Source organism: Pieris rapae, chromosome 16 (assembly GCF_905147795.1).
Source record: "Pieris rapae chromosome 16, ilPieRapa1.1, whole genome shotgun sequence".
NCBI lineage: Eukaryota > Metazoa > Arthropoda > Insecta > Lepidoptera > Pieridae > Pieris > Pieris rapae.
The window spans coordinates 9,858,431-9,930,519 of NC_059524.1; the positions used below are offsets into that span (position 1 = coordinate 9,858,431).

Sequence of the window (72,089 nt, forward strand, 5' to 3'; positions counted from 1 at the left end):
CTATTCGTGCAATCTATAATTTAAAATGTAGGGAATCTCTCAGAGATAAATTCAAGGAAATTAACATACTTACCTTTCCCTCCCAATATATTTATGAAAATATTATGTTTGTATACAAAACACTATTTTTGTATACAAACATAATATTTTCATATTGTTCTAATCTAGTATTAATATACTAGATTGGAACATACGCACAATGTCAATACTCGGAACAAACGCAGGCTGCAATTTCCCCGTACTAGACTATGTAAAGTTAGTAATTCTTTTTTGGGAAAAGGGAGACTCTTATGTAATAAAATCCCAGAGGCTCTTTTATCTCTGCCTTTTAATAAATTTAAGAAATGTATTAAAGAAAAGCTGTGTAAAAAGGCTTACTATAAAGTTATTGATTATCTAGTTGATAAAAGGGCCTGGGACTAGTGCTGGGCAGGCTACCTCTAATTAATTTGATATATTTGTTTTAAATATTGTTTGATGATTTGCTTTTTAAAAGAGTACCGAGAGTTTTTTACGCCGGCTTTTTCTCTCGGCCTACACCCTCTGTCTTCTTTGCCGATGAGTAGGGATGCCTACAAGTTCGAATTGATTGACGTGGAATAAGTGATACCTAGATGATCTTATGTTCCAAAATAAACGTATCTTATTTTATTTATTTTATTTTAATAACTTTAATTACACTTTGATTTAAGCCCCAGTCCATTCTCGCCGCACTTGCTAATTGCTTATAAATGTTTGTTGCTATTCTGCATATATTGGAGATATGTTTTTTATAAGTTAATTTAGCATCGAGAGTCAATCCTAGTATTTATATTTATTATTTCGTCAGATAAGTTCACAGATACTCCGCCCATATTCAAACGCAGCGTGGTGACTGCAACAGAAGCTCAGGGGTAAAGGCGCGTCATTTATTCTAGCTCACAGTCTCAATTTCCATTAACCATATTGAGTGTCACATAGGCAAACTTTAAAGTATTTTCCTTACATATGAAATTAGCGTTTTTATGGGAGGAACAAAAAGTCGAATATTTTTAAATATAATATATTTAATTAATTAAAGTATGAACCATTGTTTTCTTTGCACTTTTCCCATCTCATAGGTTCATCTCATAGTTCGTTGATCCCTTTACTAAAAAACCAGTCGGACGGGAATCAATAAAATCTGTGAAGGCGATTTGGACTGCCCCATCAGAGTTAAATTTTTTCCCTTGCAAGAAGTTGTCCATATTTCTAGAAAAATGGTAATCTGTTGGAGCAAGGTCCGGGGAGTACGGAGGATGTCTAAGACGTTCCAATTGAAGCTCTTCTAATTTGGTAGCCGTCTGTTGTGCAGTGTGTGGTCTAGCGTTGTCGTGAAGTAGGAGTGGCGTGGAGCGATTGACCAGCCTATGTTGTTAAGCCGCTAGCTTTTCCATCATGGTTTGCAATTGCTGACAATAGACATCAGCCGTAATAGTCTGGCCAGATTTGAGGAAACTGCAAAGAACAATACCGGCACTAGACCACCAAACGCTTACAAGTAACTTTTTGGGGGTAAATATTCGCTTGGGGCAGGATTTGGCAGGCTTGGATGCCTGCTTATTGTTCTTACAAATAAAAATATGATACAATGTTCGCATATTCTGCCACACATGCGATATTTTAGCTGAACCGATACAACGATACTTTTCACATTTCACGCTTTTTTCTTCTCAAAAAGTAATTAAACGCGCATCTTGTTTGATCTAGTTAGTTGCAAACGAGGCACGCGTGTTCCATTTCGGTAGACACTTTAGACATGTCCTAGCATCCGACCAAAAACAAATTCACTGAAGTCTTACCGTTTCTAGTATATGAAATAAATTTTTGGTATCGGGTTCTTTACGAATCTCAAGGTAATTGAGAAATAGACCAACACGCTTACTTACAAGTACATTTATTACTAACAATGAAACTCCTATTAAGTTGTCTGTTCTAGTTGATTGTATTCGGCTATAGGATGAATCTATCTTATAGATGATATTAGCAGCCATACACAACGCAGCCCTTTCTCCGAACTCCAAAGCTCAGTATAGAAGAGCTAACGGCGCCGAGCTTACGTATCGAAAGCTGGCATTCGTGTTCTCCTAACTTTACGTGCAATAGATTAAATAAGTAATATAAGCTAGCACACTGGCTAATTTTAATTAATCTGTAGTATAAGTGTACATTTATAGATTTTTTAGAATAATTCTCCTCAATCTAAAAAAAAACATTGATAAACTAGTGCCGGCAGCCCCTACGTATATCAGTGGTAACAATTCGGGAATTAAATGTGTTAAGCCACAATGGAGTTTCTACGCGCGAACGAATCCGTGGAAGAGTTTTATATGCGATGTACGAACTTAAGCGTGTTCGACTGTAGTGAAGAAGAAATGCTATGGTGCACGATGGGGCCGAGGCGACTTCCATTGTCTAGAATAATACCGATCACAGTATTTTTGTTGGTAATATTTCTGACGGGCGTCATAGGAAACGTGGCAGTGTGCGTGGTTATAGTGCGACACCCGGCGATGCATACAGACACCAATTATTACCTCTTTAGCTTGGCATTGAGCGATCTTCTCTTATTGCTGTTTGGTGAGTAGTTTTCCCCTTTATGTGGATAGGTTTCTAAATTGTACATTATTGCATTATTGTACATTACTGCCACCTTTAATGTGTTTAAGGGAATTTTCGCGAAACGTTTAATATTACGTTGAATATCGTACATTAAAGGAAAATTTATCAAAAGATGTCAACATAAAAATCAACAAAGACGGGTTTACTTTGAGGTATAAATGTTTTCAACTGTTTATTAGTATTATACATATATATTTACACTGAGTTGAATTTGCTTATAGACATCCGATTCCTGATCTATACATGATGTGACTGGCGACTCGATCTGTATCCCAGATTATAAACAAATAATTAAAATAAAACAAAACAAGAAACTATGCTTTACATTTAAATATCCGTAGAGCTAAATTACCTACACCTACTGTCACATTCAGACCATCATAGAGCACAGCCGCATTAGGTATTACGTATTGAATATTTTTTCTAAATTCGTTCCTTACTTAAATAATTAATTGAACCCTTTTGTAAATGTTTTTGGTTGTATATTTTTTGTTATCTGTAGGAATACGATATAAATGGAATAAGACGAACAAGAAGGTGAAGCACGGAACGGATTAAACACAATTTTCATATATTATATACTCTCTTTACTCATAAGATCACCGAGAATAGGAAGTAAAGAATATAATTACTTAAATATTATTAGTCTTCGTATTGACGTCATATCAAATAAAAATTGTTTACAAATTCTGGTATCGTAAACGTCATCATATTTCAATCAAATGTCAGAAATGGGCCTAAATAAACAATAGTTTATATTTATCTTAAATATTTTCAAGAACGACGATAAAATTTTACAATTTTACAATTTTTTGGAGTAATTTTGACAAGACACGGGTCTGGGTATCTTACTAAATTGCGTCTAAGTCTAATAACAGAACAATCAACAGTTAAAAACATACACACAGACAGAATTATGAAAAATGTAAATTTGTTATTTTTATAGAGACAGATATAATAGAAATGTACTGTTCTCTTCTGCTTACAAATGATAAAACACCGAGGTGTTGTAACAGGCAACATATTATAGTTGCATGGTTTGTATAGTTACATGAAAATTAACCGCCCGCTGTGCGAGTAACAGTAATTGATCACTTGAATGATGATGAATTTCCATAAACTCCGCTACTTACATGAACATTATTTATTAAGACTTTTACAGAAAGCTACAATATGATAAGAGTCTGTTTCAATAATGGAAATGAATTATTCAGGTTTAACTAGGTTCAGGTCTAGTTGTTTGTTTTGAAAACCTACTTAGAGGGCTAAATGTACATGAAGTAGTATTTTCCTAATTTGTAAATTACCTACAAGGGTATAATTCCATCGTTATATAATACTTTTTGTAAATCTCTTTGTTAAGTTTTACGCAATTTAAATTTACATTTAGTCAAATCTCGATTGTCTTAATTGGTAACATTAAAAAAATTGTGCACATGAGAAGTGAAATTTTTTTTATAATAAAACGAAGAGAACTTCGTTAAATAAAGTTAAATTAGATAAAATTTACATACATAGAGGCATACAAATAATACAATTATTTAGTTGCGTTGCGCTAATTCAATATTGTTTCATTTAATATTTTATTGGTTTGGTTTTTTTTTTAATTTTCTTAAACTTTGAATAGCAAATTAAAACAAAGATATCTTATTTATACTCATTTAATTATAAACTACAGTATGTGAGCACTATCAAAAAACAAAACAAGTTCTTTTTAAAATAGAATTAAAAATATTTACAATTATCACAGTTAAAATGCAATTAAATAATACAGATAGGTAATTAAAGGAAAATCACGAATGGATTGTCATTGCATATTTTTTAAATACAGTTTTACAGAATTTTATTAATTGTAAAAGAATTATTTCATTGTTTATTATATATTTTTTGTTAATAATCGCTTCGGATCTCGTCGAATCAACCGTGGTAGGCACAAGATAAAAGTCGCGTAACAGAAAAATGTGACGCGTAAACGTGTGACGTTCATTTTTTTTCAACTCTGATAAAGAAGTTTCGCTTTAACAAGCATTAAATCTTTTAAAACCATTTTTAGCCAATTAAAGTGAACGTTATATTTATAAAACATATTTCCTTGATTTTCCAAATGTCCGATACTAGAATTGTCAAATTAGTTGATCGAGAGAATAAAGTATGAATCGGTGGCGCAATAACCTCTTTAGGTTTGGGCCTCAAATTTCTTTATCTGTTTCATGATCATGTGATAATCTAAAAATCTAACAAGATTTCTATGTTTTTAAACAGTCCTAATTTTCCCTCTCCCTTCCAAGCTGTGCTTCTTTATAAGTTTATTATGAAACATTTCAAAGCTTAGGTTCACGTTGAACTTTAAATAAAGATTATTTGCAGCGAGGGATTGTTTGCTAGCAACTGCGGTCAAAACCAATTGAAATTTGAATCAATGATAAATCTTTCTACCGGTACATTTATTCTATGTTATTAATTTATTGTTTAATCTAGTTGCAAAAGTTAATAACTAGAAACCCATTGAAAATTGATATTAATTAATCGTCTTATATTTGAGAGTATGTTTATTTTGATTAACTGAAAGCAGGATATCCCCGAATTAACAAGATTATAAGATGGGCGGAAACTAGGCTAACATAGAAATCTTTTTTTTAAATAATTCAATGTAATTGTCATCGAGAGCAATGATTCAACGATTATAGCGGTCATACTATTCATTGATACCATTTTTATTACCAGTCAGCGATTCTGTCCAGAGAACATTCTCTTGAGAACAGGATAAAGTGTTAGCTAGTAAAATTTACGCTTCCATTCGATTTCATTAGAAATCTGGTTGTGAAGTGAGAATCAAGGTAGGCTTTGTATAAAAGTAATTTAATATACAAATTTCAAATGAGACATGCATAGAAATAAAAAATATTTCTTATTAATATGAATAACAGGAAAATTACTTTTAAACATGCTTCTGGCGTTTTGAGCTCCTTAGAGATTAATATAAGAAACATAAAGGAACTTGGGACTTATTCAGTATTCAAGATTTTTAATTCCAAGTTGCAAAGGAACGTATAAAGCTTATTTATTATTTATGCAATATACGTAATTCTGCTTTGTAATAATAATACACTTAGCTTCCGCCAAGCTTTATTGTACTCGTTGAGTTACCATGCAGACACAACTTATAACTTTTTTTCCTATGCATAACAATAGATAGTAAGCTCCAGTGGGGCCCACACATAGAGACTCTTTCGAATAGGCTGAGCTCTGCAGCATATGCAGTAAAGAAAATCCGACAGCTTACTGATAAGGATACGGCTAAAATTGTGTACCATAGCTACTTTCACAGCATTATGTCGTACGGTATTCTACTGTGGGGTGCTGCTGCAGAGGTTCAATCCATATTTATGTTGTAGAAGCGTTCTGTTCGAAGTATTTGTTGTGTTTCCCTGAGGGATTCGGTACGGATTAAGTGTAAGAAACATTTTTGGTTTAAAATATTTTATTAACAATATAACATATATAAATAATATTAATTATTATATATTAAGCTAACTTATAAATAGTAATCATAACATAAAATTTACATTATTTTGGCATTTTTATGTCAAAAAATCCCTATGTCGCTAGTCTTGGATGACTCTCACCCTAAAGTCCCAGCCAGCATTGACATACTGGGCGTTGACATGTCAATGCTGAGTGAGTGAATGACGTTTAGTTTTGCGTTCTAACAAGTTTGGTGCGCTCAGAAAGGTGAAACTTGAAACTTCCCCCCGGTTTGCCACTCTTTAAAGAACAAATTCGGCTCCGCAAGGCCGGCCCCAGAACCAGCTCGTTCCGCTTGACCGTATTCAATTCCACCGACGCGGATGTTGATCTCTGAGACTGGAGTTGGATGATGAAGAATTAGCGCTTGTGCACTTCAACCCCACGAGCCAAGAGTATCTACTCTGAAAGGAGCACAATCAAAATTTGATAAAGGATTCATAAAGTTGAGCCGTTAATTATTTTCCGCCATTCCAAGAACCTCTATATAAAACTATCGTAACATAAAGAAAATAATTGCTTCAAGCGATTAATGTAATAATAATAATGCAAACAATTTTACAATAATATTTTACCATTATAAATTATTACTGATAGATTAAAAAACAACTGTATATTAATTATCATCGTCAAGCTTTTCCTAGTGGGAGTGCCATGCTGTTGCTTTCGGGCTTCAGCCAAATGGGCAGACACGACCGGGGCAGTACCACTGTCTCACAGAAAACCGGCGTGAAGTGATGCAACAGGTTTATCCTGTTGTACTCGCGTTTCGTCCGTTGAGAGAGATTCCCGGAGCCCATCCGGGAATCCACCCTACAAGAAATATTAAGGTGCAGAAAAAACAGAATCTACCACACGTGCCCTCGGTGGAGAATCACCCTGTGGGCCTCAGTAACCGGGACGCTCTGCACCCGGTGGCGCCGAGCGTTACGTAAACGTGTCTGTAAGCGAGAATGCTTTAAGTCATGGGCGGAAGCCGCGATATCTCGTGATGCCAATACCAGCGAACTTAAATAAGGATATATCTCAGCCTCGAAGTAGTAAGGACACCACCACCAGAAGATTCACTGTCAAGATGCCCTGCAGGGCAGTGATCATTCTATTTTCGCAAACTATTGGTATTGAACAGAAATAAAAGCCATTCATTATATTATAGACAGGTTCCCGTTTAGAAAGAATCAAGTGGCATTGCTAAAGAGTTGGCAATTTGAAACAACGATTGAAAACACTTGTAAAAAAGATTTCTCAATAAAAATATTCACAGATTTCCTTTAACGCGTTTTGTTGTGAATATAAAAGAATCTGATTATGCTGACGTTTTCATAAAAAGTAATCCTAAATATCTTGTTGACAGGTCTACCGAATGATCTCTCCGTGTACTGGCACCAGTATCCCTACAGTTTGGGCGTCGTTTTTTGCAAACTTCGTGCTTTAATATCTGAAGCGTGAGTATTAGTCATATTTTCTTGTATATTTATTAATTCATTAAGGTCGGTGTTTACCTAACGATGAAGGCATAAGTTTATTCGAAAAATAAATAAAAAATGTCTATATTACAAAAAAAATACGCTCGATGCCATTGCCTGCCACTATAATGGATTCAGATTTAAATGAAGTCAATTTTTTCACAGCTCCAAGGTCTTATAAACAATTTTATATATCAATAAAAATAATTTGATAGTTGTTTATTTTTAACTTGTAACAGAATTCGTATTTAAGTACATTATCTCAATTACAAAACATGTATGCGAAGATTTTTTTTTATTTATTTAACATAATATAAATAGAAGGTAGAATCGGAATAGAAATTTCCACTTGAACTAATCTGAACATTACGTTTCCGGCAACGTTTAAATCTTTACCACCTACGTTGGTGCAACGCAACCAAGTGGAATACGTTGCATTCTTGAGACCTGTATAGGATTACATATTTTTACATACTTATATTACTTATTACTTAAAATGTTATTACATTGAATTTACTGCGGTAAGTCAAGAAAATCTCTAATGATTTTTCTTTAATAACAACCCTATCTACGGGTCTTGGCCACAGATTGTATCAGTTACTTTGTTAGGTCTATTTATTTAAAGAAAAGTAGGTGATCGTGTGCCGTTGATCAAATGCAGTCCTTATATGTTAGACATGTTAACATTTTTTTTTATAGGACAGGGGCAAACGGGCAGGAGGCTTCCCTGATGTTAAGTGAAACCGCCGCCCATGGACACTCTCAATGCCAGAAGACTCGCGAGTGCGTTGCCGGCCTTTTAAGAATTGGTACGCTCTTTTCTTGAAGGACCCTAATTCGAATTGGTTTGGAAATACTTCAGTCGGCAGCTGGTTCCACAACGTAGTGGTGTGCGGCAAAAACTGCCTAGAAAAACGCGCAGTTGTGGAACGGTGGACGTCGAGGTGATACGGGTGGAATTTCGTATTCTGCCTCGACGTCCGATGATGAAACTCAGCTGCAGGTTTAAATCCGAACAACTCCTCTGAACACTCTCCATGATAAATGCAACGCCAAAGGATGACATGACCAAAAAAAAAACTAACTGTATGCATCCTTGTGAGCTAATCTACATTTTCATTTACATTGTAGATTAGGAACGGTAGCATCTTTATTGTTAAATAAATATGTTATGATAAAATATATATAAAATTATTTCATATTTAATATTGCTATAATTTTGTATTAATTTTTCTGTAGGACAGTTGTAAAGGAATCTGAAGTATCTTTATCCAAGATAAGTGTTATTCTGTCTCTGTGTCTCTAAAGTTGCATTGAAATCAATGGCAATTGGTTAATTTTTTCTTACGACATTCTATCTTATTTTTGTAACCTTCGGCCATGTTTAATAACATACGCAACCAAACGAATACTTACTTTTGTCTTACGTACGTAGGCAGTTGAATAGAAGCTATGTTAGGTTGTAATTTTTATTAACAATATTATATTTGCAATAAACAGAATCAGCTTAGGGAAATTGATCCCAGCGAATGCTCCTAATTGGCACATTTCAATCAAAGCTGTCTGATACTTGGCACTTTGTATCGAGACACGTATATTGTTTTATATATTACATTATTTATATATTATATAAAAGAAATCTGAGATGAAAGTAAAAAGAAAGAATAGTTTGTCCATCTTGAAGCATTTTGATGCTTTTTCTTATGATCTCAGCTGTATTAACTAATTATTAAGGAAATGCTTATTTATTATGAATGTGGGACTTGGGAAATGTTCTTTTATTATTTCAATTAATTAAGAACACAATAATCCTGGCACTTGTTATGAACAATTTAGTGACGCTACAAGCTTCAAAGGTCTCGTCGTCAGATTTATGTGTCTGTTTCATGATCATTTGTCAATCGAATAGGCAAGTAGGTAAACAGTCTCTGATTCCATCTTGTCGTTACGAAGCACTAAAACAAAGGAGGACAATTTCCAAAAAGTTAATCCTTCTTTACAAAACGGACTTTTGTTGTAGTTTCTTAGGGCCTGTTTCACAATGTATGGATAAAGTGTCAAATAGCTATGCAACACAAATTATACGAAAGAATAAAGTTCCGAATAAGATACTTTGCATTTCATGACAAATAGCGCTATCTGACAGTCGTGAAACGCAAAAATACTGTTTATCCTACCAATAAGTAATAAATAGCTTATGTGGAACTTTTTCGGACATTGTGAAACAGACCCTAAAACTGTTAAAATATTGATATGATGGATGGACTCCCAAATCAAAATCATTTTATCTCTTTAACGCATCCATGCCTGTACCAAAAATAAATCACATTTTTTAGCAATAAAACGCAAGGAAACATAAACACACGCTAATAAAACGAACAGAGTAAAAAACAAATACACGGTTTTTTATTGCCACGATAATTGGTTAAGAATATATTTTGTTTTGTGAAGGCCGAGCACAAGTCGTTAATTGAATTTCAACTCTGTTTTTCACGTCATTATCTATTCATTATTTAATATTGATATACCATTGCTAACACGTAAATCAATTTAAATTTATGCCAAGCATTATACTAAATAGCTATAATTATTTGTACTGTTACTATTTACGGGATATGGGAATAGTAAATTTGTGTTGATAGTAAGCGGTTAAATACGCACAAAACATGTATTTTTTTACTTTTAACGGTTCGTTTACGATCCGTTGTCCTATATAAATCTCAGAAATAAACCAGACATGATCTTTCTTTTTATTAACGTATTTCTAACGTTGGTGTATTACGTAATATTTTAAGCGTGGATACCAGATACCAAGACTATGGCTTAGCCTTGTCCCAGGGTAGACAGGCAAGGGTGGAGAATGTTTTTCGGCCACACTAAAAGGTCCTTCAGGAAAGAAGAGCGGGATCTTATATAAAATGTAAAGGGGATTTAATTTAAACGATAGATAATAATTAGTTTTAGACCATGCACATGTCTTAATAAGATGCACTGTAAAAATTACAGATAACTGTTAGGACAGTTGTGTGCCCAATTTCACCAACTTATTTTTACTTCTCATATTTACTTAGTTTTAGTTTTCTTTTACAAATTTTAAATGATATGTTTGTAGTATTATAGTTTCACCCAATATTGTGCTTATTGTTTGAGTACATGAACCCACATTTTTTGAAGCATGTTTCCCGCATTTAAATTTTATTGTAAAATATTAAATACAATTAATAGCAGCGTTGTGTATGACAGTTTTTGCAGCTTTATGTGGAGCTGCTCACTCAAGTATTTCCGTACCCATAATATGACTTAGGGTCCCCCAATAAAATAATTTTTCTCCACGCGAATCGATAAAGATATCCTTTCCGGCCACTCAAAACAGATTTCCATATAGATTAAGGTTTCCGGCAAAGCTTTAAAATTGTGCGCTGTAAAAGAAAGGTAGGCAAATACAGCATAAAAAAGATAAGCCGAGATAGTTAAATAGGTTAAATGGCATTTTGAAGTAAACAGCTTATTTTGCTTGTTTTTTGCAGAATTATTTTAATATACTATTGTGAAAATTAATAATATTACCATAAGTTTAATATTTAATTTCAAATCTAAAGAATTAATTGTAATTGTGAAATATTAGTACAGCTCATACTTTAAAGCTCAAAATTAAGCTTAAGGCAGTAGCTTAACGAGCAGAGATATTATATTCTTTAATATAATTATATTCAAATAGGTATGTCATACACATATCCCTCCTATTTCGTAGTTGATATGATATTATACAGGAATGATATTATATCAAAGCAATTGTAATCACGTTTCACGAGTTTCAAAATGGCAAGGTATAAACGAAATCGACACAATTCCCGAATTTTTAGGTTGAACCGTTTGGCACAACGCGTCGGATACACGTCGCAAAGAAACGAAACAGTTTGATTGTTATTAAATGAGAAATTTGCTTTTTAATCGGGCGACTATCAAACAAAGTTGAACCCGTTTTGTAAATATTTCTCATTCCATGTGCACAATTTTTGTTGATACAGGTTTTTTTTTTTATTAGGAATTAGGAAATCTTCAACGAAGAATTTTGCCTGATCACAGCAATGTTAGGCTCAGCATTCAAAGGCCTTGAATTTTTTTGTCTGATTGTTATTAATTTTTTATTCTAAACTAGGTAGTACATTTAAATTTTGATCGAAAATAGAAAACTGAAACCACGTTTATTAAGTTGAGTTATTTCAATTTTTTTTAGTTCACTATAACTTCGGCTAAAAGTTCACTTACGAGCGTGTCATTTATATTTGTAATATTGACATTGGCGTGAATAACCTAACGTACGGAATGACACGTCTTACACTTTTTAAACTTCTTATTATTAATCAAAGGGAGGGACACTTAAATAATTTCATTTAACTGGAGAGTCACACATACATTTTATATTTCAATATAAATCTCATCATCGTCATCGTCATCTGTTGTTTATGTGTAATGATAAATTTAAAAGTAGGGGAATAGTCTTCTGTTTTTGTGCCGTAGAAGCAACTCTAGTTTAAGTTACTTAGACGTTAGAATATAAGAAGTATTAAATATACTTTAGTAACGAGCATTATTATTAGCACGCAAACATTTACACAAAACTCTCTATTAATTTAAGTTTAAGATAAAAAGGCTACTTGTTTGAAGAAAGCGACAATTTTGATTTTGGTTAGGTTAAAGTCAATTGTTGTTGTGTCATAAAACGCTCGTTTTATTTATTTATGGTTTTAAGAGATCGATATTATCTCGTCAATCATTAAATGAAATAAATGAAAGCGTTTTGGAATTTACTCCAGGACATATGTTTGTATTTTATAGATGATTTAGGCACTTAGATATATACTGTTCTCTAACAGCATATATGACTCGCCAGGAACTATTAATAAGTAGTTTATGCTGATTCGGAAAAATTTAATTCAAAAAATTTAATGTTTCACGTTTCTTCAATCGATTAAAAATAAAACGTAAATTAAACTTTAAAATTAAAGTTCATTTACGGTACAAGCTTGATTAAAAAAACGTTTAATTAGCAAAATGTTTCCAGGGCAATTACTAACTAGTACTAACTAAGAGTACTACAGCAAACTTTGCATCTTAAGCTAAAACATTTAGAAGCAATGCACTTACATGACGTGTAAATTTTTACCGTAGCTTTATTTTATTCAAAATCAGGCCCAATGTTAATTAACAAATTGTCATAATATTATCACAATATATTTCGGTAATTCGCAGTAATATGCAATGAAACATGCATGTTTCAGTGTACACTTATTTAAAGAAAACTATTTTGCTCCTTATCAATTATACGGTCGATGTTGTGGGATCTACATCGATATGACTCGTGAACAGTCGCGATTAATTTTGTAATCGCCATTGGAAGTGACCAACGCTGTGGTTCAGTCACTGCCATCTTTTGAACTATACAATTAATATTAGAGTTTCCGCTTATTCAAAACTTTAGGAATTCTGTAACTGTTAGATGACTATATTCTGGGAAATAATACTGTGCTAGTACTTAACTATTTGTTTAATTATGACTACTGAATGAATTATAACTAGCAAATTTAATTGTTCAAATTAAGTATCCTCGGTTGATCGCAAAAATATATTATGACTCAATAAATGCTCAAAAAAATTAAAAATCTGATAGCTTATTCACATAACCATGGTAACAAATAGTTGTTTTTACAGGTAGCAACTTTGCGATTGTTTTTACCAAAAGACATATTTTTTGTACTTAACAAAAACTTTATTAGTTTTTTTTTTGTTTTTCTTTTGACTATTTTTTTTTCGATTCAATGAAAGTCCTGTTGCAGGGCCTCCTACGTCTCCGTTCTAACGATTGTCGCATTCACCTTGGAGCGCTATCTGGCAATTTGTCATCCGCTGCATATCTACGCTGTAGCAGGGCTGCGGCGGGCCCTAAGAATTGTGCTTGTTCTCTGGGTCCTGTCTCTGCTGGCCGCTTCACCTTTTGCACACTACACCACTGTCAACTACCACGAGTATCCACCAGGTAACTTAGATAAACTTAAATTAACTGATAACTTAAAATTGGTAATATTGGTAAAGAGCCGTCCGTCAAACACAATCTTCAACCCTGGTTTACGCCATTACCTTTACCTTTTTTCAGCAATCGTGGTCAGCAAGACATAAGTACAACATGTCGACGTCTAATTTATATAGGTTCTGGAGTCTATTGAAATGTTTCCAGATAAGGACCTTCAAAGACAGACAGAAATAGTGGAATAAATAATTCTGATTGATTAATACAAAATTCTAATGAAATAATTCGTTTAACCTTCTGAAAGGATTGAATTGATTGAGCCCTCGACACAACGCCGCTGCTGAGCAAACAACGCTCAACTTAATTACCATTTACACTAATTCGCTTTCACTGAATATTTATTCATCCACACGGGATAAATGCTAATTGTCTAATAACTATCAAATTATTGTCTGACGAGTTTTGACGATACATTCCATAGGTCTTAGTCGATAGTAATTAGTTTTAGAGCTTAATCGAGTGATACTTATTTAACAGATTGTATACAATACAATTATAAGCGTTCTTTTTTATCTTAGACATTGAGAAACATCGTTATTTCGTAATTGAAGTTTCAGCACAGTTTATTAGTTTTAGATGATTTATAATTCATAACATTATATATTTAAATCGATGTTTTAAAAGTATTATTACAACATTCAATCGAGAGATGTAAATATGATAAGTTTGTTTTCGGTCCGCGAGATGGCTGTGCAGAAAATCGGGGTAGGTCGCATTTTCATGAGTTAGGGAAAACTTTCATCAACTACCGGACGGAAAGAATCACTTAACAATATAGCTGTTACTGATTGAAATAATTGCGAACAACTAATTAAATGATTTCCACTAATAGCTATTTTTAAAGAGTGCGAAGCGCTGGGCCGCGCTGACCACGAGTTGAGGGCTAAAGGATTTGATGCCATAAATACCACGACTGAAGCCAGTTGAAGACGTTTACATAACTTAGTACCCTGGACATGGCAGACTTACTTCTATTCACATTACAACCTAATCAATCAATCTATGGAAATACTTTTGAAATGAAAGTCAAGATTGTTTACAAAAATCCGGGAGGCCTTGTTCTGAGAAGAACGGGCAAAAAAACTCGGCAAGTTTTACCAATCCTCTACATTACAATTTTTCAAGGAAAATCATTTAAAAATTTTCAAGAAAAATGTCATAAAACACAACGTCATTAAAGTAAAATAATAAAAAAAAACAGTTCTGTGATTTACCACATTCACCATCACGCACATGTTTCTAAGACTTCAAAGATAATAAAACATTTTATAACAATATCACTAGAACTATGCCACGCGTTTTTGTCTTCTAGGAAGCCATTAACTGTCAGTAGTATAAAGTTTGAAAATTTACAAATTAATGTTTTTTTAATGTATTTTGAATATGTTTAAAGGCAGTTCTAATATTTCACTAGGAATCACGTTATAGCAGCGAAAACTTAGGCCCATAAATGAAGTATTTATTTTCTACAAGCTGGAAAAGTTCTCCCTTATTTCTTATATTCTTATTATATTGTGAATGTCACTGTTCTTTGAACTAATATTACTACGTCAAAATATCGATTTCCTTGGACAAATTTCTAAGTGAAGTGCTTCAGTGAAATGTTAGTTTCAAACAACAAATTTACCTAATAATAATATAACGTGCAATAATAAACTATATAATAAAAAAATAAAATAAAGACTATCCCTCCTATCGCCTCAAAATAAACGGCGATAAATAAAATGAATGAAGCCTAGTGATTCATCAGGTTCCATGTTTGATTTAAAGTTTTAGATTTCATCCTTCTAAGCTTTATTGAAATCGCTGTCCGACCCTTCACAAACTAATTGTTCTTAATATTAAAACTATGTAGTATGATCATAAATATTTTTACAAGTAAAACGTCTCCTTCCTCCTTCATAACGCAGGTATTAGTACTTACAGAATAATTTTGGTTGATCTGAATGTAATTAACCCGTTATCCTCATCTAGCATTGACAAGGGCAAACCTTACTTTCTCCGTAATTTTGAATCCAGTGGATTGGTTGTGGTCTCGGTCTCATTACATAATGAAACCCAAAATGTTTCGTGGTCCTTTCCAGGGTCCAGGATTCAAGCGAGGATAAAAACGGAATAACGTGTACTTAAAGTGTGTTAGTTAGCTAATTTAAATTTTTCGTAATCAATCAAATTAGCAATTTTTCTGATCATAAGATGTCGATAAATATGGATATCATGTAACTAAGTTTATTGCGATCAAAAGTCAAGGTCACTTGATATTATATTAACGTGTTATTTTCGAGGCAATATGAACACTGATTGTATAAAACTATAATTGGCTTTACATACGGTCGTATGGGAAGGAGAGATAGGGTAAAATAATTATATAGGACTACCACCAAATTCACAAAACCAAATGAGAAATTAATGCAATATACTACATAAGATTACCAAAGAGCTCTAAAATTGAAATTCAAGAAATGTTTCTAACTGGCAGTTCTAAACATTTTCAGTGTTACCCACGTACTGAAAGGGCATTCTTTATGTTTCATGTACTTTATGTTTATCACGTTATCAAACACGTTTATCAATGTATGTATTTGTAAATCATATACTTGTACAGTGCAAAGCAATAGTGCATCATAGCTATGTTAACAAAAAGCAACTAAACTGTGTCATTGATAGGTTGATGTTATCATAAGTATAATTAAAAACGTTAAGGAAATAATTATTCTATTCATCGAATAATAATGAAATTGGTAAAATTTACGTTCATTAATTGAACGGAAAATTTTACCAATTTTCCATTTCAGGATCAAGTAGAACAATATTAAAAAAAAACTTTGCTATGTAAATGATTGTTTTTCAACTATCATTTCAGGCGTATAATATTTTTTCATTTACTGTTATGGCCCCTAGTGATGAGAACTCAGGGAATACAATCCCGATTTTGCGGGATCGAGATCTAGTGCCATTTTACGAGATCAATCCCGAAGCGTAAAATTACGAGATCTCGTAATTAAGCGTTATTATATTTGTAAATTCATGTAATTATAGTACATATAGGCATAAAAATGATTTCATCATAGTCATTTTATTCATAAGTAAGCTGTAAGGCGACGAAGTTTCCCGTTTAACCAGCAAATGTATCGTACAGGAAGTATTAAAAGCGTATTAAAAATAAGACGCTTTTAAAGGCCCCCACTTTTGAATTTACGTAAAAACCCACACGACTCTTCAAGAGGAATAAGAAGAGATTACGAGAGGAGCTAAAAGTCCTTCAAGTGTGTGCTACATCTGGAAAATACCAAGATCTTGCGAGATTATTTTTTTAGTCCCACAAGATCTCGAATTAATGTTCTCGCTCTAAGATTGCATTTCCTAGAGCAAGTAATTTTCGATGTACAAATAAATAGAGAAACGAATAAATTTTTTAATTAGGCCAATGGCTACTGTCTCCTCTGTTTAATCTAATATGGAAATATAATGAGTAATATTTGATTTATAGCATCTGGAAATGCATCTTTGGAGTCTGCGTTCTGCGCCATGCTGGAGCTGCCTTCTTGGTACATTTGCGAGCTGAGTAGCTTCTTCTTCTTTATCCTGCCAGGCCTCATCATCCTCTGTCTGTACGTGCGAATGGGCTTGCGCATTAGGTATGTTATGGGGTATGTATTCCATGCCTACATCTTAATTTCTAGAATTATTATAAAAAAATTGTAAATTTTGCATATTGTAATATCTTTCAATGAGAAATTAATTATTTTAGTTTTGTGTTTTTTATTCAGAGAATTACCCACTTTTTTAACAACTAAATCAGAGTATCCTTCTGTCTGTTTTTTAAATAAAAATCGGTTAATACGATATCGAAGTTTCTAAATGTAAAAAGTTTCTAAAAATATCAATATAATTTTAATTAAAAATTTGGTCCTCTAAGGCTTAGAGGAGGTAATTTAGATTTTGTTCAAGTAGGGCTGAGCATTAAGTAAATACTTTATTATCCTGAGTGTTTAATTAATTAGCAATAAAATATGCAACATATATAACAAATATACACATGTTTATGATAATTATATATTTAATTTAAATACAATCTAAATTACATAACATAACATTTGTTGACATACATTACATGCTACGGGTTCTGTCTATAGCGTAGCAATTTGCTACAGGGCTATAGTACTGTCAACGCCAATCGACAAGCACGTTCATATTATCCAGCCACTTATTATTATTAAAAAATAGATTTTAAAAGTTTTTGAGCGTTAACAAAAACGTTAAATTCTCAATCTTTTCAATGAGCCGTTACATTAAAAGGCATCCACGCATCAATGATCAACGTCACGTGTAATGGAAATCTATTTTGTCGCGGATCACTTGTTGGGTTTCATTAGTAATCTAATGGCCAAGATGTGTTTTGGTGGAATCTATAAATTGAATGTAATTAGTTGTAATGCGTGGTATTTGACAAAGTTGATTCACTACTAGTAAAGGGAGGCTTGCGGCATCTAAGGAGTATAAACAACGTTGTTTTGAGGGTTACATATGTGTCCTTAAAATATTATGTTTCTATAATAATTTCTTCTATATTACTTAAAAAAAGTGAAACTTCTTTATGACCTTATTTTTAGAAAAATGATCTTCTATATGCAACTTTATAGAAATTAGTTAAATAAAGTTAAATTAACTAAAACTTAACAAAAGGTTTTTATTATAATAGACATACGAATACAAATAATACAATTATTTCATTTTACCTAATTACTACTAAGATTATTATGGAATTTCATTACTTGTAATAGAATTACTACTATCATTGTTATCGTTATTATATATTTCTGTTATTAATGGCTTATGGTAACACAAATATGAAATATATATTAATACTCCATCGACTGTTGTGCCAGATCTTGTCAAATAAATGCCACAATCACACCGAAGAACTAAGCAAAAGTTCTAAAGTGTTCTTAATATTACAACATTAACACAATGTTACAAAGAGAAATGAATAGTTTTGTTAAGATAGTGCAATTACTCTGCGTTTTATTAATATGGGTATATATTTATAATACTGGATCTTATATACAAATATCTATTTAGATTTAGAATTAATTTACACAATTTATGAAGTCATGATTTACATATTTTAAATTTTTACATACATATTTTTATTTATATATTTTTCTTCTAAAGAAATACAAGTTATTTGTATTTCTACCCATATTACCTATATATATACCTTATATATTATATTATATATTTATATAATATATATACCTTAGATATTTAGGACAAGTTCACAAATTAGTGGTTTGTGTTATGAGAACATTATAATAATCTCCTGAAGACAATAACTCAATGTGTCATATCATATTCTTAAGGTTTATCCACGTTCATTATTGTTATAGTTCGGTATTGGCTGGCATTGTTATTGCTCATCAACTTTGAATGTTGAATAGTGGCAGGTCCCATTAATAATAATCTTATTAATTGCCGATGTTGGAGGTGCTTGAGATGTTGGTAATGCTTCATCATTGTGTATAAAATATATGTATATAATATATATATATGCAGTATATGTCTCAATATTTTTTCATTATCGACAGTAAGTAATTTGTTTTCAATATACGTTTAATAGGAATACACAAGGAATTAACAAGTCTGTATGGCTTATTTAAGACCTTTAACAGGTGTAAGTAATCATGGGTATACCAATTTGTAACGTATTTATCATTTGCATCACGAGAATGGGCAAGAGCTTCTCGAGATAATTCTCTGTTATATTAAGTCCTGAAATTCTGTATTTTCTTTGTTATGTCGAACACCAATATTCTTAACACATTTGCAATCGAATGAAGCTCTTGTTAGCGTTTTTGTTTCTCGCGCCTAGTTTGACAATTGCTAGGATTCCAAAGCGCTCACTTGAAGATGAAGATAGTTGGTATTAAATAATTTTAGTTCATACTGAACGACATAGTTTAACAACTTGATTCTGCGGCCTACGATTTCGGATCCAGTTAATACTTTATTCTTTATTGATTAGTTACAAGATTTTTTTGTTGAACTTTGACACGTAACCGAAAAATGTGACGGTAAATTTTCCAACGACGATAAAGAAATTTCACTTCAAAAATACTTAAAGTAAATTATTTTGCGTTGTACAATTAAAAAATCTATGTGGCGCTGCCATGAATAAAAAAACTAATTAGGATTACATTAACGGCATCAATTTCTCCATTCTCTGTATTTAGGTACTTTCCAAACCTGGGGATTAGTTTAATACATTTAAAGTAACGACTGTTATAAATATCAAAAGATAGTTATAATCTTTTATTAATTATTTTTTTAGTGAACATTTTTATGGAATGAGGAGCTTATATTGTTGTTATTAAATTAAGAGTATCTTATTGTTTGTGACTGAATAGTGACTACATTTAATCTAATATAATTCCTGATGTTCACATATTCACTATTGGCAGGGATTTTGGGCGTATTGTCAACAACAGGCGGTCGGAGCGCTAACACTGCCTTACGTTTGTTTGCTCATGTGGATACAGCTAGGAGCTGTTTCGGTTCAATTAGCTAATTCATTTTGATCCTTCCATTTATGGACTAATTGGCTATTTGACCCTGAACCTAAAACCACACCCAGCTGACCTTGTAGGGTTCAATCAAGGCAGCAGCACACAAACCCTTTCTATTCTAAGAAGACAGTCCCGTGACAGAATTATTCACATCAAAGTCAAATCGGCTAAAAACGTTAACAATATTTTAATTTACCTGACAATATTGCTGGATCTATAGGTAATCTAAGTTAGTCATAGACCAACAAGAAAAATAGAATATAAATAAGAAAGAAAAAGGAAGGAAACGAAAAGAAACAAGTTATACAAACAAAAGAACCAATGCCTCGATACTACATAATATTATAATAATTAATAAGTTTACACACGTTAATAATACAAAAAAATATGACAATAATGATCTTCCTATAATCAGACGGCACATTCTAGTCCATTCTTTTTAGTAAAACCCTGAGTTAGTGGAGATTATAAATGTGTCCGCTTTTTGGAACGCATATAAAGAAACATTGCATCCAACAGATTCTTACGATTGTGAAGGTTGTAGTAGACGATTGATTTACGATGGAAATATATCTAGCAAAGTCATTAAATACAAGTATCAAGTAATACTTAGCAGCCGCTTTGGGCTCGGTCGCGGAACGTCGGTACATAACGATATGTATTTAATATTGCACACAATAAAATTTAAGTTAAGTCGTCATCGTACCTCTAATAAAGATCTAATAATCATGTACTGCCGATTTGTCTCGAGAGAAACAAAAATTACATTTCCAATATTTTGAATTAAAAATAATGGCAAGCATAAATTTAACTGGTTTATATCAAAGGAAAAACGGATAAATAAGCTAACATCAAAATATTAAAACCTTTAAAATATCTTAATTAATTTGGAGCTTTGGTCTTTGATCTTATATACATTTGATGGATCAGGTTTCGAGTGACGTCTGACGTGACTGGGAAAGACTTTTCCCGGTCCATCAGACGCATTCTATAACTGCAAATATATATATATTTATATATATATTATTGAGTAAGTAGCAAATAAAATACTTCAGTTTCATATTATATATTTAATTTTACATTATTTCTGCAATTAGTCAAGTAATCATACCAAATTGTAATAATTGCAATTAGTAAGGTCGACTGTAACTGGATATTACGTTCTTCACCTGATATTGTAAATATTTTTTCTAAATGAAATAATATGTATCCTAACTAAAAATGATAATTGTATTTGATTGAATTTTATGAATAGAATGTTGTCCTTGTAGGCTTTATTTTATAATTACTGGACGAGTCTAATTAGTTATGGATAGGAAAATTTCAAATTGTGTGTCGCAGACACTCGCCGCCTAAGCCTGATTATTATATGACTTTTAACGCATTCAGTAAACGTCAGCTACTTTGATAGTGCCTGAATAATTTTGGGAGATTTTAATTTAATATTTTACGGTTAATTTGTTTAAGTCTATTTAAACTACTAACTGACTAAAGTAACGAAAAGGAGAACCTATTTATATAACTCAGTAGAAAACTCTCATGGAGAAACTTCAAAATGTTTACTTGAATTGAATAGTGCAAACTGCTTCCCTAAATTAGTTATTTAGTTTTATTGCCATGTCCCTGTGCTCTATTGATAGCTATAACTTCTGTCAGTGATTTGCAGGTCCACTCACAGCCACAATCCTGGCTGCCCGGGTACTTTAAATGGAGTAAATGGAAGCGTTCACGGCGAAGCGAGGCAAGCTCAGTCTAGGAAGAACATTATTCGAATGCTTGGTAATATGACGAAAAAGAAAATATAAGTATTTTTCTTACTTTTAAGTACAAAATGAAATTTACATATTATTAATAAAACATATAAATGGAAATGTACTGAAACAATTAACCGATTAATCGACCTAATGATTCTCTTATCTAAATACTATTTATTGTTTGTTGCAAAAGATAATAGTCTTTGCAAACTGAAGGTCCTCCAGTGTTGAATCAATAAAATAAATAAAATTATTAAGCTAATGTTCCACTTTGTTTTAAAATATGTAAGTGCGAAAGCTCATCTTACGAAGGACGTCTATATTTATCTAAACAATATAAAATAAAGCAATCCTGTTGGCGCGTTCAATATTTATGACATTCGCTTGAAGATGATCTTAGAACAAATAAAACCGTATAGTCTACTATACGGTGATATTTTTATCCAATAAATCCTTAATGTAATTAGATATTTAAATGATTATAGATTATGTAATGGACTACTCTAAGTAAGCTTATTTCCTGAGGCTGAAATCTAAATAAACTTTATCTATTTTAGCGGCTGTAGTGATAGCTTTCTTCGTGTGCTGGGCCCCATTCCACTTCCAGCGTCTGTTCTTCATCTACGGGAGCAGCGCGGAGCACTACCACACTGTTAACGAGTATCTATTCCTGGCTGCTGGAGTATTCTACTACATATCTGCTACTGTCAACCCTATACTCTACAATATTATGAGTCATAGGTATGTAATCTATTTTAAATCTAGCCTAATACAGAATGTGGAACTAGGAACATGATAATTATTAAAGTCATACAGTCTGGCTGTTTGGATAGGAATTTTAAGATGAAAAGAAATGCTTGTAATACTAGGCTACTTTAAAAAAAATTACAGGTTATCGAGGCCAATTCATTTTTATTAAATAAAAAGTGTATTTGTCACTGCAACGCCGCGCGCGGGCTGTCTCAATCAATTATTAATTGCTTAATCTCCTTTTATTAGTATTATAATCATAAAATTAATATAAATTCTAAAGTTAACCAACAATTAATTAATATTAAGTTTGTTCGATTAACTCCAGAAAATGATTAATGTTTTGGCATATTCTTCTCGGCTTCAAATTAATTTCCCACAATTTCATAATAATATTTTACTTGATCGTTCCTGATGAATTTATACTATTCCAAACGTTCCAAAATTACCTTTTTAGAACTGGGTATCAGATATATGAATCAGTTTCATAATTTGTCAATCTTATAGGCAAGTAAGTTATTAGAATCGCCAGCTAATTTTTGGTTTTAAGGGCAAAGTCAAAATAACTTTATTCGTATAGGTAAACAAGTAAACTTATGAATGTCATAAAAACTAAATTAATTGTCAATTTTTGTCATTACCAATTCGACTTAGGGTAATTCAAGAAAAGAGCGTACCAATTCTTAAAAGGCCGGCCACGCACTCGCGAGCCCTCTGGCATTGAAAGTGTCAATGGGCGGCGGTATCAGTAAACATCAGGTGAGCCTCCTGCCCGTTTGCCCCCTGTTTACAGTCTTACAAATTGTTTGAAAACGGCGTTATTGTCAAGAATCTGAGATAATCCAGAAAGTTGTTGTTCAAAATTAAAGTAGCCATGATGATCGTCTATTAGAAAATGGATATGGCACTATAAGAAGATGAAGATTCTCCTTCCACACATTTGGTTTATGCTCGTATCGTTTGTAAAGCCATTATTTTTATGCAATTCGAAAAGGAAATATGTACTCAATTCCTCTTTAACAACTAACTCATATGTCAATTGTGTGTCTGTCTTCAGATATCGGATTGCCTTTAAGGAGACTCTCTGCTGCCGCAAGGTTCGACGCAAGAAGAGCCGTTACAGAGACACGTCCAGTGTTCGTGAGACAGTGGTTAATCACACTTCGGAAGGTGCACTATTTTTCGTTCCTTGAGTTAACCTTTTTTACTGACTCATCTAACTTATCTTATTTATTTTAATTTTATTAAATATATTAGAAATATAGGCAAACAAGTACACTTAAAAACGTCAAAAAACTTAAATTAATTGTTAATTTACATTTAGTATCAGTTCGCAAGTCAAGGGCGTAGAACGGGCAAGAAGAACTTGCGAGAAACTTTCCGCCACTCTTTAATCGACAATTTTTGAGTCATACAAATTGTTTGAACAAATCATTCCCAAGGGTTAGGTTAGGTAGTTTGTTTTAAAAACGAATATAATTCCCATATAAGGAGTGGCTTATCTTCTGAAGCCTGGTTGGTCGAACACTAACATGGATTCCCATGCAACTTACTCACAATCCGCCCGATTGGCCCATCGTATCGCAGCACACAACGCCTGAGAGCACTTTGTATCAAAGAAGTCACTTGGGCAGCCTAGCGTTCGTAAATAAGCCTTTTTAGATCGATCTCAAACTCCTAAATAGATAACCTACATCATAATATGTCTATGTCTATGTCTATAATAATGTCCAACATTTTTTCCAACTCCAACTCTAGGTACCCAGCTAGTTCGCGTGCGATCCCAAAGTCACGAGAAGCGCCCGCATCGCAACAGTTACTACAGGGCGGAGCCCTGCACACACGACCGCTGCAGGGACCGAACATCCAACAGTGTCTGGAGGTCTTACGAGCACAGGGAGTACCTTTGATTTGCCGACAAATTCATTTAAAAGGGCTATATCGAGACGATGGTATTGTATGTGTTTGTGTCTTTTATATTTACTATTTGTCACGGAGATATAGTATTTCCGAAGGCTTTACCTGAACTCCTATAGTAAATGATAAGAAATAATGTCTTGATTGTATTTCAAATAAAGCACTTTATCCACATTTCACAAGATAAAGTTATTATATCATTGTCCCCTGACAACAGTATACAGTTTGTGTAAAATTCTTAAAATCGCACACGCATCAGTCAGATGCGTATAGCTTATATTAGAGGAAGTATTTACTTTTGTCTGAAAGATAATAAAAATTATTAGATATATTTGCTAAGAATTGAACTAAACTGTTTTAATAATAGTTATCTCAATTTCTTAAAGTTAAATGTTTATTTCTCCTATCATTTGTAAATAAAGTTTTCATGTTCATTTACCTAAAATAAAGAATCTATGAAATCTATAGTAGAGTTTTTTCTTCTTTTAAACTTATATTTATTAGTTAAGAGATTTTATCTTGTATAGACTTTATGAACAAAAAAAAATATAATTTATTAAAGCCATTCTTTAAGAATGAACAAAATTGAGATTGTATTAAGTATTTATGTCTACATAGAATAAATGTATTTTGAATGTCTGTTTTATATTCCTTATACCTCAAAAGTCTTCATTTAACAAAATAAGATTTTCCTTGTGTTTTAATTCAATCCTAATACACTTTATTAGTAATTAATAAAAATAATAATTTAATGTATGTAAATTTTTTTTTAAATGCACAAAGCAATTATACTTCTGTCGATCTGAATAAAAGACTAAATTATTATTATTATTAAATACATATATATTTAATAATAATAATTGAATAATGAGTATATTTAATAAATATACTCATTATTCAACACGGAGTTTAAAGTTTTCTCGGGAAGCCCAAACGTTGGAAGCTTCGAGAGCAGTGCTCTGTGCCACACCAAGGTCCAACAAAGACCATTTATCATTATTTATCATTCATCCACATCTGATATTCGCGGAATCGCAGGGACCATTTGAGTCAGGTCATAGGCCAAAGCAAAGACGTGAAAGGATCTTCCTGTGATCGATGGTTTCAGAGCCGAGCCAATCGGCATGGTGGGCGTTAAAATCACCAAGTATCATGATTTCAGCCGTAGGAACCCTTTCGAGTAGGGAAACTGTAGCCATTTGAATGTGCTCGATAGTGAGTGAGAGTGATTGACGTATTTAAGTAATATTAGTTATTTCTACTACGTATTTGCGTGTTGTTCCCATGAGTATGTAAGTGCGTGCTCCTATTTTACCATTCCTCCTGCAGATAGAGGCCAAATCTTTGTTTGTTAATATATATTATTAATATATAATAATTTAATTTTAATTTAATTGTTTATTTCGGAAAGCAACGTAGTCAAATCGCGACGATGTTCAAAAGATTTTTTAAAAAATAGAAACTTTATTAAAAGGAATTACAATTATATTATACTATGGTCGATGCTAGACCCTAATTCTACGGTGGTCGATGTGAGACCCTATATCTACGGTGGTCGATATTAGACTGATTTATAATTAATATACTCCTTACATCTAAAGTGCCTTACATCATCAAAAGCTTACAAAGTTAAACACTTATTGAGGTGTTATTAGTATTCATGCTGACAGTGCGTCCTAAGTATGGTGGTGACAATGTAACTTTTCCCTCCTTAAGCTCGAAATCATCTGAAGAACAATTTTTCGGAGGATGGTTTCGGCCTTGAAATGTTATACATGTTTTTATTCTTTTGTATGCCAGAAATGATATAAGACTTAAAATTAAAATTACATACAAGATTATTGTCCCTATACTGACACTATTGGTTTTCACAACACTTTCACTTTGATTTTCACTATTTTGTTGCGCGAATGATAACACTTTTAGATTTGTTAAATCAACTCCATTGAGTTTAACAGGATTAATGTTGTTCTGGATACGGATCTTCAAGTTTTCAGGTAAATTCACTAGTGGCAGCTTTTGATATATAAGCTTCTCGCCGTTACTGCTATGTATTTTTAAATTGTGATTTGCAATGTTATATTGACATTTATCTTCTATAGTTAATAAGTAAGTATCTATGAGAGTGTAATGTATAATTTCTTTATCACACGTTCTAATCAGATCGACAGGTGATTTAGAGTATATCATCCATCGATTAACTTGTAAAAGTTCTACTTTAATTTCTTCGAATTCTATTGGAATTTGTTTGCTGGAGACATTGTGAGAATACTTCATCAGGTCCAAGATACAAGTGTCTTCAACAGGTACCATGGTCTGCAGCTCATCACAAAGGTATGTTTCTTCTTCTAAATTCTTACATGGTGTCGACAGCGATTTCACTTTCAACCCCTTCACAATAAGGTAAGGATACTTGGGGAGTATTATTAAGGTAAGGTTTGTTTCAGGTTGGGTGACAGGTAAGGGTACAATTTTATAATAAAAATAAGTTTCTTTCTTAACTAAAGGTATTTCTAATACTAAAGTAATAACATTGTTCTCAAAATATGATTTCAATGTCATGGACTGTTCAATTCTTATAATATTTTCAGGAATTACTTTAAATATCAGCCTATCGGTTTTCTCAATGATTCTAAGTACATTAATGAGTTCATCAGTATTAATTATAGATTGATGTAATACGCCCATTCTACTAAATGCTAAAATGTTTTCAATCTCGGTCAATTTTGTGTAAATTATTTGAAAATTATGAAAGAAAGAATTATAAATATGTGTTATTTGATTAATATGTGAAATAATTGAAATATTTTTAACATTTTTATTTATTTTATTAATTGCATCACTTAATTGTTCGAGATTGTTTGTAATATTTATAGTAGAGTTCTCAACAAGTCTTATCATTTCGGATATAACAGTAGTTTTCTTTTCTAGAGAATGTTCTCGAGTTTTTACGGTTTTTATTAAGTTGTCATATTTAATAGCATCTTCATAATCCAAATTTCCTGTTATCATTTTAACTAAAGATCCTAAAGGATTGATGAGTCCTCTTTTCTGTCTGTTAATTGGTACAATTTCTGAATATTTGTTCAATGTGATATTTAACATATAATTAACTTGAAGCTTAACATCATTGAAATATATTAACGGAGGGCTACTGATATTTAACTGTAATTCTACTATTCTATTGAGTTCTAAATATCTATGCATATTAAATTCTAATTCTTCCTTAATAAGATTAATATCTAATGTCTTAATTACTATCCACTTATCATACGTAATCAGAGCGGTTCCTTCTCTGAGAGGGAGAACGCCTGGATTCTTCTCAACCTTCTGAAGTTGAAGGGCCCGGATCGTTACTGCTTGGGTCACTAGCAGGACGAATCTGTGGGGGACGTTTTATGTCTTTTATTGGAACGTTTTTATCTTTTGTGTTAGTTTCTACCAATACTACATTTCTTTTTATTTTACCCTTAACTTTTGCTTTTTCATATCTGGGCTTATCCTTGCTTCTACGTTGATTTATACCTTTAATAAAAACAGTATCATCTTCATTTAAATCAAAATTAATTTCTCCTACTCTATTTTGTTGAATTTTTTCTTTCCTAGTTCCTATTTTATCGGTTAAGTATTTGTATAAGTAGTGAGTTCTTTTTGCATGATCCCTAACTAGTTGTTGAGTATATTCTTTATCAAAATTTAAATTGAATTGATTGTTACTTTCCGTGTGACCAAATACTACTTCAAACGGAGTGAGACCTGTTACTGAATGGATTGTCTGATTATAAGCCATTATAGCATATGTCATTACTGATGTAGCATCTGTGAATTTATGTTCATATTTCGCAAGTCTATATATTTCAAAAATTGTGGAATGAAATCGTTCTATTAATCCCATTGAGTTTGGATTGTTAGGGGTGCCTATGTGAATATCTATTTTATATAATGTCATTAGATCTTTCATGAGTTTATTGTTGAATTCCGAATCAGGGTCTGAGCTGATTTTAGTTGGTACGCCGTAAAATGAAAAGTATTTTATTAGTGCCCTGACTACTTCAGGTGTCGATCTATCTGGAACTTCCAAAGCTTGTGCTAATTTACTGAATGCGTCTAGTATGGTTAGGTAATATTTTCCTTCTACAGAGAATAAATCTATAAATAACTCTTGAAAAGGTCTTGACTGAGTTTGTGTAAGTTGTAATTGAGGTTTAAATGGTCTCCGGTCGTATGTCATGCGTTTACAAGTATCACATGAATTTATTAAGCTGGTTACGGTTTCTTCTAAATTTGTCCAAAAATAAACTCGTTTTAAATGAGAGATTGTTTCTTTAATACCTCGGTGACAGGTTTTACCTACGTGATATTTCATTACTATTTCTTCTTGTTCTTTTTCGTCAGTGACATTAATTACTCTTTCAGTGCATTCATAAAGCTTTACGGTTTCTTTTCTAAATAATGAAATTAATACTTGTGTGAATAATTGTCGGTGTGCTTTGTTTTCGTAATAGATAAAATATTTAATTTTAGGTCTAATATATTCTTTAAGAATTTTTTTTATTAACTCGGAATTATCTAGGGGTAAATGAACCTCTAAAATCTTTTGTTTGGGATGTGAACGAATTTTAACTGAAAGTTCATTTTTAAACCATGGGTGTATTAATATTTGGTTTGGTTTTGTATCTATAGCTTCGTAAAGTATGGGAATACCATTTGTATCCATATCTTCAGCAGAATGTACTGTATCTGTACTAGAGTTTATTGTTAATGTACGTGATGATGACCTGGAATTACTTCGAGATGGAATGGATCTAGATACTTCAAAAAAAGACATAGGATTACTGTTATCATTTTCAGGTTCTTTACTTTGGTTGTTTTGTCCTAATCGTGTTATTGAATCGGTTAATTCTTGAATATAGTCATCAAGATTTCTATCAGAATTTCCTACATTCACTATCATTGATTGATTATCTTTATCGTTTTTACCTAAAGCATTTAATTTAATACGCGAGAGAGCATCAGCATTGGTGTTTTGCTTTCCATTCTTATGAATGACTTTAAAGTTATATTCGGCTAATCTGAGTTTATACCTAGTCAATTTACTATTTGGTTCTTTAAGAGAATCTAGCCAAGCTAATGGTCTATGATCCGTATAAATTGTAAATTTTGTTCCATATAAGTACGGTCGAAAATGTTTAACTGCCCAGACTATTGCTAATAATTCTTTTTCTATAGTACTGTAACGTTTTTCTGTGTCATTCAAAGTTCGGCTAGCATATGCTAGTGGTTTATCACTGCCCACTTGACCCTGCGAGAGTACAGCTCCAAGTGCATAGTCTGATGCGTCAGTTGTCAAAATAAAAGGTTTTGTAAAGTCGGGATATTGAAGTAATGGTGCGTTAACAAGAAGTTCTTTACATTTCTCAAAAGATTTTAAATAATTTTCATTAATTACAATTTTACTATTCTTTTTTAGACATGCTGTCATGGGTTGTGTAATTTTTGAGAAGTCTTTTATAAATTTTCGATAATAACCAAAAAGTCCTAGGAAACTCTTAATTTCTGTCGTAGTTTTTGGTACTGGGTAATTTAGTATAGCGTCTATTTTATCGGTGTTTGGTTTTAGTCCGTCAGGTGTTATTGTATGACCTAGGTAATTTGTTTCTTTACAAAGGAATTCCGATTTGTCTAGTTGGACTTTAAGATTAGTATTTCTGAGTCTGTCAAATACTAGTTTTAGTTTTATTAAGTGTTCGTCTAGGCTAGATGAAAAGATAATTATATCATCCAGGTAAATTAAGCAATGCATGCCCTGCAGTCCTCTAAGAATATTGTCCATAGCTCGTTGGAATGTCGCTGGTGCGGTCTTTAACCCAAACGGCATTAGTCGTCTATAGTCAACAACCATCCTAAACTTCCTTTCACCACTAGCGTCAATTTTTTTTTGGTACTAGGTGTACAGGTGCACACCATGGAGAATTCGATTCTTGTATGACGTTGTCTTTTAAGAGTTTATCTATTTGCTTCCTAATTTCAGCGGCTTCGGCTGGAGATTGACGGTAAGGTTTTACATAAATTGGATCTTCATTGGTTGTACGAATTTTATGTTTTACTTGGTTAGAAAAACTTAGTGGTATATGCTCGCTATAAAATATGTCTCTATATTCTAAACACAAATTAAAAATTTTACTTCTTTCTTCCTCATTCATATGTTCAAAACGTAATTTTGACAAATTTTGTTTCAGAATTTTATCAATTTTATAATCATAAGTTGTTTGAGTATTATTTATATTAATTTTTTCTTCATTATAACTTGTAACCCTTAGAGGTTTAGTGAATTTAATTTCATAGTTTTTATTAGATGAATTTTGTATTATAGTGGTAGCATAACCGTTTTCACATTTTACAAGAGCAGATGGTGTTCTTATACCTTTACCAAAGTTAATTGAATTTAATATTACTTGTCCATTGGAAAGATGAACAGGAACCTTAACACGAGTTTCAGATCGTGCATCAACACGAATGCTAAATGGTGGACTATAAATAATTGGTATTTCTGTGTCACGAGTTTTTAAAATTTGATTTTTCATGTCTATATTAGCATCAAGTTGTTTTAATAAATCTGATCCTATTAAACCGCCATAATCGTTATCCACATTATAGATATAAAATTTGTGATAATCTGTACTACAAAAAGTTTTAAAGAGAGGTATATAAATTACTTCGTTATGGTGACTCTGTGCGTGTGTACTTACGACTTCGAATGGTTCATAATATTTAAATTCTTGCAAATACTTATTGACTATTTCAGGACTTATAAGGATCGTGAACTACCAGTATCTATCATAAATTTACTATTTATTTCCGGAATTTCAATATGTGGCAACATTAAAGCACTATGATGATTCAAATGTATTATTTCGATTTGTCTGTTGTTGAGGCCTGTGTATGAAAATTTTCAGGTTCTGAGGTCTCAACAGCTTCTTCTGAATTTTGTTCTAATTCGTAACAATTATCTGGCGTAAAATAAGTCGGATCTACGTTATAATATTCATATGGATAATTATCTTCGTGGTTTGATACACACGTTTCATGATTGTAATCTGTGTAATTGTTAATATCATCGTTCATATAATTTGTATAGAATAAATTATTTGATGTTCTGGGTGTTATAAAATTTGGCTTAGCTTGAGGTGCTGTTCGCATCGATACATCATTATCATATTTTTGTACCGGTTTTGGTTGATGATTTGGTGGAATACCAAATTTAAATTGTTGTTGATTCGATTGGGGGAAATGCCTGTATCCATATTGAGGTGGTGGAATACCAAATTTAAACTGTGAATTATTTTGATTATGTAAACCTTGCTTTTGGTTGGTACCGAATTTAAAGTTAGAGAAATTAGGCTTAAATCCTTGATGTTGTGATTGCGTCTGAATTCCAATTTTAAATTTCATTGGAGAGTTATTTTGGTTTTGAGGTAATTGATTAAATTTATTAAAATTATTTTGTGATAAATTATTTTGTGGTAAATTATTTTTTTCATTAATATTCTGAGTATATCTTTGTCTATTAATACTCCGTGATTTATATTGATTAAGGAAATTAACTTCTTCCATTACTACACTGAGCGCGTCTTCTAGAGTTATGCATCTTTGTAGTCGGACAACGCGTATCATATCCTCAGGCAAATTGAAAAGAAAAACATTTAAACATGTATGGTTATAAATATTCATCTTTGCGTTCTTAATATTCTCGTCCTCTATTAAATTAATTTTTGAAAATAGTGTACTACGGACACTTTGGATTCTATTGCAGAAACTTAAATATGACTCGCCTTGATTATTTTTAATATTTTCTAATTCTATTGAGATACATTCTTCCGTTCTAGGATCTCCGAAATGTTGGATAAGAATTGTTTTTAACTCTGTCCAATTGCTAATGTCCTGTCTCTCACTAATTAGATGGCTCGCCCTGCCTCTTAGACGGCTTGTAATTGCGTGAAAAATATAGATGTCTTGTGCGACATTTGGAGGCTCTGATCTGAATGCTCTTATTACATATTCGCTTTTTCTTAGAAATAAATTTAATAGTTTCTGATCGCCATCAAATTTAGGTATTATATTTAAAATATCTGATGAAATCGTACGTATTTCTTGCATTTTTAATTTAAATAATAACAATTTCTTTTCACTTAAAATTACTTAAACTTATTACTAATACAGTCAAATGGAAATAAAATGGGACAGGTTGGAATGTGAAGAGGTTTACTCACATAAGTCTGGAACCCATTTCTTCCATTTATAACTGCTGTTTCACTCTTGTTTCACTTTTTTTTATAATCTTGAACTTGCGCGATAATTTGACAAATTTGTTGGTTTTGTATACTCGTTATGTGCGTTGAAACACACGCGTAACCCGATGCTTCGACTGATTTTTAGTCTATATAATACACAGGATCACGACGAGTATCCTACCGGCTGCGCCAGTCAAATCGCGACGATGTTCAAAAGATTTAAAAAAAAATAGAAACTTTATTAAAAGGAATTACAATTATATTATACTATGGTCGATGCTAGACCCTAATTCTACGGTGGTCGATGTGAGACCCTATATCTACGGTGGTCGATATTAGACTGATTTTATAATTAATATACTCCTTACATCTAAAGTGCCTTACATCATCTAAAGCTTACAAAGTTAAACACTTGAGGTGTTATTAGTATTCATGCTGACAGTGCGCCCTAAGTATGGTGGTGACAATGTAACTAGATTGGTGCAGTAAGCACAGCACTGTTGTTAAATACCTTTCGACACAATGCGCAGCTGTCAGCATCCATCTGTCACTGATTATAGCAGCACCACAGAAAGTCCAGCCATCTTTCCCTTTTAGAGCGACTTAGTGTGGCACAAGCTTTTCTGGAGCGTCTTTGCCACCCACCACTCGGGTGTCGGGGTCTTGGTCTCCAGACTTAGAGGCGAAACCTTCAGCATCGCCTACAACAAACGCCACTTTTCTTAGTCAGTAAATAAACAAGAAGAGAATATAATTAACAAGAAAATTAAAAAAAATTACCCTGTACGCTCCATGTTACTAAAAGTAGAATAAAGGATATCTTTGAGACGCCCATCCTCAGTGATACTTGTGAGGTGAATAGACAAATTCATATCATACCTTTCCTTTTTTATACACAACGTAATATTTTTTTTACGAATACAGTTTTAATATAAATTTTTATTTTAATGACAAATACCAAAAAACAAATACAAGAGCTGGCCCAACACCCACTTGGTGTGGCACAAGTTTTTCGGGAGCATCTTTGCCACCCACCGCTCGGGTGTCAGGCTCTTGCCCTCCAGACTAAGAGGCGAAACCTTCACCATCGCCTACGGCACTGTACTTAATTAGTAAAATTATATAATTATTAGTAAAAAAAGCAAAAACTTACCCTGTACGCTTCACACTACTAACAGAAGGATAAAAGATATCTTTGAGATGCCCATCGTCAATGTCACTTCTGATTTAAATTCACCTATTTATGTTTAAACATTTTTATACAGACCAGGTAACCTTTTTTTTGGAAATAGTACAAAATATAAATTTCACCTGATAATAGAAAACGAAAACCTTATTAAAATTAGCATACAAATTACTTAAAGATATTCTATACAATTTATTGTTATTTGCCATTGAAACTATGACGTAAGCGTCTTCTAATTAAAAATTAACATAATGCACGTCGCATATGCCACTTAATTAATATTAATAACAAAATCATAAAGCCTTTTATATAATACAGTAGTTTTTATAATCAGCACAATTTCATCACCTTGACAAGGGGCAAACGCCTCTCCCACTCTTCTCCATTCGCTTTCAATGCGCTCGATGCGTTTCATATATTTTGGGACTTGAAACGTGGAAATATTTTTTTCAGACCATCAGAAGACCATCGGTACTCGGCATCTTATCGGTCAGTCACTGAGAGTGTGACAAAGCTAAAAGCATCAGACTAGTTATGACTTCATTGTACAATGGCCTAAGTAATAGCCAGCCAGTTTATTAAATGTAACAAATCTACGGCTGATTAACTTTTAGGTTCTTAGTTAAACGGCGCTGTTTAGTTATACGTGTAGGCTGTTAATTGAACGGCTAATTAAGCTGCGACATCTGTATAACTACATAAATCTACCGAGTTACCCTTATACCCTAATCTGATGCAAAATGCTGATCGTCTCGAGTTTTTCCCACCGTAGCATTTTATCAAAAAATATCTTACTGTGTTATCTTATACGTTGCCGGCCTTTAAGGAAGGAATACTTTTGTATTTTGAATCGTTAGAGGTCGTATCTTTAAGCGAAAACCCCTGCCGGTAGTCGATTCCACAATTCGCTAGTTCGCTTCCTAATAAGTAAGTTACCTATTTTTCAGTCGATACCAAAACTGAAAAACATTTTAATAAATTAAAAATAATTCAAATTTTTTGGTACTTTTAATTAAAATATATGACGTACTTTTAATAAATTGATTACATTGCGTATATAAAAAGAAAGGCAATATTTGCATAAGTGCATTCACTATAGAAGTATCTTTGATGATGGGTGTCTTAGAGATATTTTTTCTAGTGTTAGTAGGTTGGACCGTGCAGGGTAAGTTTTTTAATAATTTAATTTATATCCTTTTCTTGTTTATTTATTAATTGAGCCGTTTATTGCAGGCGATGCCAAAGTTCTTGCCACTAAAACTCGAGAGCAAGAGCCCGAGACCCGAATTGTGGGTGGCAGCGACGCACCAGAAGGCCTTCTGCCACACCAAGTCGCTCTAAAAACAGAAGACAACTGGACTTTTTGCGGCGGTGCTGTCATCTCCGATAGATGGATCCTAACAGCTGCGCATTGTCTGGAAAGGTATATAATATAAGTAATAATAGTTTATTGCTTCTGCACAAACCTAAGATCACCTTCTCATGTTTTTTTATGTGAGTTGAAATTATAAGTAATATCTTTGAATAATTTTTTACTACAGCCTTAAACCATCAGAATTTACCGCTGTAGTGGGTACATTATCAAGAGTTGAAGGTGGCACAACGTATGAAATAAACAAAGTCATTATTCATAAAGAATATAACAAGCCAAATAAATTTAAGAATGATATTGCTCTTATAAGTACGAATAAGACCATTGAATTCAATAAAAAGGTTAAGCCCCTACCATTACCCAAACAGGATATCAAAGCTGGGTTGACGTGTATAGTGAGCGGCTGGGGTAAAGTTGTGAATAAACAATTTTGTGAATATACTACATAATTTGTACCATGGAATATAAAAAAAAATATTTTCGGCGGATGATTTTCAGTAAATTGAGCTAACATTTGTATACTTTTAGGGTGAAAATCGGTTCGCACCTTACCATTTAAGATATCTATATGTAAAAACTTTGACTGGCGTCCAGTGCAATAAATACTTTAAAGGACACTCTCAAATCAGTGTGGATTCCAGCCAGATGTGTACCCTTAACAAATATGGACAAGGATTTTGCCAAGTGAGTAAATATTTAAAAGCGCATTACACACAGAAAGCAGAAACATTTTGCCACTAATCTAATTCAACGAAACGATAGCTTACTTACTGCTTTAGAGCTTCGTAGCAGACCATTTATATTATCTTTTATGAATTATCGAACATCAAAAAAAATCTTATTACGCGCCTGCAAAGTTTAATGTTTTAAATTGGAAATTTTCAGGGTGATTCAGGCGGCAGCTTAGTGTGCAACGGCACCTCAGCCGGCATCGTGTCCTTCAACTGGCCCTGCGCCAATAACTTCCCTGACGCGTACGTCAACACGTACAAGTACATCTCTTGGATTGAAGAAAATACGAAATCACCTTGAGTATTGTCTTTTACCGCAATTTTTTTTTAAATTTCGGCGCAAAATTTTGGTAAAATATTATAATACTTGTATGTGTGGATGTGTTTTATTTCGTATAAGGCCTCTTCAAGGCTCTGGACTAAAAGGCACACTAACGAAACACATACAAACATTAACAGAAAATACATGACATACAGTCAGGCAATGCATGTGCATCAATAACAAGCAAGCACAACATTTATGTCAAGATATTACAATGAAAAAAAAAATAACTTGAACGTAAAAAACAAACTAGATTAAGAAAATAATCTTTGGAATTGTCACTCGTCACGCATCAGCAGTGGCTGCAGCATCTTACGCCTGAATACCTGGAGACTGTCATTGAACAGATCTACTTCCCATTTACTCAGAGCATCGTTCAAAGCCGATAGGGATATCTGTATTGAAATGATACGAAATACGTTTTTTTGGAATATAAGATCATCATGGTATCACTTATTCCACGTAATTAAATTCGTACCTGTTGGCATCCCTACTCATCGGCAAAGAAGACAGAGGGTGTTGGCCGAGAGAAAACGAGAGAGCTGTAAAGGAGCATTACAACCGACGTTGGTTCTTACTGCCCGAACGTAAAAAAAGGACTGAAGTGTTTCTTGTGGTCCTCTTGAAGAGTAAGTTAACCTAACTTAAAACATTAAGTAAATCTATGAAGTTATTTAAAATTTTGTAAACAAATATAATGTCGATCATGCGGCGTTTATCGCGGTGTGATTGCAAGTGAAAGAAGCTAGTCAAATCTAAAAAAATTTTTAAATTAGAAACTTTATTACTGAATTAAAAATAATACAAATAGTCAATATAAGACTCGGTGGTCGATGCTAGACCCTATTTCAACCGTGGTTGATCGTATCGAGTCGATCATATGCTTAAAGCTAAGAACCCTGACATGATAAAATAACAAAACTAAGCATTCGTTGCAGTATTTGTATTAACGCTTATGGTCCGTTCTGGGTATATGCGTGACAATATAACATTTCCCTCCTTAAGCTCGAAATCATTTGGAGAACAATTTTGCGGAGGATGGTTTCGGCCTTGAAATGTTATACTTGTTTCTATTTTTTTGTATACCAGAAGGGATATAAGACTTAAAATTAAAATTACTTATATGACTATTGTCCCTAAAGTGACACTATTGGTTTTCCCAACACTATCACTTTGACTTTCACTATTTTGTAGCACGTATGATAACACTTTTAGATTTGTTAAATCAACCCCATTGAGTTTAACAGGATTAATGTTGCTCTTAAATATCAGCCTATCTGTTTTCTCAATAAGTGTAAGTACATTAATGAGTTCGTTAGTATTAATAATGGATTGATGTGATACGTCCATTCTAATAAATGCTAAAACATTTTCAATCTCGGACAATTTTGCGTTAATTATTTGAAACAATTTGAAAATAAGAAATAATTATAGACATGTGTTATTTGGTTAACATGCAAAATAATTGAAATATATTTAACATTTTTATTAAATTTATTAATTGCATCACTTAATTGTTCGGGATCGCTTGTAATATTTATAGTATTTTATATTTCATCATTTTAACTAGAAATGCCAAAGGCTTAATAAGTATGCTTTTCTGTCTTATTTGTCCAATGTGATATACATATAATTAACTTGGAGCTTAACATCATTGAAGTACGGAAGGGCTAGAATTTAAATGTAATTCTACTGTTCTACTAGCTGACCTGGCAAACGTCTTTTTGCCATGTATATCATTTATAATAAAAAATAGGGATTGATCGTAGAGGGTTTAAAATTAGGGTTGTATGTATTTTTTACATACATTGATACAGGTGATAAAAAATAAAAATTTATCTAAAAATAAAAAAATATATACATATATTTAGGGGTGGACCACCCTTAACATTTACTTAACATTTACTCTCCTACTCTACTTTGTTGAACTCTTTCTTTCCTAGTTCCCATTTTATCGGTTAATTTTTATTATAAGTTGTGAGTTCTTTTTGCATGTTCTACCTAGTTGTTGAGTATATTCTTGATCGAAATTTAAATTAAATTGATTGTTACTTTCCGTGTTCTACTACTTCAACGGAATAAGACCTGTTACTGAACGGATTGTCTGATTATAAGCCTGTAAAATGAAAAATACTTTATAGTTGATCTGTCTGGGATTTCAAAAGCTTGTGCTAACTTACTAAATGCGTCTGATATGGTATGCTTGAAGTTAGTGACCTATCGAACCTCTGGCTCCGCGTAAACTGCGATGACCATCCGCGATTCTTTGCGTGCCTGTATAAGTCCCATAGCGGAAATGACGACTCATCGAGCACATTCAAATGGCTATAGGTTCCCTGCTCGAAAGGGTTCCTACCGTTGAAATCGTGATACTTGGCGATTTTAAAATAAATAAAATACGTTTATTTTGGAACATAAGATCATCTAGGTATCACTTATTCCACGTCAATCAATTCGAACTTGTAGGCATCCACTCATCGGCAAAGACAGAGGACAAAACAACTATTAAACCTTAACAGAACTAATCTCAGAACAATCACGGGCCATTGTCTTCTCAATATACATCTTTTTGTCCTAGGCGCGACAGAAAGCCCTATGTGCAGAGGCTATTTCAGCGCAGAGGAAACAGTCACCCACGTAGTCCTGGAATGCGAGGCTGTGGCTTAGCAACGTACAGAAATCCTCGGAAGAGTGAGGTCGCTCCGTGAAGCCTGCGAAGAAACGTTTCGAAAAATATGGTAGAGGATGACGGAAAATATATATATTATTTCAACACATCGCGCGCAATAAAAGCGAATGGAGAAGACTTGGAGAGATATTGTGATATCTGAATAAAAGGCTTTATTATTTTGTTATTAATATTAATTAAACAAATACGTGGTATATTGACGTTTTATGAAATTTGCAACTAATTATATTCCGTACATGGCGTGAATAGGTTGACAAGTCGAAAATGCATACTTTTCAGGGCAGCCCTTAGAGTATTAAGCCAGAAAGGAGACGCCATCACTCGAACGATGCTAATTAATTTTTCTGCCAAAACATCGGCGGGGGACGAGGCACTCACACAGACAAAAATTTACTACAGAAACAAATTGCACAATGTTTGTACACACGCACACAAACCTAATTTGCTTACACAAGAGTAACCGCAACGCACACATTTAAAGAAATCGTATCTTTACACGTTACATGTACAGCACACATACGCAACAATCCCGAGATAATTAGAGCTACCACCATGTCGATAAGGAATGTCGATAAAATTTATTCATTCAATCATTCAGTTGTTACGTTTTAAATATTTTAACGTTTTACGTTACGTACTTAAATATTTATTACAAAGAGGTTAAAAAGTACAACAGGGGGTTTCTAAACACATTGTCAATCAAAGTATTTATTAATATGAAAACATCATGTAACTGTATAATCATTTGACATTAAAACAATTTATTTTTATTGCTACTAAAAATAAAACTGTTTTATTTCAAACTAAAAAAATGTATCCATAAATACAGTATATTGTTCATTCGTTCAATAATTTATCGATAAAAAATAGTATGTGTCCCCTCTCTAAAATGACGTAAACCGGCGTTGGTGTGGCTAACTACCAACTTAGGAAAATAACCATTATTAGGATAAATTCATGTGATAAATTTTTATAATTTTTCACGCCCTTTCTTCATTAATTAAAGACATTAGTATAATAAGAAAATTTGAAGTGTCGGGTAAACCTTCAAAGTACTTGTGAGCGAATCCACGAACAGGACAACTAATAATCAATAGTAAACATACATGCAATGCCCGGCTTCTTTCGAAGTACAATTATAGCGAAAATTTAAAATGTACCGGACCAGAAACCGAACATGAAGTGGGGAAACATGGAAATGCAGTTGCGAGTATGTATTATGTGAAGTCTCACTGTGCATGCAACATTTTTGTTGTTTGAATTAAGTATTGGAACTATATACTCATCCCGATATCCAAGATTGATATCGCTATTATATAGAATGCTAAACTATGAAGCATAGTAATATGAACTAAAGCAAATAAGCCTCCAGATTGCTGTAAATTCCAAACTGCTGTGTGAAAATAGTTCTGCTAAACTTTTTCAGTAGATTTATACTGAAAAAATTAAACCAATAAGTAGCTGACTGACTGTGCATTATTATACTGAATTTTTTTGAAGGTCCCATGTCCATTGTCCATAAATTTATAATGAGAACCCACACTTTGACTTTGCTATAAAGGTAAACTGTAAAATGTTTCAAAATTAAACTCATTGATCAAATTAAAAACCACCGAGCCACCATAACCACACTAGTTAACAAACCGATTGCGAAACTAAAACGGAATACCGAATCATGTGTTCAGTAATTCCACAGAAGTGCTGTAACTCACAACTCATTCATGCTTTGAATATTTTTATAACGCATTAAGATATAATTTTTTATTAGTCCGTAAGGTTATATTATAAAAGTTTGGCAGTAGTAATTAAGGTATTATAGAAAATGCAAATAATACTAAAAATTAAAAAAAAATTAGTCAAACATTATTATTTATTATTATTATGTTCAACACAAAGGAACAAGAGCTAATCAATATATTATGTCTATTCAAATTGGTTCTTAGAATTAAAGAGAGTCTCGTAATGCGGAACTCGCATTCTTCTTTGGTAAGTCCTGCAGATAAATGTATGTCAAGCACAACAGCTCAGCCCATTGTTTTGTGTTTTTTTTTTACTGAACAGGGCCGAACTCAATGCCAGAGGGCTCGCAAGTGCGTTGCCGGCCTTTTAAGAATTGGTACGCTCTTTTCTAGCAGGACCCTAAGTCGAATTGGTTCGGAAATACTTCAGTCGGCAGCTGGTTCCACAAAGTGGTGGTGCGCGGCAAAAACTGCCTAGAAAAACGCGCAGTTGTGGAACGGTGGACGTCGAGGTGATACGGGTGGAATTTCGTATTCTGCCTCGACGTCCTATGATGAAACTCAGCTGCAGGTATTAATCCGAACAACTCCTCTGAACACTCACCATGGTAAATGCGGTAGAAGATGCAGAGAGACCCCACATCTCTACGCAACGCCAAAGGATCAAGCCGCTCGGAGAGAGATTGGTCGTCAACGAATCGAACCGCTCTTCGATGAATACGGTCGAGTGGAAGGAGCTGGTACTGGGGAGCACCCGCCCAAAGGTGGGAACAGTACTCCATGTGGGGCCGAATTTGCGCTTTATATAGTTGCAAGCGGTGGCCCGGAGTGAAGTACCGTCTCGCCTTGCATCGCACTCGCGAACCCTCTAGCATCGAGAATGGTTATGGGCGGCGGTATCACTTAACATCAGGTGAACCTCCTGCCCGTTCGCCCCCTGTTCTATAAAAAAAAATGTGAAAATTGGTAAATCAAGTCTTACTATAGAATAGTAAGGAAAGTGGGCCCGTTGTATGACTTAATACGGAAAATTTATTTATTTATTCAGAAGATTCACAGCACAATACAGAAATATATGTATATATTATATATAACAGTGTGGGCCAACCGTCAACAAACCTTCACAAATAGTTCATTTTTTTATATATAATGGTCCAGTAATTTTCAAATAATATGTCCACGTTTAAAAAGCGATGTAATTACTAACGAAAGCGAATGGAGAAGAGAGGGAGAGGCGTTTGCCCCTTGGCAAGGTGATGAGGAGTTTGTGCTGTTTATAAAAATTACTATATTATCTGAATAAATGGCTCATTATTTTGTTGTAGCTTATCCACTTTTGAAATATGCAAATTCTTAATTAGAAAACGCGAAAATATATCCAATGTCAAATAACAATAAAGTAATTAGAATATCTTTAAGTATTTTGTATGGTAATTAATTGCTTAGTAATAATTAATTTTGATAAGGTTTTCGTTTTCGTTTTCCATTATCAGGTGAAATTGAGTTATTATATTCTAAAAAAACGTTATCTGGTATATATAAAAATAAATGTTTATGCATAAATATATGCATTCACCTCACAAGTATCATTGACGATGGGCGTCTCGAAGATATCCTTTATTCTTCTGTTAGTAGCGTGGAGCGTACAGGGTAAGTTTCTGAATATTCTTATTAATTATTATTTACTAATTAAGTACAGTGCCGTATATTGTAGGCGATGCTGAAGGTTTCGCCTCTAATTCTGGAGGCCAAGAGCCCGACACCCGGGTGGTGGGTGGCAAAGACGCCCAGAAAAGCTTGTGCCACACCAAGTCGCTCTAAAATTAAAAGACGGCTGGACTTTCTGCGGTGGTGCTGTCATCTCGGATAGATGGATACTGACAGCTGCCCATTGTGTCAAAAGGTATATTGTGTTAACTGCGAACATTTAATATAATATGAGGTTGCAGTATCTCGTCTGACTAATTGATATTATATTTAATAAAATTTATTATATATTTTTCCAGTCTTAAACCATCAGAATTTTCCGCCGTAGTTGGTACATTATCGAGAACAAAAGGTGGTACAAAGTATGCAATAAGCAAAGTCATCGCTAACAAAGACCATAACAAGCCAAAAAGATTCGAAAACGATATTGCTGTTATAAGTACGAAAGAGGCCATCAAATTCAATGAACACGTTAAGGCATTACCATTACCTGACAAGGATGTCACGTCTGGATTGTCGTGTATCCTGAGCGGCTGGGGCAAACTTGTGAGTAAACAATTTAACAGACCTACATTAGATATAAATTTCTAGCATTGGATATTATAGAAATAATTGTTACTGGCGTACTTTTGTTTTTACATGAATTAAATTCATACGTCATTCGTATACTTTCAGACCCGTAGGCGGCCACAACCTGATAAATTGCAGTATCTGTATGTAAAAACATTAAATAGCGAAGATTGCAATAAGGAGCTTAAGGAACGCAATGTCTCTGTAAGCTCCAGTCAGATGTGTACCCTTAACAAAGATGGAGAAGGAACATGCCAAGTAAGGATATCAATAAATATAAAGAAATCATCATCATTTTTGTGAACGCTGTAGATTAGAGGCACAAAAAATCTACAGCTGATACATTTTGCAATTATTCTGTTTTAACAGTATAGGAATATACAGCGTAGGAGTGCAGTTGACTTACGTCAAAGTAACTTCTTATTAACGAATTTTTGAGTTTTGTATCAGATAATATAAGTTATATCGAACAATAACGATCATAAAATTATTATAAATAACTGCGTGCAATACAGTGCAATCTGGAATTTTCAGGGTGATTCAGGCGGCAGCTTAGTGTGCAACGGCACCGCAACCGGCGTCGTGTCTTACAACTGGCCATGCGCTAGAAATATCCCTGACGTGTACGCCAACACGTACAAGTACATTTCCTGGATAAAAGACAATACTAAATCACCCTAAGCATTGTCAATTATAAATTGTTATTAAATGAATCGCAAAAATTATTATACGTTTCTTATTTTGTTGTATTCTCTAATATGCACATTATTTTCACACTTTTTCCCACGACAACGTTTTCCTTTTACACAACGTTTGCTTGTTTATTTATTTCGGAATCCTACAGCAAACATAATTTATATATACACTGAAAATATAGCCAAAGATGGTATACATGATACATTTTAATAAAAAAAGATTTACATAAAAGTGTGATGAATTCTCACTATTCGATTCTCGGTGTATAATAATAATAAACGTCTGCTTTGTTACAACAATAATTAAGTATATTTCCAACACTTCTTATCCTCAAACAACCACACAGCTTACAATTTAACTTCCGTCTTGGTCAAGCGGATCGGTCCGAATACTCTCACTTATTTTAGATCATTTTAAGACGACTCGTCATTCTGTTCGTAACTGTCGGTATCGAATCAATCAACTTACTAACATCGAATAAAACATATTAAACAAGTACAACCATCAAATAATAATCTATACTGTAAATTATAAATATTAATTATAAACATAATAAAATTGTAAAATAATAACATATTATCATAAATTCATTACATCGTGAATCAAGTACAACCATCAAATAAAGTAGCTTGTAAATTGAATATAAATATTATTTAAAAATAAACGTGTTTTAAAATAATAAATGTGTAAAATAATAATAAGTAATCTTAAATTCATTACAAAAGGGAACAAAAAACAAAAAGTATTTATGGGTGGAAGCCCTTTATCATCAGAATCAGCCATGTCGTAATTAAGTTGTAATAATGGTAGGAACAGAAGAATCATCAAAGTCATAATCAAAACCGCACAAAGTATGTCTTTTACAGAAATTCACTAAAATCTATTCACTAGTAATTAGGTAATCACTTAATCTATCACTTTTATTTAGTTTTGAATCAACAAGAAACAAGATTACTCGGAACAAAAGCCATTCCATTAAAGCTGCCATTAAATTGTTGAAGATAATGACGTCAGTAATACTGGTGTCATAGATTAGTTTGTTGGCATCTGCCATTTAATTTCGACATTAGAGTCTACATTTTAAAGGCTTCTGCTTGGTTCGACCGCTCAATCGAACTGAGGGCCGCACCAATCAGTTCCTGCTACAATAACTACCAGAATATGTAATGAACAAGCTTCGTAACATTTCGGGTACTCGTTCCACGACCAAACCCGAATAGATCACAGAGTCAAACGGCAGTCATCGAACGAGTGTTAAAGATTACTTTAAAATTTATTGTTATTAAGTCTCTAATATTTAAAATTATGATAAATAACTTTCCATAATAATAATTATGATTATGGTGTCGTAATTATTATTGACCATTGAATAGTCGTTAATTATAGATTGAGCAACATTGAAAACTAATTGAAAATATTAACGGTTTCAAATTAATTTGACTTTAATGTCATTTAATGATAATGACAGTGCCAGCCCACCCTAACACCATTGCTGTAACATAAATAATAAAGATTATAAAATTACTACATGTTCCATTTCCGACGAAAATCTCAATAGATGGCGCTAACAATGCGCCGACATATTCAATACATTTAAGTAATTTTGATACAATTTTTTTAACTAAGCCTAAATTTGGTAGTATTGTGTGATGGTGTAAAAGTGTGGGTATGTACGTAATGTTGTGTGTGTGTGGGGTGTGCTCATGATGTAGGTGATTTTGCGCTATGGATATTCTTAATACACTTTTTAACCACATTGTAAGGTGCTGCAACCATTACACCATGTTCCACATGACATCTGTAGTAATAAATAATAATAATATAAATTAAAAAATAGGTAAAAAAACTTTTTAAGTTAAACGGTTTTATGTTAAACATACATTGCAATGTTTAAGATAAATGTACTAAAAACCAAAAAATAATAAAATAGATACAGTCGGACTTCTTTGTCGGCCTGTTCCCAGCCGGACTAAAATTCCAATTTTTAAAATTCGCGAACCGCACTTAGGACCAACAATGCAATAAAACAGCGCTCACATTGATATAAAATTTATTGATTAATCATTTCAGTGTAAAAACCTACTATTAATATACCTGTGTATACCTGGGAACCTTGTGTCCGTCCAGGAAAAAAATAAAGAACCTAACAATTTCACATTTTGCAAGTCTCATACTTTCAGCTGGTATAAGATTTTCTTATTAATCTCATCAGTACAATTTTTAATAAAAAGTCATTTTTTAATTAATATTTTAACATGTCCAGGATTTTTTCAGCGAAATCATTGTTTATTTATTTTTTAATATTTTAAATTTCATTTTAAAAATATTTTTTCGTTCATTAATCACCCCGGTGAAGGACGATTTAGGGCTGGATCTCCTACTATATAAACATATGCATAGACACTCGCAAAACATTTTGCATTTGTTTTTTTTTATGTGATTTCTTTATCAGATCGAGACAACTACAAAACCCATTAAAATCGGATGAACCGCTCTCGCTTTACAAGCGTTCGAACTAACCTGACATATTATATTATTTAAGGCTCCTACTTGTTGTTGCTTAGATTCTTTATAATAATAATTAATTATTTGCAAGAATATGTTACAGAATCAATCAAACAATTTAATGTTCGCATGTTCAGTATATTCTGCGTGAAAATTTGTCATAAAAGGAATTTTACATTATGAGTCATATCAATTGTTATGTTATTTGAAGAAAAAAATATCAAAATATTACGTTATCAAATGTGTGTCAATTTTAATGTTTTATCCTAATTATCAACATAGAATATTATTATTTATTTGCAAGAGTTAAGTCAATTTTTAAAATCTCCTTCTAGATATCTGTGAATGTGTTTTTCCTATAAAATTCCATATAAATTTTTGGAATAATTTCTTCTCATGCCTAGTTCGACTGAGGTCCATTCCCGTTCACTTATAAAGACTTATAAAGACATTTCTAAAATATACATACAGGAAGAGATAAAATTATGAGTTTCTTAAATAAAACTATCAAGATTAGATGAAGACAACTGAAGACAACATGTATTAAAACAAATTGTGGAACATCAACGTTTTTTTCGCCTTAATAATTACGCTATTTACTTCGATTAATTTACCATATAATTCCATATAAGCAGCTAGTACCGTATCGCAGTTAACAGTTTCCCTTAGTCATTTTAACACATAATCGAAGCTGTCAACTTTGTTGTGTAGTTTTTCAGTAGGCATATTTTTCCTCCAATTTACTTCTACTTTGTATAGTTCGGTTAAAAGTTACTACAACTTCCAAACTATATCATAATTTATTGATTGATTCAACATCTTACTAAAGTATTAATAACTAAATATAATCATATGCTATGTTTCAGTTTGCTGAACCCTTGAAATTGCAATTGAAGTCAAGCAAGGAGTTGCTTGGCATCCTAAAAAATAAAATCACTGAAGTCTTACCGTTTCTAGTATATGAAATAAATTGTAAAAAGTACATTTATTACTAACAATGAAACTCCTATTAAGTTGTCTGTTCTAGTTGATTGTATTCGGCTATAGGATGAATCTATCTTATAGATGATATTAGCAGCCATACACATCGCAGCCCTTTCTCCGAACTCCGAAGCTCAGTATAGAAGAGCTAACGGCGCCGAGCTTACGTATCGAAAGCTGGCATTCGTGCTCCACTAACTTTACGTGCAATAAACTAAATAAGTATAATTAAGTAATATTACCTATACACAGACCAACTTTCCAGACCACTTTTCCACAGACCAAATTAATCTGTAGTAGAAGTATACATATAAGAATAATTCTCCTCAATCCAAAAACTATCATAGACTAGTGCCGGCGGCCCCTACGTATATCAGTGGTAATAATTAGACAATTAAATGTGTTAAGCCGCAATGGAGTTTCTACGCGCGAACGAATCCTTGGAAGACTTTTATATGCGATGTACGAACTTGAGCGTGTTCGACTGTAGTGAAGAAGAAATGCTATGGTGCATGATGGGGCCGAGGCGACTGCCATTGTCGAGAATAATACCGATCACAGTATTTTTGTTGGTAATATTTGTGACGGGCGTCATAGGAAACGTGGCAGTGTGCGAGGTCATAGTGCGACACCCGGCGATGCATACAGACACCAATTATTACCTCTTTAGCTTGGCATTGAGCGATCTTCTCTTATTGCTGTTTGGTGAGTCAGGTTCCTATTTATGTGGATAGATTTCTAAAATGTGCATTATTGCTTAAACTGCCACATTTTATGCAATTAAGGGAATTTCCGGGAAACGTTTAAATATCGTATATTAAAGGCGAATTTATCAAGAGATATCAACATAAAAATCAACGAAGACGAACTTTACTTTGAAGTATAAATAGTTTAAGTTTTAAACTGTTTATGAGTATTATATGTTTATTAGACTGAGTTTTGAATTTGTCTATAGAAATTTGATTCCTTCAATTTTCATACATTAAAATATACTCTTTTACTCATAAGATCACCCAAGAGTAGGAAGGAGGTATTATAAATTCTTACGAATATTATTGGCCTTCGTATTGACGTCATATAAAATAAAAAATTGTTTACAAAATCTGGTATCGTACACTTCATCATATTTCAATCAAATGTCAGAAATGAGCCTAAATAAACAATAGTTTATATTTATCTTAAAGATTTTGAAGAACGACGATAAAGTTTTATACATACATGACTTATTAAATAGCTGTTTTTACATTAGTATCAGTTTCTATAGACTACAAATGTTCTACGAAGATCTATATATTTACTAATTAAAATGAGCAGTATAAAAAAAAATTGTAAAAGTTACCAAAAAGAAGAACAGGCTACCTTAACACAGAGGAAGCTAGCTATAGTATTCGTTATATTTTCTAAATTTGATCAACTAATTTAATTAAATTCATCACAAATATGACGAAAAACCAGATAATTATTGATTTCTCTTGATTCTATTCTCTTCTTTTGACAAGTCACGGGGCTGTGTGAATTGCGTCTAGGTCTGACATCAGAACAATCAACAGTTAAAACAGACACACAGACAGAATTGTGAAAAATGTTAATTTCTTATTTTTATAGAGACAGATATAATAGACATGTACTGTACTTTCTTCTTATACGTGAAAAAACACCGAGGTGTTTTAACAGGCAACATATTATAGTTTCATGGTTTGTATAGTTATATGAAAATGAACCGCCCGCTGTGCGAATAACCGTAATTGAACAGTTAAATGATGATCAATTTCCATAAACTCCGCTACTTACATGAACATTATTTATTATGACTTTTACAGATAGCTACAATATGATAAAAGTCTGTTTCTAGAATGGAAGTAAACTTTTCAGGTTTAACGGCAACATACAAGGGTGTAGTGTTTTGAAAACTTACTTAGAGGGCTAAATGTACATGAAGTAGTGAATTATTCTATCCAAGCTCCCTGGTGAGTCCGCGAGTAACTGAATAAAAAGCTTTTTTAATAAAATTCCTTCGATAGCTCAATACTTTTTTAATGTACATATATTAACTGACAATATAAAACTTACAACACACTTTGTAAACACGTTTTAAATAACAGCTAGCGCCATCTAGATACACTCGTGCAAAACTTTAGGTTTTACGCAATTTTAAATTTACATTTACCGACATCAAATATCGATTGTGACAATTGCTAAAATTAAAAAAATGTGAACTAATTTTTTGAAAAATGATCGAATAACTGCAATTACACAGAAATTCGCTAAACAAAGTTAAATTAGATAAAGTTTAACAAAAGGCTTTTAGTATCATTTATGTACATGAATACAAATAATACAATTTTTTAGTTGCGTTACGCCAATTCAATATTTCATTTTATATTGGTTTGGTTTTTTATTTAATATTCTTTAAATTAGAATGTTAGCAAATTAAATCAAATATATCTTTTTCATACTTATTTATGAACAAACTACAGTATGTGAGAACTATCACAAAATACAACAAATGCTATTAAAAAAGAATTTTTTTTACATTATTTACAATTATTATCGTCACAGTTAAAATGCAATTAAATAATACAGATAGGTAATTTAGGAAAAATCACGAGTAGATTGTCATTGTACTGGGTATACGATTTCTTAAATAAATAATCTTTCAATGGTTAGATTAAGTTTTTACAGAATTTTATTAATTGTAATATAATTATTATTATCATGGTTTATTATATATTTTTGTTATTAATGGCTTTGATTCTCTTTGATTCAACCGTGGTAGGGACAAAACAAACATTTCGCGTAACAGAAAAATGTGACGTGTAACCGAAAAGTGTGATGCGTAACCGTAAAATGTAACTGTAATTTTTTTTCAACGCCGATAAAGAAGTTTCGCTTCAACAAACATAATACGTTTTTAAATCGTTTTTAGCCTATTAAAGTGAACGTTATATTTATAGAACACATTTCCTTGATCCTGCTACAGCAAGAACATTTTCCAAACTGTCTCGTACTAGAATAGTCAAATTACTTGATCAAATCATTTGAACTACCAGGGCCGCAATATTCTTCTGAAAGAGCCTCCTCAACAGAAAAGCCATCCTTCACTACACACGTGGTCAATACATTGTACAAATGTGCGGAATGTTTTTAAAAAACTGCAAATTTCAGCGAATCTATAAGAAATCTATAGCGAATTAATAAATCAGTGGCGCAATAACCTTTTTCGGTTTGGGCCTCAGATTTCTGTATCTGTTTCACGAAAATTTGATAATGTAAGTAAGGCAAGTAGGTGATCAGCCTCCTGCGAACTTAAGTGAACACATAGAAATTAAGTCCATTGATGCACAGCAGGGGATCAAACTAACTATTTCAGGGATGAGAGTGGCACGTTGAAGCCACTAGGCAAACACTGCTCATCTTTAGATAGGATAAGTAAATAGATGGGTAACTTATTTTCAATGTGTTTTAATTGCATTTTAAACTCTAACTACTTCAAGTTAAGGATTAAGGATACCACAATGAAAACCTATTCCTTTTCAATGGGTACTTATTTTTGTCTTCTTCTCCCTTTTCATTTCATTTCCTCTCCCTTCCAAGCTGTGCTTCTTTATAGGTTTATAACAAAACGTTTCAAAGCTTTCACTTTGAACTTTCAATAAAGATTATTTGCAGCCAGTGATTATTTGCTTACCGTTTGCAACTGCGGTCAAAACCAATTGATATTGTAATCAATGATAATTTTTTTTTCTATTATTACTTTCTACTCATACATTTATACTTTTACTATTTTATTAATTGTGGGTTATTTTTAAATCTAGTTGGACAAATTATAATATCTTGAAATTCAACTTTAAGAATAAACTTAAGAATACGGGCTCGTAATATCATCAATTAGTATAAACTCATTGCACGTTGATATTAATTAAACGTCTTATATTTAAGAGTATGTTTATTTTGATTAGTGGTAAGCAGGCTATCCCCGAATTAGCACGGGTAGCTGCAAAGAATATGAGGTGGGTGGAAAGCTAACCTAAGCTAACATAGAAATCTTTTTTTTTTAATAATTCAATGTAGTCATCATGAGCGATGATACAACGATTATAGCGGTCATACTATTAATCGATACCATTTTTATAGTACGTTTTGTCTCTAGTCGCAAAATAAGCTTTAGTGTTAGCGATTCTGTCTAGAAAACATTCTCCTGAGAACAGGATAAAGTGTTAGCTAATAAATTTTACACTCCCACTCGCTTTCATTAGGAATCTGTTTGTGAAGTGAGAATCAAGGTAGGCTTTGTATGAAAGTAATTTAATATACAAATTTGAAATAAGACATGCATAGAAATGAAAAATATTTCTTATTAATATGAATGAGAGGAAAATTACTTTAAAACATGCTTCTGGCGTTTTGAGCTCCTTAGAGATTAATAGAAGAAACATAAAGGCACTTGGGAATTATTCAGTATTCAAGTTTTTAATTCCAAGTCGCAAAGGAGCGGATAAAGCTTATTTATTATTTATGCAATATACAATATAATTGTGCTTTGTAATAATAAGCATTCTTCTACAAGCTTCCGCCAAGCTTTATTGTAGTGTACTCTTTGAGTTACCATGCATACAACTTATATGTATTTTATTAAATTTATTTATGTATGAAAAGAGTTTGGTTTTTAATTTTTTTTATTAAAAATACAACATATATACATAATATAATATTAATTATGATACTTTATAATATAATAATTAATAAAAATATTGTTTTGAACTAGGCTAGAATAAATCTAGTCCAATTTAACCACAGAAAGTTTGCGCCTTTCACGCTAAAAAAAACCTTTTGTTGCTACTCTTCTTTTCGATGACTCTCTCCCTAAAGACTCAGCTAGCATCCGGATAATGGGCGTTGACATATCGAATGATGTTCATTTTTGTTAGTTTTTTCTTTCAAAATAAAATTCAAATATATTTGATTCAAAATAAAATCAGGTTCCCTTTTTAGAGAAAATCTAGTGGCATTCGTAAAGAGCTGGCAATTTGAAACAACGATTAAAAGCATTTGTGAAAAGCTTTTGCAATAAAAAATATCTATGATTGCCTTTAAGGCGTTTCGTTGCCAATGCCAGTGCCCGTTTTCATAAAAATTAAGCTGAATATTTTGTTGACAGGTCTGCCGAATGATCTCTCCGTGTACTGGCATCAGTATCCCTACAGTTTGGGTGTCGTCTTTTGCAAACTTCGTGCTCTAATATCTGAAGCGTAAGTATTGGACGGACAGTTCTAGTTACACATCTTTTTTTCTCTCAGATATTTTATGTATTGAGAATTTAAGGAAAGGGTCAAATTTTAAATCTAATTTATACGTATCCAAAAACTAATTAAGTTCATGTGTATTTCTGTGTTGTATACAAACAAGTACACCACAAGCACGTAAGTTAAGAACATAATCAAAACTGCGTAAGACTAAATGATTATTGTGGTATCGATAGAAGTCGTCTGTATCTCAAAAATTGTTTTATTATTTTTGATTTATGAATTTTTTAACGTGGGTGTTTACCTAAAGAATCAAGGCACAAGTTTTGTCTAAAAATAAATAAAATATTCTGTATTACAAAGAAGATTACGCGTAATGCCATTGTCAGCCATTATAATGGATTCCTCGCGAGATTCTGCTTCTATTAAATGTATTCAGATTTCAAGGAACTCAATTTTGTCACAGCTCCAAATAATAATATTTTTTATTCTTACTTGTAACGAAATTCGTATTTAAGATGCGGATTCCGTTACATTACAAAACATGAGTGCGAACAGTTTTTTTTATTTCTTTAATTAACTTAAATAGCAAGTAGAAACAGAATTGAAATTTCCACTTGAACTAATCTGAACCTTGCGTTTCCGGCAACGCTTGCATCTTTACAACTTACGTTGATGCAACGCAGCCAAGTGGAATACGTTCATTACATTACATATTACATTCTAGACCCTTATAGGATTAGATATTTTTACTTACGAATATTACTTATATTATAGTATATTTCAATTTACTTCAGTAAGTCAATAGAAGCCTCTAATGATTTTTCTTTAGTAAAACCAGGTCTACAATCTTATGGGTCTTTGCCAAAGTTTTTTTAAAGCATTAGTTACCTTGACGGTTTTATTTATTTATGGACAAGTAGCTTAGTACCTTCTGTGTCTGACAACGATTATGTTAGACTTGTGGGCTAATCTATCTTTTCGTTTAGATTTACAATCTGCATGATTATCATGAGGGAGCGGTAGCGACTTTAGTATTAAATATCCTACATAATATAATATTTCATATTTAATATTGCAATACTTTTGTATTTATTTGTGTGTAGGACAGTTGTAAAGGAATCTAAAGCTGCTTTATCTAAAATAAGTGTTATTATGTCACTGTGTCCCTAAACTTTGTGTGTCTTCGTTGCATTGAATTCACAAAGTGAAAATTGCTTATTTTTTGTCTTACAATATTTTTATCGTATTTTCGTAACCTTCATCCACATTTAATTACCTACGTCAAAACAAAAACGAATATTTACTTTGTCTTCCGTATGTAGACATTTGAATAGAAGCTGTGGGGTTGTTATTTTCGTGAACAAGAATACATTTGCAATAAACAAATACAGCTTAGGGAAATTGATCCCTGCGAAGGCTCCTAATTGGCGCCTTTCAATCAAAACTGTCTGATGCCGGGCGCTTTGTATCGCGAGACGTATATTGTCTTGGGTAAACGTAAGTCGCCGGTAAATGAAAATTTGTTTATTTAATATTTTATTTGTATTAGAGTACAAAATAAATCTGAGATAAAAGTAAGGAGAAAGAATATTTTTTGACATTCCATTTTGATGCTTTCTCTTATGATCTCGGGTGAACTATATTATTAATATTCACAACAATTAACTGGTGGATCAAATAATTATTATGGGATCAGCTTATTCTGAATAAAGGGCTTGGGAAATTTTCCTTTGTAACATCTACGATGAGAGTCTATATATAAACACTACAAATTTGGACCTTTTATTCTCAATCGAATAGGCAAGTAGGTGATTAACCTCTTGTCTGCTTCTCGTTACGAAGCAGCACAACAAAAGAGGACCAATTTCCCTAAACAATCAAATATTTATTTATAAAAACAAACTATTGTTCTAGTAGATATACTAAAACTGTATGATATTGATGTGATGGATGGACTGCCAAATCAAAATCATTTTATCTCTCTAACGCATCCATGCCTGTACCAAAAATAAATCACAATTGTCAGCAATAAAACGCAAAGAAACATAAACACGCGCTAATAAAACGAACCGAGCAAAAAACAAATACACGTTCTTTTATTGCCACGATAATTGGTTAAGAATATATTTCGTTTTGTGAAGGCCGACCTCGACCGAGGCCTTTAATTGAATTTTACCTCTGTTTTTCACGTATTATCTATTCATTATTTAATATTCATATACCATTGCTAACACGAAATTCAATTTAAACTGAAATGACTGTTACTATGGGAATTGAAAAACATTTTTTACTTTTAGCGGTTCGTTTACGATCTGTTACTGTTTCCTATATAAATCACTGAGATAAACCAGGCATGATATTTTTTTAAATTAAAAATACGTTGGTGAACGAAAGTTGTAAAGGAATCTAAAGTAGCTTTATTTCGTAATACTTTATGCGTGGATTCCAGACTATGGCTGAGCCATTTCGCAGGGTAGACAGGCAAGGGTGGAGAATGTTGTTTGGACACTCTCATAGGGCCTTCAGGAAAAAGGAGCGCGATTAAATAAAGATATAATGACTATCTTATATAAAATGTTAAGGGGATTTACTAAATGAACAGACGGACGGAATGGCCTGATCATAATTGTTATATTTAGTGAAATAAATTTTGTATTTCAATCGGTTTTCGGTATGTTTATTTGGGGATTACTTGTAGGAGACTAAGGAGACTTAATAATTCGTTTTAGACTATGCATATACGTTATAATAAAATGGGGTGTTTCTAATATAAATATATTATAAATTACAGATAACTTTCAGAACAGTTGTGTGCCCAATACCAGGAACTCCTTTTTAATTATTATATATTTGCTTACATAGTTTTCTTTTATAATAAAATGTCAGTCAATAATCATTAATATATAGGTTTATGTTAAATTTAGAGAAACGAAGCTTATACCAAAATGTTACATTATTTATTTATTTATTTTTATAATATAAAATTTCAAACGTGATTCGGTGTTTTATTATTTCCGAAAGAACCCCGCTATTATTTGGCCTGGCCTAAATACTGTTACTAAATATTAGATTATTATGTGTGTTGTCTTCATTTAGAGTTCACCCACTGTCTTGTTGATTGTTTGAGTACATGAATCAAAATTGTTTGAACCACGTTATCTGCGTTAAAGCTTAATTGTTAAATCTTAAATGAATAAATAAAATCATTTATTCATGTAGGCAACTTAATTGTACACTTAATAACAGCGTTATATAAGGTAGGTAATTTTTGCAGCATTATGTGGCAGCTGCCCACTGAAGTATTTCCGAAACAATTCAATGTTGGGTCCTCAAATAAAAACAATTTCTCTCTACTCAAATTGATAAAGATATCATTTCAAGCCACCCAATACAGATTTCCATATAAATTAAGGTTCCCGGCGAAGCTGTAAAATTGTGCGCTGTGAAAGAAAGGTATGCAAAAACAGCATAAAACAGAAAAGCCGACATTGTTAAAATAGGTTGAATGGGATATTGAAGTTGCACTGCACATTTTACTTGTGTTTTTGGAGAATTATTTTAATATACTACTGTCAAAATTATTATTACCCAGTATTACCATAAGTTTATTATTTAATTTCAAATCTAAAGAACTCAAGCTTTACGCAGTAGCTTAACGAGTCGAGATATAATATTCTTTAATATTCTGACCATATTCCGAAGACAATATGCAAATATGTCATACACATATCACTCACATTTAGCAAGATCAGAATATAGTAGATTTGATATACAGGAAAACGGCAAGGTAAACGAAATTGACACAATTCCCGAATTTTTCGATTAAACCGTTTGGAACAACGCGTCGGGTACACGTCGCAAAGAAAAGGTTTGATTGTTATTAAATGAGAAATTTGCTTTTTAATCGGGCGACTATCAAACAAAGTTTGGCCGGTTTTGCAAATAATTCTCATTCCATGTGCAAAATTTTTGTTGATACGGGGAAAAAAATGAAAATTAATGAGGAAATTTACCTAATAGAATTGTGCCTGATTACAGCAATGTTAGGCTTTTGAATTTTTTTGTTTCATTGTTATTTATTTTTTCTTCTAAACTAGGCAGTTAATTCAAATTCTAATCGAAAACAGCAAGGTAAAACCGGGTTTAATAAGTTTATTAAGTTTAGATGTTTCTGGTTTTTTAGTTCACAATAACTTTGGCTAAAAGTTCAGTTCTTGCGAGCGCTTCAAGCCTTTATCATTTATATTTTTTAAGACATTGGCGTAAATAACCTGACGTACGGAATGACGTCTAACACTTTTTAAAGTACCTACCCTACTATTACACACTTATGTAATATTGTATATTATTGAACTGTAAAGTCATACATTAAACGCCATCTGTTGTTAAAATGTAATGATAATTTTAGACAAGACAAGTAGGTGATTAGCCTTCTCATCCAGTGATGTAGATGCAGGTGTTGGTAGAATGTAAGAAGTATGAAATACACTTTAGTAACGAAGTTTGTTATAACTCTTTATTCATTTGAATTTAAGGTAAAACGTTTTTACGTTTTTAAAGTAAGCGGCAATTTTGCCTCCAGAAAGGACTTGGGTTAGGTAAAATCAATAATTGTCGTTTGTGTTATGAAACTCTCGTTATATATTACTAGCAGATTCGGCCAAGCGTTGCTGTGGCTAAGGTTTTTGTTATATTACATAGAAGTCAACTATTCAAGGGAAATGGTAGGAGAACTTATATGAAAGGTAGATAGCTTATGTGAAACGTTGGTGCTATTAACATAGCGCCATCTGTTTGAATTGTATCAAACTATAAACAAATATTTGCAATAAAGTAATATTGCGGGTATAAATTGAGATGTAAGCTATCCTTTCTTTTAAGTTAGATCAAACTGCACACCGTATGCAAATTTGATTGATATCGGTTCGGTAGTTTAGGAGTAAATCGGATAAACTACGTGTCACGTGATTTATATATATTAAGATGTACGTTTTAAAGTGATCGATTAGAATGATGTTAGAAAAAGAAAGTGCTTTGGAATTTACTCTATTAAATTGAAGCACTTAGATATTTATCTACTGTACTCCTTCAGCTTCACTCGCTAGGAAGTATTAAAAAGTCGTTTTACCTGATTTTGAATAAGTTGATTAAAAAATTCAAAGAACCACGCCCACATAGCTAATGTAATTAAACCTTAAAGTGAAAGTATGGTAAAAGCTTTAATAAAAAAGTTTTAATGAGCACAATGTTTTCAGGGCAATTACTAACGTACTGCAGAAAACTTTGCATCTTAAGCTAAAACATTATAGAAGCAATGCACTAACATGACGTGTAAATTTTTACCGTCACTTTATTTTATTCAAAATCAGGCCTAGGTGTTAATTAACAAATCATCTTAATATTACACAATATATTACAGTAAATTGCGCATGCCTAATAATATATTGTATGTACCTAATGTGTACCTTTATAAAGAAAATTGATTTGCTCCTTAGCAATGAATCTGGATAACTAGCCTACCAAAACACGGATATCATTATAAAGAAATTTTCATCTCCTCTCACTCCACTTCTGCCGTAAAATGTGGGTGTTGTGCATAATATACAATACTAATGTCAACAACGTGGGTGACTCATATTCAATCAGGGATAGTGATCGTTCAAGCTCAAAATTAAAGCCATGATCTGCAAATACGGGTTATAAAGGCATTTATTAAAAGTGTACAGTAATGACAAATGTAAGCTTAGACCTTTGAACATATATTTAGCCTTAATCGATTTGCAAATAATGTTTTTATTAAAATGTTATTTTTTTATTATCGTCATACAATGTCTATTACCAGGTTTCAGGGTAAAAACGTGGTTCATTAATACCCCCACTTAGTGCACGTATACGCTCAATGCTTCTAAATAAACCTGAATTGCGCTCGTATTCTGTAACTCCCAACACCGATTTCAATTATACGCAACCCAAAATATAAAAGTTTGATAGCTTATTTACATAATTTTGTAACAAATTGTTGTTTTTTCTATAAACATCCATCCATCCATCCTAATTAAATTAAAAAAGATGGGAAGAAATATCTGATCTGAAAAAAAAACATAATTTTTGATATTTAACAAATTTTGTAATGTTACTGAGCCTATAAAAATGACAGAAAATATAATTAAGCTGTTTTACTTTAACTATTGTCAATGTATGTATACAACACATACTGATCGATCGATTTAATGGAAGTTCTTTGTGCAGGGCCTCCTACGTCTCCGTTCTAACGATTGTCGCCTTCACGTTGGAGCGCTATCTGGCAATTTGTCATCCGCTGCATATCTACGCCGTGGCAGGGCTGCGGCGGGCCTTAAGGATCGTGCTAGTTCTCTGGGTCCTGTCTCTGCTGGCCGCTTCACCTTTTGCACACTACACCACTGTCAACTACCACGAGTATCCACCAGGTAATCTAGAACTATGTAATATTGGTCAAATCTTTATAAAGAGCCGTGCGTCAATCATAATCTTGCCCTCTGGTTTGCCTTTTGCTTTCTCAGCAATCGTGGTTAACAAGAGATTATTACAACATGTTGACGTCTAATTTATATAGTTTTTGGAGTCTATCTAAATGTTGCCAGGTGTGAATAAGTACCATTAAAAAGTGGAATAATTGATTGATTAATACGAAATTCTAATGAAATAATTCGTTTAACCTCCTGAAAGGATTGAGTTCATTGAGCTCTCGACACAACGCTCAACTTAATAACCATTTACACTAATTCGCTTTTAATGAACTAATCCATACGGGATAAACTGTCGAATTACGGTCTGACGAATTTTTAAATTTACACGACGACATTCCTTATCTCTTAGTCGATATTAAATTATTTTAACCTTAAATCGAGTGATACATATTTAAGAGATTGTATATAAAACAAAATGTATACAAGTATATAAAAGAAACGTTCTTTGTTTATTTTCTATCTATGACATTGAGAAATTGAGAAAAAGCGTTATTTCGTAATTGAAGTTTCAGCACAGTTTATTATTTGTAGATGATTCATTATTCATTACAGTATTTTCTAAAATCGTTGTTTAAAAGCATTGCGTTACGACATTCGATCGAGAGACTCTTTTATGTAAATAAGTTTGTTTTCGGCAGGCGAGATGGCTGTGCAGAAAATCAGGTTAGGTCGCCCTTTCCATGACTTTGGGAAAACGTTACATCAACTAAGAGGTGGAAAGAATAACACAATAATATAAATGATTGAAATAATTTCGAACACCTAATCAAATAATTTCCTCTAATAGCTTTGTTTGAGAGAGTGCGGTGCGCTGTGCGGCGCTGACAACGAGTTGGGGGCTAAAGGGTTCGGTGCCATAAACACTATGACTGAGGCCCGTTGACGACTTTTGCATAACTTCAGACCCTGGACATGGCAGATTTACCTCTATTCACTTTCAAATCTATACAAGAAACCCCAAAGACTATCCCTCCTATCCTCTCAAAATAAAAGGCGATAAATAAATGAATGAAACTTGGTGATCAATCAGGTTCAGTGTTTAATGTAGAGTTTTATCTATCGTTACCTATATAAAAATACCTTTCACCCTTTATAAACTAATATTATAATATTATAAAGGGTTGGTAACTATAGTTAAGGTTAAATAATATTATATACTTATAAATATACTATCTAATATTTAACTGTTATACAGTTATATAAACTTTATAAACTATGCTTATCATTGATATTGTCACAAGTAAAACGTATGAGCAATTTGTAAAGCAGTTATTAGTACTTTCAGAATAATTTTGGTTCGTCTGAATGTAATGAACCCGTTACCCTCATCTAGCATTGACAAGGGCAAATCTGACTCTCTGCACTGACCGTAATCCAAAGTATTGGTTGTGGTCTCGGTCTCCTTACCTGATGAAACCCAAAACGTTACGTGGTCCTTTAGTAATTCGGTCTTGCTTGAAGAGATATTATTGCATATGATTCATGTTTCGTATGATATGAAGCATGGTTATGATAACAGCCATGCCACGTCACACATTAAGAGAGTTAGAAAATTTGTGTCTTATTTTAAACTACTAAATGTGAATTTTATAAGAAATTTCTAATTAACTATGAAAGGAACATAAACCTAAGTTAAATTTTTCGCAATCAATCAAAGTGGATTTTTCTGATCATAAAATGTCGATAAATATATATATATATATATATATATATATATGATAGAAAATAACAAAAAGGTGGTGTTTGAGTAGTCCCAATTTAAACTGAAAAATATATCTTCCTGACATCTATCGGCGAATAATAATACTAGAGTAGTCCCAATTTAAACTGAAAAATGTGAAGAAGCGCTACGCAACAGCGGCATATTAGAGTCGCCGCTCACCGAAGCCGAGCAGCGGGAGTTGGCGCTGATCCGCGACGAGTGTCGCTTCCCAGCGCGCACCCCTGCCACCCCTGTACGCCGCCCGTTTTCAGCCGTTGACCCCGGCTCGGAAGGTGAGTCTGTGGCAAAGCGGCCATGTGCGGTGGCACCCACAGCAGCTACTCCAGGTTCCACTGGGGACCCTCGGCTGGCGCCAGGTCGCCGCCTTGACCTGGGACCTCCAGTCCAGCCGCCACCTAAAACTGTTCCGCCACCCGCCGCCCCTTTGGCTGGCAGGGCGGGGAACGCCAACGCACCCCCTGGTGCCACCGGTGCCTCACCTGGACCTGCTGCTCCCGTTGCTCCTGCTGACGACGACGCCGCCCCTGCGCTGGTGGCGCCCTCCTCATACGCAGCGATGGTGACCGCACCTACGGTCCACGCACAGCCCCCCAGGGCCCCTGTGGCCCCGAAGAAGCCATCATATCCGCCCATTGTGATCGAGTTCCTCCCTAATTATGTACATCATTTGGGGAGGATCAGCCAACTGCTTGGACGTTCCGCCAACACCAGGGCATACGGTAAGGGCTACCGTATATCTCCCGAAACAGCTGACGAGTACCGGGTGGTCCAGCGCTACCTCACAGACCTGGAGAAGGAGGACCGCCGGGTCTCTTGGTTCTCATACTCTCTTCCAGCGGAGCAGGACCTCAAGGTGGCGATCCGGGGAATACCAGTCACCACCGACCCCGAGGAACTGGCCCAGGCGCTACGAGCCCTTGGATACGAGCCTGAGTACATACGCCCAATTCGTGCCAGAAAAGGTCGACCAGGGTGCATTTTTCTCGCCGTCCTGCGGCGAACACCTGACATCACCCCTGCCATTTACAGCATAACCGAGCTGCTGTACATGACAGGAGTAACGATTGAAGCCTGGCGCGGGAAGCAGGGCCCTGCACAGTGTCATCGTTGCCAATCGTTTAGGCACTCTTCGGTTAATTGTCATCGACGAATGGCGTGCGTTCGATGCGCAGGGGAGCATCGCGCGGCGGACTGCACGAGACCGAGGGACGTGCCGGCGACTTGCGCCAACTGCGGGGGCCCACACCCCGCCTGCCATTCGTCTTGCCCGGTCCGCAAGGAGGAGGAACAAAACCGGCGCGCGGGCACATTTGCCCGAACTGCGCCCTCTCGCTCCTTGCGCCAACGCCACGAGCAACCACAAAAAGAAACTTCTCAGCAGACCACGGGTGCGACATCAGCGGCCGCTCCCTCGACGTCTGGCGTCGCCCCTACAGGCGAAGCGGACGACTTCATCACCGTGCGGCACCGCACAAGACGTGGTGGCCGCAGACGAGGTCGTGCTCCACCCTCGCTTGCCGCTCAGGAGGCAAGCCGCGCTGCCGCGCTCCATGCAGTCACCACCGACGTCGCCAACCGCACTGCCACCGCAGCCACTACACCTACACCAGCCCATGAACGCGCTGCCACTGCACCACCTCGCACAGCACCATCTTCGCGCTCGCGCACCAGGTCCCGCGCGCGCCGGCCACAAATGGAGGAGGCGCTGTCGGCGATCGCCAATATCCTCCAGGCTGTACAAGCCGGGGACAACCCAGCCGCGCTCTTCAGGAGAGCGGCATCGGCCTTCAAGGGCCCAACCCGAGGTCGTAGTCGACGATGATGGGGGGCCTCCGGCTCCTACACTGGAATGCGCGTGGCCTCGCGGGTAAGGTCACATATCTAAAACATGTACTTAGCTCACAGGACATCGACATCGCCCTAGTCAGCGAGACGCACCTAGCCGCCACAGCCAGACTCCGCATGCCGGGTTACGAAGTCTACCGCCAGCACCGTGTCGACGCCCGTGGTTACGCCTACCGTGGCCTGGCGGTCATGGTGAGACGCCGGATACCACACAGATTGCTGCCAGATGTGGCGGTAACCGAATGCGATGCCCTCGGCGTGGAGCTACAACTCGCAGGTCGCCCCACTGGATTCTTCGCGGTCTACGCGCCACCCAACAATCGGTACACCACAACAGATCTCCAAGAGCTCCTCGCTGCCGCCCATCCCTGCGTCATAGCTGGGGATTGGAACGCGAAGCACCCGGCGTGGAACTCGAGAACTTCAAACCCGAGGGGTAGGCGCCTGCTGCACGACGCCGAGACGCTGGACTTTTCAGTGTCCGGCCCAGACGTGCCGACACACTACCCCGATCAAGCCAGCCACAAAGAGGACACCATTGACATCGTGGTCCATCAGGGACTGACGTGCCAGATGACGCAGGATGTGATCGTCGACGAGTTCCGGTCCGATCACCTTCCCGTGGTTGTCACTCTGGTGAACTCCTCACCGAACATGATGCTTCATACACCGCTTCGCCGGAAGTGCATTGACTGGAGGGTCTTCGAGCGAGCCCTAAATGACGCACCCCAGCCGCGCCCACCCGTCACCCCAGCGGCTATTAACGAACTTGCTGCATCCTTTACCACACTGTTACAGAGTGCATTGGACGCAGCTACCACCGAGCGACCTCTACCAGCCACGTACAAACAGTTGCCGCCCCGTTTGCTGGCGCTCATCCGCCGCAAACGCGCCCTACGTCGACGCTGGCAACAGACCCGCTGTCCGCGCATGCGTGCAGAACTGCACGCCTTCGCCGATCGGGTCAAGGCTGCACTCAACGACCACGCCTCCGAGTCGTGGGACCGCGGCCTTGATGAGGCCAGCACGGATTGGGTACGGCTGCACCGCCTTTGCAGGCGCCTCAGTGGCACAGCCGACCCCATCCGCCCCTTGCGACACCCGGACGGCACACTGCGCTACGACGCCGAGGGCCGCGCCGAGCTGTTCGCGGACCACCTTCAACACCAGTTCTCCCCTAACCCTGCGGAGGACCCAGCCCGGGCGCTAGAGGTCGAGACCGCCGTCGCCGAGCAGCTGGGCGCCCCTCCACCGGCAGATGAAGAGGTGCTGTTCTTCTCGCCGAGCGCCGTCAAGAAACAAGCAGCGCGGCTCAAGCTCAGGAAGGCCCCCGGCCCAGACGGTATCACAAACGCAGCACTGCGTCACCTGCCCCACCGTGCGGTGGTGACGCTTATGCGTCTCTTCAATGCGATCCTCCGGACCGCACACTTCCCCGAAGCCTGGAAGGAGGCAAAAGTTATCATGTTGCCCAAGAAGGGCAAAAGCGTCTTCGACCCGGCGAGTTATCGCCCTATCTCACTACTCGCCACGCAATCCAAGCTGTTCGAGGCCATGTTGCTGCCGACAATCAGGCGACACTTTACTCCGAGGCCCGAACAGTTTGGATTCCGAAGTGAACATTCCACCACCCTCCAGCTGTCGAGAGTGCTGCACGACATCACCGCCGCTCTTAATAAGAAAGAGGCGGCGGCTGCAGTATTTCTCGACATGGAGAAAGCCTTTGACCGGGTCTGGCACGCGGGACTTGTGCACAGGCTCCTCGCTTCCGACATCCCGCGGCGCGTGGTGGCAATCATCCGCTCCTTCCTTCTCGACCGGCGGTTCCACGTCTCCGTCGAGGGGGTGAAGTCGAGCTGCCGGCCGATCACCGCGGGGGTCCCGCAGGGCAGCTGCTTGTCACCGAGCCTGTACTCTATTTATACCGATGATGTTCCAGTCGCTGCGGGGTGTGCGGTGTCATTGTTTGCGGACGACACCGCCTACATCGCAACGGCATTCAACGCGCGCTACGCAGGCGTCAAGCTGCAGAGGTCGCTGGATGCCCTTCCCGCCTGGTTGGCTGAGCGGCGCCTGACCGCAAATGCCGCCAAGACCCAGGCCATAGTCTTTGGCCGGCGACATCTCCCGCCACCGCTTCAGCTACAAGGGGTCGAGATCCAGTGGCGCCCCAAAGCAACCTACCTAGGCGTCACATTGGACCGAGGCCTCACAATGCGCCACCACATCGCTGCAGCCACGGGCCGCGCAAAGGCGGTTGCCGTGAAACTACGCCCTGTGCTCCAGTCGTCGCTGCCTATAAAGCGCAAACTGGCGCTCTACAAGCAATACCTCAGACCGCACCTTACGTACGCGGCGCCCGCGTGGTATGCGCTTGCGGCCGAGACGCACCGACGTCGGTTGCGGGCCGTGCAGAGTACCACACTGCGGCGTATAGTCGACGCGCCGCGCTACGTAAGGAATTCCACCATTCAACGAGACCTCAAACAGGAGAGCCTGGATGACTTTATCAGCGCGCTGGCGAGACGCATGTTCGAGCGTGCGGACGCCTCCGGCTTCCAGCACCTCCAGAATCTCGCCCCGCTCCACACCAGGCCTCCCGACCACCGCCGATCCTTCCCGCGCGAGCTAGTGCGCGAGGAGGACTCCGATACCTAAAGAAGTACCTACGCATTCTCCACCCCCGCTGACACACAACAACATTGCAGCCAAGACGCTACATAGCAACTAAAAGACCCAGGGCCGCTCCAGGCCCGCCACAACGACCACCCCGCCCTTGAGCGGGGCGCGAAACTGATACCCCCCGCAAGCCCACGGGCGTAACGGGGCTCCCGGCGCCATCCACGGGTGCAGCGCGGAAGACAGCAATAGTAAAAAACTGAAAAATGAATCTTCCTGACATCTATCGGCGAATAATAATACTATTTTTTTTAAATTGCTTTAACGACACAACAACACTAAAGCTATTCCAGCATATATAATCTATATTGTTCATATTTCATCATTTTATTAGTATTTAATTCGTACTTATATATAATTTCCAAAAACACAATTTATAAAAAAATAAAAATACCGAGCAAAGCTCGGCCATCCAGGTACTTATATTAACGTGTTGATCTCGACGCAATATGAACACTCTGTCTGTATAAAATTATATTTGTCTTTGTCGTTTGGTAAAGACAGGTTGGGTAAAATATATAGGACTCCGTAGTCCAATTCACCATTGGAACCTGCGTTGACGTTGGGTCGGTGGGACTAACGGCCTAGGGCCAATAGGATATCACTCGCTAAGTAGTAAGCAGTTTGAGAATTCTCTTGAAGTTACGAATTATTACATTATGATAGAGGTCTATTTATTTTAGAGCAACCGATGTGTTGGAAATTGATTGATTGGCTGGTATCGTGTAGGCTTAACATAGATATGTTAAAAACGCTTATTGGCAGTAATAAAAGCTTACAGTGTTTCTGGTCGTCGGTTGAAGTACGGGGAATCCATCTTGTAAAAAGTCCTGACTCCTAAATGTTCAAGTAATATTTTTTGAACTTGACTCGTGCCAATGTCTTACTTAATACCTTGCCTTCCTCTGTCGTGCGTCGCACAGCACTAATGCTATCTTCAGTATTAGCTGTTAAAGGACGTCCCTTATGTGGATCATCACTGAGATTGCTACGTCCACGCTTAAACTTGTTAAACCAATTGTAAATAGTGACACGAGATCGGGTTTCATAAAGAAATACTTATCTAAGCCTTATTATATATTATTTCTTTGTTGTTAAGTAAGCCCACAACGCAACTCTTAATAAATCCTTGTCATTTGTATTCATTAATTATATAGTGCAAAGCAGCAGTGCAAGCAAATATTTCAACTATTTTACCAAAAAACATAATAATGGAATGGATGAAAATTTTCCGTTCAATTAACATTTCTAGATTAAGTAGAACATTATAAAAACTCTTTGTTATTTAAATGATAAACTTCCATTATTTTTGTCTTTAAATAAAGTCATTTAATCGATTTATTCAACTATCATTTAAGGCGTATAATATTTTTTTCATTTCACTGATGCTTTCAGCTACTCGCTTTATGACTCTAACATACGCCGATGACTTTGAGGATTTGACCTCTACTACAAACAATAATTTACTAACGCCATCTAGTCTAACAAAATAGTGAATAGTCTAACAAAACTACGTGAATACGAAACCAATTATTAGCTAAATATAAAAATTTATAAATAAATATTGGTCTAGAAAAAATGGTGGCTGCCAATTATTTAACTAGTACATACATGATTTTTTTACATGTTTAATTCGTTCTGAGGTTAAAACTTTTTAATGTCAGTATTGCTAAAATACCGAAACCGAGTCATCATCATCAGCTGACGATGGACTCTGATGGTTGGTACTGGATCTCGAGGATGGTAAGCAGTAGACATACCGTCATTGAGCTCGTTGTAATCAGCTCAGCGAAACGATACTAGAAATGTGACTATATGAACCTGATGATGGACTCCGAAGGTGAGTAGTGGATCTCGAGGATGGTAAGCAGCAGACATACCGTCATTGAGCTCGTTGTAATCAGCTCAGTGAAACGATACTAGAAATGTGACTATATGAACCTGATGATGGACTCCGAATGTGGGTACTGGGTCTCGAGGATGGTAAGCAGTAGACATACCGTCATTGAGCTCGTTGTAATCAGCTCAGCGAAACGATACTAGAAATGTGACTATATGAACCTAATGATGGACTCCGAAGGTGAGTAGTGGATCTCGAGGATGGTAAGCAGCAGACATACCGTCATTGAGCTCGTTGTAATCAGCTCAGCGAGACGATACGAGAAATGTGACTATATGAACCTGATAATGGACTCCGAAGGTGGGTACTGGATCTCGAGGATGGTTAGCAGTAGACATACCGTCATTGAGCTCGTTGTAATCAGCTCAGCGAGACGATACTAGAAATGTGTTATATGAACCTGATAATGGACTCCGAAGGTGGGTACTGGATCTCGAGGATGGTAAGCAGTAGACATACCATCATTGAGCTCGTTGTAATCAGCTTAGCGAGACGATACTAGAAATGTGTTATATGAACCTGATAATGGACTCCGAAGGTGGGTACCGGATCTCGAGGATGGTAAGCAGTAGACATACCATCATTGAGCTCGTTGTAATCAGCTCAGCGAGACGATACTAGAAATGTGACTATATGAACTTTTTAATATTTAATATTAAATAAATATTAGGTAATATTTACTATAATACCACTATATTTCTTTGAGTTTATTGAAAAAATAATCAATTTCAACGATTCGTCTTCCAGTTGAAATTTTAAATATTTTTCTTGGTTCTGAAACCTACGAGTGCAGCATGTTATATCTAAGCCCGAAAATGAAATCAGAGTCAATCAGACCCAGTACCCACCTTCGGAGTCCACTATCAGGTTCACTTCTAGTATTGTCTCGCTGAGCTGATTACAACGAGCTCAATGACGGCATGTCTACTGCTTACCATCCTCGAGATCCGGTCCCCACCTTCGGAGACCATTATCAGGTTCATATAGTCAAATTTCTTGTATCGTCTCGCTGAGCTGATTACAACGAGCTCAATGACGGTATGTCTACTGTTTACCATCCTCGAGACTCAGTATCCACCTTCGGAGTCCATCATCAGGTTCATATAGTCACATTTCTAGTATCGTTTCGCTAAGCTGATTACAACGAGCTCAATGACGGTATGTCTACTGCTTACCATCCTCGAGATCCAGTACCCACCTTCGGAGTTCATCATCAGGTTCATATAGTCACATTTCTAGTATCGTCTTGCTGAGCTGATTACAACGAGCTCAATGACGGTATGTCTACTGCTTACCATCCTCGAGATCCAGTACCCACCTTCGGAGTTCATCATCAGGTTCATATAGTCACATTTCTAGTATCGTCTTGCTGAGCTGATTACAACGAACTCAATGACGCCATGTCTACTGCTTACCATCCTCGAGATCCGGTCCCCACCTTCGGAGACCATTATCAGGTTCATATAGTAAAATTTCTTGTATCGTCTCGCTGAGCTGATTACAACGAGCTCAATGACGGTATGTCTACTGTTTACCATCCTCGAGACTTAGTATCCACCTTCGGAGTCCATCATCAGGTTCATATAGTCACATTTCTAGTATCTTTTCGCTAAGCTGATTACAATGAGCTCAATGACGGTATGTCTACTGCTTACCATCCTCGAGATCCAGTACCCACCTTCGGAGTTCATCATCAGGTTCATATAGTCACATTTCTAGTATCGTCTTGCTGAGCTGATTACAACGAGCTCAATGACGGTATGTCTACTGCTTACCATCCTCGAGATCCAGTACCCACCTTCGGAGTTCATCATCAGGTTCATGTAGTCACATTTCTAGTATCGTCTTGCTGAGCTGATTACAACGAGCTCAATGACGCCATGTCTACTGCTTACCATCCTCGAGATCCGGTCCCCACCTTCGGAGACCATTATCAGGTTCATATAGTAAAATTTCTTGTATCGTCTCGCTGAGCTGATTACAACGAGCTCAATGACGGTATGTCTACTGTTTACCATCCTCGAGACTCAGTATCCACCTTCGGAGTCCATCATCAGGTTCATATAGTCACATTTCTAGTATCGTTTCGCTAAGCGGATTACAACGAGCTCAATGACGGTATGTCTACTGCTTACCATCCTCGAGATCCAGTACCCACCTTCGGAGTTCATCATCAGGTTCATTTAGTCACATTTCTAGTATCGTCTCGCTGAGCTGATTACAACGAGCTCAATGACGGTATGTCTACTGCTTACCATCCTCGAGATCCAGTACCCACTTTCAGATTCCATCAGGTATCAGGTTCAGCAACTTATTTTACTTGGTTGTACAAGTTGCACTTGAAACTTGACAACTCTAAATTTGAGTTTTGTTTGGGTAGGTACTTATATACATATACTTATAACATACAATAATTTCCGAAGTTCATGTCCTCGCCTCACTTGATATTTCTTTTTATATTTTGGCATTTCTAAAAAAATCCGCGGGTAAAAACTAAAATACGCAAATATTTAATTATTATTGGCTTCGACACACAAGCGTAGTCCTCCCGTCGCAAAGCGTTGAGGTGGACTGAAGACAAGCCGCATGCAGGGCTCGCGGGTGTGAAATTGCGGAGGGAAGCCCATTGCGCTTGAGTTTATTTACCTTTTATTACTTTCCATGCCCAGGAAACGAATTAATACAAATTTTTTTTTATCAAAATAATAATATATGCTATATCTAATAATACGTGTAATATTAAAATAAATCGCATAAACCGTTTTGGAGCGAATTTGTAATTTATGTCTAATCTACGGTTCGATGGTACATTTTTTTTTGGGAAATTGGTATTGCTTTTATCTTTTTTGGTTTTATCAATCGATACAGTAGGCTTCAACACACAATATATATTTTTTTCAAATGCATATGAGCGACAGTTCTTCCAACAATTTAATTTAAACTAGGGCTAGTTGACCGATTTGAGCACTGTTCAAGCCTTATGGCCTCTATTTCGTCACATGTTTCGGTTACGCGTCATATTTTCCGTTACGCACCATCTCTTTCTTGTCACTACCACGGTTGATTCGAAGAGATTAGAAGCCATTAATAACAAAAATAACGATAACAAATATAGTAATAATACTATTACAATTAATGAAATTCTAATTCTGATTCTGTTAAAATTTGTTAATTTGCAAAAAATATATAACATATTTCAGAATTTATATTTAGTTATTATATTTAATTGAGAAATTCTCTATTTTAACTTTATTTAACCAATTTCTGTAAAGTTGCATATTACTATTTTTCAAAAAATGACCAATGAATATATCAGTATGCAACTTTACAGAAATTGGTCATTTTTCGAAAAATAAGGTCGAATAAAGAAGTTTCACTTTATACCTGTGTACACTAGTATGCGCACACATTTTTTTATATATTTAGGGAATCCCTATAATTATAAAGATGACTTGGGACCGTTGTAAGGCGATGAAATATTTAACTAGCAAATACATCGTACCGGAAGTAATGAAAAATATAATATAATCAAACGATTATATCGTCAGATACCTTTTTAAACGCCTTTTACATTTGAATATATATGATACTATAAAAACCAACATGACTCCTCAAGAGGAATTCGAATAGACTATGAGAGTAGCTAAATGTCATTTACGTGTGTGTATATGTGAGATCTGGAAAATACCGAGATCTTACGAGATTATATTTTTTAGTCCCACAAGATTTTGCGATTGATCTTTTAATTCCCTAGAGCAAGTAATTTTCGATTTACAAATAAATAGAGAAACAATTACATTTTATAATTAGGATAAAGACTTTACGCCTGTTTAATCTAATGTGGAAAATATAATGACTTATTATATTTTCTTTATAGCGTCTGGAAATGCATCTTTGGAGTCTGCGTTCTGCGCCATGTTGGAGCTGCCTTCTTGGTACATTTGCGAGCTGAGTAGCTTCTTCTTCTTTATCCTGCCAGGCCTCATCATTCTCTGTCTGTACGTGCGAATGGGCTTGCGCATTAGGTATGTCATGGGGTATGTATTCCATGCCTACATCTTACTATATGAAATTATTTGTAAAAAGGTTTGTACATTTTACAAATAAATCACTATAACACATTTCACATGTGTTATAGTGATTTATTTACACGAGATTATGGCCACAGATTATTTTCATTTTGTTTTTCATTCAGATTCTTTCTTTTTAATAAAGATCGGTTTATACCGATATCGAAGTTTATAAAGGTAAAATCATTCTAAAAAATTAATATAATTTTAAATTAAATCATAGGTTGTCTTTCGTTTAATATGTATAATAAAAATACACAAACCTTCCTTGGTCCTGTGGACCGAGTAGAGTTAGAGGAGTTTACATTTTTTGTTCAGTTAGGGTCGAGCATTGAGTAAATACATTATTATCTTGTATGTTTCATTAGCTATAAAATAAGCAACATATTTATCAAATATACGCATATTTATGATAATTATATATTTAATTTAAATACAATCTAAATTACATTACAAAACATTTGTAGTATTCATTACATGCTACGGGATCTGTCTATACCGTAGCAATGTGCTACACCGCTGTAATACTGTCTAAGCCTAATCGACAAACTCAAACAAACAAATACTATCCACCCAACAAACACTACTCTTATTAAAATGTATATTTGAAAAAGTTTTTAGT

The 72,089-nt window shown here is 34.8% G+C and overlaps 3 protein-coding genes across 5 annotated transcripts in view; all 3 read left to right on the plus strand.

The window, feature by feature from the left end:
• Positions 1 to 2,068: 2,068 nt before the first annotated feature.
• Positions 2,069 to 25,043, plus strand: LOC111001081 (neuropeptides capa receptor). Of its 2 annotated transcripts, none has more exons than XM_045631797.1 (8): positions 2,069 to 2,598; positions 7,520 to 7,610; positions 13,469 to 13,668; positions 17,210 to 17,369; positions 21,952 to 22,064; positions 22,597 to 22,780; positions 23,847 to 23,959; positions 24,548 to 25,043. In XM_045631797.1, exons 1-8 carry the CDS (start codon positions 2,307 to 2,309, stop codon positions 24,697 to 24,699), a joined length of 1,305 nt encoding a protein of 434 aa, XP_045487753.1. In that variant the 5' UTR covers positions 2,069 to 2,306; the 3' UTR covers positions 24,700 to 25,043. The 2 variants fall into 2 exon arrangements, with proteins under 2 accessions (XP_045487753.1, XP_045487754.1); XM_045631798.1 differs by having other exon boundaries at positions 17,210 to 17,357.
• Positions 25,044 to 42,631: 17,588 nt separating this feature from the next.
• LOC111001321 (chymotrypsin-1-like) lies at positions 42,632 to 43,997 on the plus strand. Its single transcript, XM_045631782.1, has 5 exons — positions 42,632 to 42,663; positions 42,784 to 42,939; positions 43,043 to 43,289; positions 43,419 to 43,571; positions 43,848 to 43,997. Exons 1-5 carry the CDS (start codon positions 42,632 to 42,634, stop codon positions 43,992 to 43,994), a joined length of 735 nt encoding a protein of 244 aa, XP_045487738.1. The 3' UTR covers positions 43,995 to 43,997.
• A 3,787-nt stretch (positions 43,998 to 47,784) lies between these two features.
• Positions 47,785 to 72,089, plus strand: part of LOC111001604 (neuropeptides capa receptor-like) — a 29,855-nt gene continuing 5,550 nt past the window's right edge. The window contains exons 1-4 of one of the 2 annotated variants that reach the window (XM_045631795.1): positions 47,785 to 48,200; positions 52,654 to 52,744; positions 58,991 to 59,190; positions 71,275 to 71,434. In XM_045631795.1, the coding sequence (XP_045487751.1) occupies positions 47,909 to 48,200; positions 52,654 to 52,744; positions 58,991 to 59,190; positions 71,275 to 71,434 (743 nt within the window). In that variant the 5' untranslated portion in view covers positions 47,785 to 47,908. The remainder of the gene's footprint in view (positions 48,201 to 52,653; positions 52,745 to 58,990; positions 59,191 to 71,274; positions 71,435 to 72,089) is intronic. The other variant, XM_045631796.1, reaches the window with a different exon arrangement.

Bases quoted from the DNA above. Each gene is read 5' to 3' on its own strand.
- LOC111001081 (XM_045631797.1), top strand. From the start codon at position 2,307: ATGGAGTTTCTACGCGCGAACGAATCCGTGGAAGAGTTTTATATGCGA. The intron at 2,599-7,519 runs GTGAGTAGTTTT...TCTTGTTGACAG, and splicing joins TCTTCTCTTATTGCTGTTTG to GTCTACCGAATGATCTCTCC. The intron at 17,370-21,951 runs GTATGTATTCCA...AGTGATTTGCAG, and splicing joins CGCATTAGGTATGTTATGGG to GTCCACTCACAGCCACAATC.
- LOC111001321 (XM_045631782.1), top strand. From the start codon at position 42,632: ATGGGCGTCTCGAAGATATCCTTTATTCTTCT. The intron at 42,664-42,783 runs GTTAGTAGCGTG...CTAATTCTGGAG, and splicing joins AAGATATCCTTTATTCTTCT to GCCAAGAGCCCGACACCCGG. The intron at 43,290-43,418 runs GTGAGTAAACAA...GTATACTTTCAG, and splicing joins TGAGCGGCTGGGGCAAACTT to ACCCGTAGGCGGCCACAACC.